Source organism: Vicia villosa, linkage group LG3 (assembly GCF_029867415.1).
Source record: "Vicia villosa cultivar HV-30 ecotype Madison, WI linkage group LG3, Vvil1.0, whole genome shotgun sequence".
NCBI classification, from domain to species: Eukaryota; Viridiplantae; Streptophyta; class Magnoliopsida; order Fabales; family Fabaceae; genus Vicia; species Vicia villosa.
In genome coordinates, this window is record NC_081182.1 from 78,575,896 (window position 1) to 78,647,984 (window position 72,089).

Here is a 72,089-nt window from a genome sequence, read left to right on the forward strand (position 1 = left end):
TCCTTACAAAATCCGATTGATATCTGCTACTACGTTACAAATCTCCTTATGCCACGGTGCCGATACCTGGTATCCTTAATCCCCAAAAGAAGTCTCATTTTCTCTCTCCAACATGGATCGGATGCAATGTCTTTCTTCGTCAGAATCGTTGTCTCCGAGGTTATTTCCCGCGTGCTGCGAGCAGATTAGAGCGTGAATGAGGGTGGGCATTCAACCCATCTCATTTTTCAATCATTTGGATAACCATACTTGGTGTGTGGCAATTCGAACGATTGCCGCTCTTGAAGAGTTACACCCCGCCTTTGGCCTGAGGGATCAATGTAATTCTTATGCTTCACAAGCATCAATATCTCCGTAATCTCCATTGGTTACTATCATCTTCTTATCGAGTCTAGGCGTTACTAGTCTCGTCATGGTTATTTCCCGCGTACTGCATGCAATTAGAGTGCGAATGAGGGTGGGCATTCAACCCATCTCATTTTTCAAGCGTTTGAATAAACCATACTTGGTGTGTGGCAATTCGAACGATTGCCGCTCTTGAAGAGTTACACCCCGCCTTTGGCCTGAGGGATTAATGTAATTCTTATGCTTCGCAAGCATCAATATCTTCGTGATTACGTCTTTTGATCGAGTCTAGTCGTCACTAGTCTCTGTGGTCCCTTCCCCCGTACGGGAAAACTTTTCAAGTCCAACCACCGTGTTGTCAAAGCCCAGTTCCTAACCTGGCAAACCCTTTCAAAGCCCAGTTCCTAATCTGGCAAACCTTTTTCAAAGCCCAATTTTCAACTTGGCAAACCATTTCAAAACCGAACCCCGATGTTGAGTCTTAGATCGTACGAGGTCTATTCTGTCCTGAGGATCGTACGAGGTCTTCTCCCGATGTTGAGTCTTAGATCGTACGAGGTCTATTCTGTCCTGAGGATCGTACGAGGTCTTCTCCCGATGTTGAGTCATAGGTCGCACGAGATCTTTTCCTTTCAGTTTTGAAGATCGTACGAGGTCTTCTCCTGATGTTGAGTCGTAGATCGCACGAGGTCTATTTCCTTTCTGTCTTGAAGATCGTACGAGGTCTTCTCCTGATGTTGAGTCATAGGTCGCACGAGATCTTTTCCTTTCAGTTTTGAAGATCGTACGAGGTTTTCTCCCGATGTTGAGTCGTAGGTCGCACGAGATCTTTTCCTTTCAGTTTTGAAGATCGTACGAGGTCTTCTCCCGATGTTGAGTCATAGGTCGCACGAGATCTTTTCCTTTCAGTTTTGAAGATCGTACGAGGTCTTCTCCTGATGTTGAGTCGTAGATCGCACGAGGTCTATTTCCTTTCTGTCTTGAAGATCGTACGAGGTCTTCTCCTGATGTTGGGTCATAGGTCGCACGAGATCTTTTCCTTTCAGTTTTGAAGATCGTACGAGGTTTTCTCCCGATGTTGAGTCGTAGGTCGCACGAGATCTTTTCCTTTCAGTTTTGAAGATCGTACGAGGTTTTCTCCCGATGTTGAGTCGTAGGTCGCACGAGATCTTTTCCTTTTAGTTTTGAAGATCGTACGAGGTCTTCTCCCGATGTCGAGTCTTAGGTCGCACGAGATCCTTTTCTGTTTTTGTCCTGAAGGTCGCACGAGATCTTTTCTTTCCTCTTTTGTTGTCGAGTCGATGTTGAGTCGTGGATCGCACGAGATCTATTTCCTTTCAGTCATTGTTTCATGAAACATTTCTCTTGGGAACCTTGTATTGGCACCTTGGGCTACGTTACAAGCTATCACCCTTCTTCCAATTACTCACTGTAAATTCTTCCACCAGAAAAAACAAAAAGAGAATTCTCTTTCCCCAGCAGATATCAAAATAAAAATAAGGATAGCATTCATACCATCTTTTCAGGACAAATTTCTGGTACTGTGATATTTAATCTTCTTCCACCTTGAAGGTTCGAAAGACTAGCATCAATCTCACCTTCAGGTTTAAGACGATTAAATAGGGGCAGCTGTCATACCCCAAATTTGTCCTACCCCTAACTTCTAACTGGCTTAGACTTTGCATTCATGTATATACCTTCCATTAGGTCATCTAACACACATCATGCATTCATTAACCAATAATCTTACCAGGGGTCGAGGGTCATGAAACAAGTGGGAGTTTCACATAGATCTTGGCAAAAGGGAATTCATTTCCTCAAAAAGAATAATAAAAAAGAATGCTCGATGTTTGATCAAGAAGGTGTTGATTGGTTCAGTTCTTGAAAAGCATTTGATCAGAGGGATTTCGTTTGCATGTAATGCCTTAATCTATGGTGTATTGCCCTAAGCACCTGGTGGTCTTGTTATGATTAAGAATGACTGGTTGTTCAATTGAAGTGTGGTCACTGATACATTGATGAAAAGAGACATGTGGAGATTATATGCGAAATCGTCGATTCTTAGTCAAGGTCGGTCATGTATGGTCGACTTTTTGGATAAAGAACATAGTAAACTACCTTGAGTTGTCATCTCATTGATGTTATGAGATTCAATATTCAAATTCAAAAGAAGAAAAGGAAAAGAAGACTTTGTAATTCAGATTATTGCAAAAAGGAGTAAACTGCACTTTTTGAACCCAAAGCCAAGGCATGTCATCATGTGTTGTTTCAAATTCAATACCAAACCCCAATTCAAAGCTATTATCATTACAACCTCATCACACAAGATCATGTTACATCCATTCCATTCATTCAATTCCATTCATAAAAAGACATCCTGATACAAGCCATATCACATTACAAATTCAAATACCATTTCAAACCATATCCATTACAAAAATCAAACTACAAAAAGAATTACACGAAAATATTGTTAGCCTATTGTTCCTAATCTTAGGCACCACTAATCTTCATTCACGATCAACCTCCTTTCCATTAGCCTCTTCAAACTCTTCAAGCATTTTTAATCTTTCAAAATACCATATATATTCTTCACTTCCAACGCTATACAAACACTTGTTGCAGCCCTGCATTTATTCACAATTCAAGTTAGTAATCCACAATTTACCAAAACTATGTCACAGCTTTCCCCCCAAACAAGGATTAAACATCATACCATAAAACCTGCAAACAATACCACACATTCAGCCCCACATTTTAGAAAAAAACAGCCATTCAATTCAAGTCCCTGCCTAACCCACAATAAAAAACCAATTCAAAAACTCAAACCAAAAAAACAATCCTGCACATATATTTTCGACATAACAGAACCTGTCATGATTCAAAATACTTCACAAAAAGAGACCTAACAATCCCTGCAACATTCAAAAGAAAAGCACAACAAACATCCCACAATAGTTCAGTCCAAACCTATCTCACGCCTATACTATCACCATTCAAGCCTTCCATATCAACATTTCAAAACCAAAAAAATAAATAAACTCAAGCTGCCCAAACACAGTCCTAACCTAACCATTAATACTAAAAAAAGTTAACTGGCTGCAAACTAACTCAAGCTAACCTCTCAAAAATCCAACAAAATTCAATTCCAAAACGCCAGCTCACTGAATTCAATTCCCAACCTACATAAACAACAGCCCTGCATCAAGCAAAGAAAACCAAGTCAGTCCCACACTCAAAGAATTAAAAACTGTGCTGCAAACATAGTCCCACATTCAAGAAATTAGAAAATTCAGTGGAAACTGCAATTTCGAGTCCCACATTCAAGGATTCGTCAGCATCACCCAATCATTGCCATATAAAAAGTCAGCTCCACCCACTTAGAAACACACACCTAGAAAGCACGATCACATATCTTCGTCATTGTTTCGCTTGCAAACTTTGAGAGAAGAGGTGCTAAGTCTAAAGTTCGAATACACCATTCATCCACCTTCCACTCTTCATTCTCCTCTCATTCTCATCAATCTCTTCACACACTCATTCTCCATCTTCACAATTCAACACACGCCATTCACACTCCACAATCCTCCGCCATTCTTCCAATGTCTCCACTTCCACCACCATAACCACCTCCTTCATCTTTCTCTCTCTGAATCCTCTCTTCTCCCTCAATTCACTCCATATCCATCTTCATCTCTCCACCCTCCACTTCATCTCTTCCATTCATCTCCAATCATCTTCATCTTCTCTATGCTCATTCACAGCAACCACATCTTCTCCACTCTCACCAAAGCACGAACACCAACCTTCATCAAAGTTCCACCTTTGAACTCTAAATGAAGGTGTGCTAAGCCTAAGTTCCATCATCTCCCTCGGCATTTTCTCAACGCAACAACAACAACACAACGGTTCATGGGAAAAATCAAGAAACAGAAGAATTGAGGAAGAAGAAGAGAAAAGATAGCAGAAGAAATCAGAGCGAAAGACTGACCTGACTGGAAGTTTTCCGTCGCGTTCGTCCTCAAACTTTGAAGAAGCGCCAGACTGTTCTCCGCTTGAGCTCGATTTGAGAAGCTTTCGTGTAGAATCAAAGGGAGATAAAGATGGAGGCCCAATAGCGGTGGAGGTTCGATCGGAGAGGGAGAAGTATTGCCGGCCGCCGTTTGCGCCGTTTTGGTCACGAGTGTGAAGAAGGAGGGGAGAGTTTCTGAACGTGAGAAGCCTAAAGGTCACTCTTTGAACCCTAATCCCCAATCTTTGCTTATTTCCTCTTTTTTTTTAATTGATTGTTCTTAATAATAAATTCTGATAATAAAAAATGGATCAATAGAAAAATCAAACCATGGGCCCAACAAAATATCATGCAGCCCGTCATATCTTTCTTTTGAATCTGAAAAAAACAATAAAATCTGGTTTACAAAGAAATACTATCTTGGGCCCGATTTGTTCCCTACACCCCCGCAGGGCCCATGTCTCGTTTTTATTAGAATTCTGAAACAGTCACAAAAAACACCTCAGCGGGCTCTCTCTGTCTGGGCCTGCGCCCCATTTTCTATTCATCATCTTCATTTCAATTTTCACCCCCCTGATCCATATAATTTCACATTAGAATTAGGTCATTTTTCCATAGTTTTTTCTCATTTTTAAGTTCTAGAAATATAAAATCAATAAAGACTTGATAGATTTTGTAGACCCTTTTTAGAGTTTGATTTTTAGTTTCTTTTAGAAATTCCTTCATAAAAATCAATAATAAATTTTGTTAGATTTTTTAGGTTAATTTCGACATTAATGTTTTTGGACTCATTTCTTTCATAAAAAACCATAAAATAATAGTACCTTTAATTCACTTTTGTGCTATATTTTGACTTGTTCTTTTTCATGCCATTTTCAATATTCTACTTACCGCTTTATTTTTCATGCTTCTTTTAAATCCTAACCTTAGGTAGAAACCATGATAATAATAAGTAGAATTCCCCATTCATATTAGGCTAGTTTTCTTAGGCTAGTTCTTTTTCTTTTCAACATAAAACATCTAAAAATACTTGAATAAACTCCCATTAAAAAATACCAAGAAAACGCATAAAAAATGACTAATAAATACTTTGACTAATAAAAAGGGAATGATAGCTTGTAACTTCCCTTGCTTAAGGGATGTTCGAGTGCTTGGAGCTCCCTTGCTTAAGGGTTCCATTCAGGCGTAAGTTCCCAACCTTTAAAAAACACAAACCAAAGAGTAATTCGAGTTTCCCTTGCTTAAGGGATTTCCTCGAAACACTCAAACTCTCTCTCTCTTCTCTTTCTCTTAAGGGCACGGTTATCTCCACTCCATTGCATCCTAGGCGATCCCTTATGCAAGAGTGCGAGCGTTAACGCCGCCCAACTAAAAAACACAAAAACAAACAAAACTATGGAGCCGAACTACGGCGCTCTGATTCCTGAAAGGGATACGTAGGCATCAAGTCGCGGGGCTTGAACGAGCACGCTTGTAAATATTTCCTTCTTTTCCCCGTATTTCTTTTGCATTCATTCGCATGTAGACATAGACATTAGACACACCCTTTAGATAGAAACAAACATAGGTGGATACCATCGAGTACGATGGGCGCGAGGGGTGCTAACACCTTCCCCTCGCGTAACCGACTCCCGTACCTTGATTCTCTGGTCATAAGACCCTGTTCTTATCCTTTCCTAGGTTTTCTGATATTCCTTTCCCTTATGGGATAAATATATTGGTGGCGACTCTGTTCATTTTTCGCGAGCGTGCGACAATATGCATATCCGAAAACACCCATATTTGAATTACTTTTAAATATTTCATATATGCATGTCCGAAAATGCCATGAAGTAGTTTCAGATATGCATATCTGAAATATGCTCTGATTCTTCATTTTTTAAAAAGATAAACAATACATAAATAGGCTAGTACTACTGAGTATGCCTAATGCGAACTCCCTGCGACCTCCTCTGCCTCCAATATGCCGCCACACTCGACGCCTCACTGATCATCCTCTGTATTATGGAAACCGCCTCTAAACTTCTCTGCTCAATGATCCCTCTCCAATGCCTCCTGCCCAATCGAGTGTATCCGCTGGCATATCAATAGGAGATTAGTGGCATGGTCATCCTCAGCCTGCTGGTTCTCTAAGAGCTCCTTGTGCGCTGGCCTAGGTGGACATCCTGGAGCATCGGGTGTCATGATCAGATGTGACACCTGATAAAACCATGCCACGTACCCATCTACACAGTGCCAACTTTGGGTGCCCCCCATACGTCGATACTCCTCTAGGACTAGATGATGCGCCTAATCCTCAAATATAGCAGTGAGATCTCGGCAGATAAGAGTGTCGGGAGCAGCCTCAAATGGAGATCTCGATATCATCTGTACATACCCAAACTGTCTCATGAACCGCTCCGACAAATATCTGAGCATGGTGTTGGCCCCACATGCCAACAATCCTGAGTATAATGCGATGTGGTCGAATGGGACAACATCACTGTAATCACTAAAGAGCATCCACTGGATGTCATCGTGAGCAATACGATCGAGGTATACACGATATGGCTCCACTTTCTGATTCCCCCTATGAAGGACATATCGTGCAGCATTGGGCACGACGTTAGTGTAAAAGGGATCAGGATCGTAGCCGTGGATGCGGTTGAAGTAAGATATGATCTAACTCTGAAACATAAATATGATAATATGTTAAAAAGAAATGTGATATAATTAAAAAGAAATGTACCGTGAGGAGTGTGCAAGAGTCAGTCAACTTTCTGGTCCTTTAGTTACAGGCTTCATTCAGCTTCTGGTATAGGTATACAAGAATGACGGCCCCCCAGTTCCACTCGTGAACTGTAGTCAGATCAATAAAGTACCAGAGATAAGTCATGTCCACGTAGGTTTCACTTTTGTCCACAAAGAGGGCGGTGCCAACCAAGTTCATGAACTAACACCACAAAGCGCAACCATAGTGGTACTCAACAAAAACCCCATCACCCTCGTCCTCGGACTCCGCTGCCGCCACCAAGTGGTTCTCATAAAGCTCTTTCAGGGTGGAGAACTGGATATGCACCCCATTAGTTATTCTGCACTCATAATCCGCCATATTTAGGTCCATACCCAGATAATCCACCATCCACTCTATGGCCTCTACCCTCTGTATCCGGGAATAGTCCAATAACCTCCATTTGATCGGCAGATGGAACAGACAAGCAACATCGTAGAGGGTGATCGTTAACTCCCCAACAGGAAAGTGGAAAGACGAGGTCTCGTTGTGTCACCTTTCACCAAATGCCCCTGCATGCTGTGGCTTATGGTACTATATTCGGTCATGCATAACCCGCCAAGTCAGGAACCAGCTACAACATCATTAAACCAGAGCCAACGGTTTAAGCAAATCAAATATTTTTCGCGAATGGTTCACATATTTTATGGTAGGTCGTTCCTGTCACAACAAAAAATAATGTTAGTTAAAGCATATAAATTCATTTGAACTATTTGTAATTAAAATAGTTAAATTAGAAAGTGCAAAAAAAAAACAACCTCGTCGGCCCAAATATGTCGAGCGGCATGGTCATGGTACTAAATCAAGAGGGATGTGTCAGAAGGCCCTCCCGGGAAGCCGCCCTCTTGTGAGTCATGAGCATCCTCGTCGTGCTCTGGGTGAACCTCAGGTACCTCCACCTCGACAACCTCATGCTCCTCCTCCGGGCTAACCTCACGAGAGCAAGATGTCCGACACAGCCTTCTCCTCGGTGCAGATGATGATCCTTCAGGCGCCTCATCCATTTGGACTTGGACTCGTACTCGACCCCGCCCCGTAGTCATTTTTTTTTATTAAAAAAAGGGGTGTTTTCAAAGATGCATATTCGAAGACACATTTTTTTAAAAAAAAGAGGGACTTCGAGGATGCATATCTGAAAATACCCCTTATGATTATAAATAGGTGTCTTCGGATATGCATCTCCAAAATATAGGGGTATTTTGTAATTTTCACCGCTGGTCTGCGAGTATGTATATGAGTGCAATGAGAAATCCCCTTCAATATTTTTATGGATTGAATAAATCACTGGGCTAGTTTAAATTATAGCCCAACAGAAATGATTGATTTTTTGAATCCATTTTAAAATGTAGAAATGAAATGATTTCAACTATGTTTTTAATTTAAAAAATCTGGCTATTTTGATTTTTTTTATCATTCTGATCAAATTATTAAATTTATTTTCTCATCAAAAAAATTTATTTTAACATTTTTGCAATTCAAAATTGGGAGTTAAAACTATTTATTAAGTCTGATTATTTTTTTTTGTAAAATTATTAATATTAAAACATTAAAAAAATATAGTAAATATTATAACAATAGTTTAGTCCTCTAATTGTGACAATTAAATCTTATAAAGCATTAAAGACGCGAATATGCCTTCTCTCCCTCAAAAGAATTTTTTTGTCTTTTTCTCTAATAGTATTAATCAAATCACAACAAAATCCTACATAAAAAAATAAAACATAAAATTAAAAAAATCAAGAAAGTAGAAAAACATAACTTGCTTCTAATTTATACTTTCTCATAAATAAGACTGACACATTGCTAATTTCACCCAAGGTAATAATAATAAGTAAGGGTTAAATACGTTTTTAGTCCTTATAAAAATGCGACCCTGCAATTTTAGTCCCTGTAAAAAATTTCTTCAATGAATGATCCTCATAAACTTTTCCGTTCCCAATAATGGTCCCTCCCGTTAGTTTTCACTAACGGAGGCTGACGTGGCACGCCACATGGAAGACAGCTTGAAAAGAATCTGAAAACGTTTGAAATTGCGGGGGTTTTAAACCTCCTCTAAACTAACCAAAGAAAAAAACAAAAAATATTGGTTATGAACTTTTCTCAAACACCTTGCAAGCAAGTTTGGCATATGAATTCAACAACTCAAAAACAGGGGCGGAAACACTGATTTTATTTTCTTTCATTTTCTACTCCATTCGAGATGAAGCAAAACTATATATCAAATCACTTTATCATCCATTCCCTGTTAACATTTGCACTTCAATTTAAGACCTGCAAAGCAGCTTCCTCCATAAAGGGTTTCACATTTCCTTTCCTGAAGCTGGCACATGCGATTTTGATGTATGTGTTTTCTCTTGCCAAATTTTGTTTGGGTTATTAGTTATGGTATATGGTTTCATAGAGTTTGGCTGAGGCTGCTGCATGGGATTTTGCAAATGAAAACAAAATTGAGATGGTTGTTATTAACACAACAATGGTTGTTGGACATCTCTTACAACCAGAGGTTAAAGAAAGTGTTAAACCAATTCTAGACTTAATAAATGGTAATTTTTATTTAGGGGTATTTGCAGATTATTGATAATTGTTTTGTGATAATTGTTTTGCCCATATTCACGCATATGAGATTGTTTCAGCTAGCGGAAGATATTGTTTGCTAGAGAGAATGGTACACTGTTCACAACTTGCTCAGATTTTACATGATCTGTACCAAACATTACAAATTTTAGACAAGTAAGTTCAATCATAAAGACACAATTTGAGGAACAATCTTGTCTCTTTTTTTCGTGCCCTGGATTTAAATGGTTAATTTTTTCCCTTTTTTTGTTTTTGTTTTTTACTAACATGCAGTTTATAATTTAATCAGTTGTGAGGATGATGAGCCATACATGCCATTGTATCAGTTTTCTAAGGAAAATATTAACAGTTTGGGAATCGAGTTTATTCCTTTAGAAGTCAGTCTCAATGTTCAATCAATGTTCACAACATCAATCAGTGTTCACTGCATATACATATTATTGTGCCCTGCTAAAATTAAAACAAAAAAACTAACACATGGAAGGATATGTTGGATCAGAAGAAGTTTGGTTATAGCAGGATAGGAAGGTTTGCCTATTTGGGATTAGCTTGCAAGATAACCTTTTTGTTTTGTTTGGTCTTTTCCACTGCAGGATAAGTAAAGTTTTATTGATTGTTACCATAGTTAGTTAAAGGCACTCATCATTACTATCATTTTTATTTGAAATATGAATTATGGGTTAGTTTTAAGAGCATAAATATTTTTGAACGAGAAGATTTTGAAGTCTTAGATGTTGGCTCTGATTCAGTAATGGTTATTCAAATGCTTCAAAAAGGTTGTGCTCCATGTCATGTGGGTTCTATGAAGAGTCGCTTTAGAGGAGGTTTAAAACCCCCGCAATTTCAAACGTTTTCAGATTTTTTTCAAGCTGTCTTCCACGTGGCGTGCCACGTCAGCCTCTGTTAGTGAAAACTAACGGGAGGGACCATTATTGGGAACGGAAAAGTTTATGAGGATCATTCATTGAAGAAAATTTTTACAGGGACTAAAATTGCAGGGTCGCATATTTACAGGGACCCCTGACATATTTAACCCAATAAGTAACAATCATACCCAACAACTTCTATATAACAATGTATTCCTCTTCTGTCATTTTATCTCCTAATCCACTTAATTCATTCCATCTATGAGACATGCATAAGAATGTTAAGAAAGCATTAGCCACTAATACACTAATAGAAAAAACTATACAAGAATTTTGTTGAAACTTGAAATCAAAATTGTCATCCAATGTGTTAAATATTTTTAATATGAATCCCAAATTAGCCATACCCAAAAGTTGATATGTAACACTATTTTATTGAGTAACAAATAATCCAATAATTGGCTAAACAACACCAATTTCCATCCATTATTTTAACCAATTTCTAACAATCAAGTAAGTCATATTTGCAAATTCCCATCAACCGAAAATTGTTCCAGTTGCAACCAACAAAGAATTATATTATCCAAACAAGTTAACAATCAAACAAAAACAAAGCTTATGCAAAAGTTTTATATGGCTCATCAAAATGAAGCAAGTTCCACCAATCAACAAAATAATGAATGCAAGTTTAAAATGCTCATCAACCCAAACTTGTTCCAGTTGCAACCAACAAAGAAATTATATCATCCAAACAAGTTAGCAATTCAGCAAAAACAAAGCTTATGTAAAAGTTTTATATGACTCTTCAAAATAATGCAAGTTTAGAATGAAGTTTAAAATTTAAGAAAATTGTTTTATAACCATGTTGTTGTAAATTCAATGCCAATAACGAAGTATAAAACAAGGAAAAAATAAAGAACAAAGAAGAAGAAGAACACAAGAATTGGTTATAACTGCTATTCTTTTACTTTCTCTTAGAAAATAAGATTACAAGTTGACAAGAATAACAAATAACCTCTCTCACCCTAAATTAGGATTTGCAGTATACAATGATGAGAGACTAGTATGCTATTTATAATAAAACCTAACAAACTAACTAATGGGCTTTTTCCACAAGGCCCATTACACAAGCTAACTTAATAAACAAGCTAACTTAACAAATTAGGGTTTAAACACTAAAACCTAATTTAACATGTCAATAACCCTATCATCTTCAACACCTGCATGCTAGATCCATCTTCGACTACAACATGCACATATCGACACCAGCATGTGAACAACCTTCGACTTCATGCTTAACCCTATCGAACTGTCGAACCAAGAAGCTACCCTTCGACCATACTAGAGTTCGATCCAATATCTCACAAATCTCCACCTTAGACCTAACTCTGCAATATCAAGGGAACAAACTAGCTTTCTTCATGCAGCTTTATCAACTGCATACAGTGGAAAAACTTGCAACTCAGTAATATCTTGGTGATCATATCAGCAACATTGTCCTCAGTCGAAACCTTCAGCACTTGGACTTCTCCATGCTTGATTACTTCTTTGACGAAATGCAGCCTCACATCAATGTGCTTAGTTCGCTCATGATACGCTGAGTTCTTCGAAAGGTGTATTGCACTTTGACTATCACATTTAACAGTGATACCTCGACCTTGAAGTTTCAGCTCCTTCGCAAAACCTTCAAGCCACAATGCTTCTTTCACAACTTCAGTTAGGGCAATATACTCCGCTTCAGTGGTTGATAGAGAAATAACCTTCTGAAGTGTTGCTTTCCAACGAATTGCAATGCAAAACATAGTGAAAACATATCCAAAAATAGATTTTCAAGAATCCATACAACCTGCATAATCAGAGTCGACATATCCTTCGATTACTGCTTTACCATATTCACCTAAGGCTCCACCATAAATTAGGACCCTGTTCAAAGACCCATTTATGCACCTTAAAATCCACTTCAATGCTTGCCAGTGAGCCTTTCCAAGATTCGCCATGTACTTGCTTACAAGACTTACTGCTTATGCTATGTTGGGTCTAGTACAGACCATAGCATACATCAAAGAACCTAATATATTAGCATATGGGATGCTATTCATATAGGATCTTTCGACATCAGTACTGGGAAACTGATCAATACTCAGCTTAAATTGAGGATTTGTTGGAGTCACAACTGGCTTCAAATTCGACATACCAAACTTTTCGAGAATCTTTCGTAGATATGCCTTTTGAGATAGGAATAACTCCGACTTCTTTCTATCTCTTTGAATGTCAATTCCAAGAATCTTGAAAGCAACTCCCAGATCCTTCATATCGAACTCCTTATTGAGTTCAGTCTTCACCCTCTTTATATCTTCAACATTGTTGCTTGCTATGAGAATATCATCCATATAAAACAACAAAATAACAAATGAATTACCAGGTCAAAATCTGAAGTAAACACAGTGGTCGAACTAGCTTCTAACGAAACTTATGCGTACCATGAACTTGTCGAATCTCCTATTCCACTGTCGAGGAGAGTGTTTCACCCCATATAAAGATCTCTTTAGCTTGCACTCATAATCTTCCTTCCCGTTTTTGACATATCCTTCAGGTTGCCTCACCAGGATTGTTTCATCTAGATCACAATATAAGAACGCAGTCTTCACATCCATCTGTTCCAGTTCAAGATCGAACTGTGCCACCATGGCAAGCAACATTCGAATGGACCTATGCTTCACAACAGGAGAAAACACATCATTGAAGTTGACACCTTATTTCTGAGTGAAACCCCTTGCGACCAACCTTGCCTTGTATCTTTTCGACGACACTCGTTCAATTCTTTCCTTAACTTTAAAAATTCATTTACAACTGTCATACCCCAAAATTTGCCATCCTGATTTTATTTCTACGGGTTTATGCTTTGCATATTATTTGCGTAACTGTGCATTTATTCATGCATACGTTCATTTTACGCACTTTTTATTCCAGTGTATAATTTAATGGCTCTAGTTTTATTTCACTAATTATCGTGGTTTATGGGTTTAATATTTAATTCTATCTTAATTTAAATTGAATTTTAAATTAAAACTATTAAACCATTTTAATTCATTATACCAATATTTTATCATTTTTAAGTGTATTGTTTGTTTGCTCTTACTAATGTGTTTAGGTACAAAAAGAAGAGGCCCACCAATCATTTCTTTGTATTTTTATAATTTTTATTTCTTTTATTTTGGATTTAATCATTTAAATTCAAATTAAATAAAAGGAAATTATTAAATTGAAAGGAAAAGATTGTGTAAATTTATTTTCCAAATATTCAGATCAATTCCCAATCAATCCCCATACCCAAAAACGTGAAATTAGGCTGGAAAATAGAATGGACCAAGATTGGAAAATTTGGAATCATGGACTGAATCAAATCTTCATTCTCCAATTCTAAAAGATTGGATTCAATATTATTGACCTAAAACTATCCCATATATATGCTGAACATGATCAGAAGAAAAGGGGGGATTGGAGCCGCTGCAAAAATTAGGGGAGAACTTCAAAAAAAACTGTATCCTCAAGTGCCATTGCCGGTCACGTTTTCAACCGATTCAAACCGTTCCAGGGATTCTAATAGCATTATCGGGGCTCTCTGAAGGATTCCAGTCCATCTTCGCGCATCAAAACCTTTGGAAAACGTAAATATGGGCTCACGCTTGAGCCATATGTTTCTTGACTTCGTTTGCATACATCCATGCATTTTTAATAAGAATTGATTGTGTATTTGTGTTTATAATGATACTTCTGTGCTTTCTGAATGATTTAATTGAGGATTAGGTACCTGTATCGATATCCGCCATTGTTAGGTCTTCTTGAGCTCCGATTTGGGGTTTTTCGCATGAGGCAAAATTAGAACAAAAAAAGGCCACCATCGTATTCAGGAGATCAAAAGCAATCGATCTATGGCCTCATAGTTCATTTATCTATGCTATTTTATGTTGTTTGATTTCGCAGGGATGTAGCTACAAACAAGGTCTGTCGCTAAAGCATATAACTACAGGAACTGTCCGTAGGTAAAAGTTCTGGCCAATCAGAACGAGGAAGATGACCTCGTGGCTTCCAACGATTGGGGCGATTTGAATCTGGGGCCCAACGCGCGCTTTTTCAGACTTCAGATAAATGTTTTCCTTTATGTTACTTAATACCCTGCGTTTTAACTGCGAATGTTCATTGGTCTGGTGGTACAGAAGCGCGCCCTATGTCTCTCATATGCTAAGGCATGTGTTCGAGTCCTGCTTGGGACCTATTTGTTTTGTCTACTTTATTTGTTACTTTGCTATCACAGATCAGATGTGTCCAGACCAGTGCAAGCCTACGATACACTTCCAATTCCCACCCTTGGATCTTCATGTGGTCTGATCTAGGAGCCAAGAACATGCTGGTGCACCGTGGGCCCTCAAGCGGGCGGCCACACCAAAAGATTCACGCTAAGTTCCTTTTAAATCTTTCTTTTTATTTTATTTTTTTATTATTATTATTATTTGTTAATTATTTCAAAAATATTTATAAACCTTTTAAAATTCCTTTTTTAAACATAATAGATAATTAAAATATTTATTTACCTATATTTGTTATTAGATAATTTTAACTATTTTAAATTAATTTAATTAGAATTGTTGGTTTAATAAATCATAAAATTTTATATAGAGGCCATATATTTAATCGAAACTTGTTTTTTCACCGATTTAATTAATTAGGTTAAAAAACCAATAATTAATTAAATTGGTTATTTGTTTCGTTAATTCTATTTTATTTATGCCCGAATCAAGGTTTACGAGAATTTGCCCTACACTAAAAATATTTTCTTGTGTCCTTTTCAGGGTTTATTTTCAGATGTCTTTCGACCACGCGCCATGCCTTTTACAAAGCTAAGTCTCGATTCAACTTTATATTTATTTTTCCTTTTCTTTTTTCACAAACCTGCTAATTTAAAAGAACTGTCCATACACTCACTTCCGATTATTTTCCTTTTAATTCTCAGATGTTCAGAGTCAATGCCTGAGGCAACCTCCGACTATCATCCTTCTCAATCAAAGCTAAGTTTCTATATCTATTTTCTTTTTTTCTTTTGTCCTTTTTATTTTGATTAGGGTTAACCGTACCTGCCATTGAATTGATAATGCACTCACCCCTTCGTATTTTTTTCTGTTGCCAATTTTTCAGGGTTAGCCAACCGCCAAAGCACGAATAGTCGGTAACCCTAAAGTCTAATCTCTTATATTATTACTTATGTCAAACCCGCTGGTTTCTTATTCCCCTCCCCTATTATTATGTATCTGTTATTGGCTTGTATTGGTTGGCCTTTTAAAGGCACTTAAACTGTATAATACTAATTGTTGTGGTTAGTAATTCTAGGGAGTGCAAGCCTGTAATTAACATAGAATAACTAATTATAACATAGAATAACTAATTATAAGATAAATTACTGAATCAAATCACGTGATTGTTGCACACACGCACACTTTTGGGGTAACCTCTTTGCTGCCTGTTGCCTTTGTTGCCTTGTGTTTTTGCAGAATAGCCATGTCCCTCGAATACGAGGATACCTCAGCCATGTTGCCTCGATTAAGATCAAGGGTCCCTAATGATGCTGCCTTCGATACACTAAACATGATCTCGACCCTCGGAAGTTGCATACGGAAAAGGCTGAGGTATCTTCTGGTTGCCTACGGAAGGCTATTCTGATCCTTCCCCTTAGACTACCTGCCTCTCTATGGCATGGGTCAGTCTTTGGGCGAATGATAATTCGATGACCCTTCTACCTCCAAACGAAAGGCCTCTTGCCCTCTTATGGCAAGGACTGACCCTTTCATTCTGAAAGGCTAAAAAGAGACCTATCATCTGAGTTTAAGGTAATTGCCCCTAATTGCCTTGCCATGCTCTATTTTCTATATTCTTTCTCAAAATTCTTCAAAAAACTGGCTACGCTCACTTTACGAGCTAAAGTCCATTTTTTCCTCTTTCATCTACATTTTCTGAAAACGAGCAAGCAAAGCAATTAAGAGCCCATGGAAAACCATGGATGCAAAGGGTGCCTTACACCTTCCCTTTGCATAAATTACCCCCCGAACTTAGATTTCTTTAAAAGGTTTTTTTCTGTTTCTTTTAGCCTTTCTGAATTTGTTTGGATAAAATAAAAGTCGGTGGCGACTCATGCTTAACCGCGACATCTCGATTATAAAAAAGTCAGTTCACCGTATTACAGAACTGGCGACTCTGCTGGGGATTTTTCGATAAAAAGAGGGGTTACCTTAAAAGTTTAGGAATCACTTAAATGTTTTCTATTGCTTGCTTTGCTTGTTTTATTTTTCAGGGTTGTTTTGGGAATTAATTGAAGGACGAATCCTACACCCGGATTCAAGTACATCTAAGATAGGAAGTGGCATAGTCATGGCGACCTCCTTCATGTATGTGGAGGATTGGTCAATATGAGAGTTCACGCTTGAGTTAGGCCTCTATGGGTGTTTACATGCTTCTCTTGTATGAGGGAGGTTCGTGTGGATACCTGTGGGTGAGTCGGAGCTCAAGGACCTTTAGTAACCTTTAACCCATCCTGACTTTTAGGAACGTAGTGGGGGGACTACTCTTGATGTATGTTGAGAGCATAGTCGCTACCCGATACTACAACTCAGATAGGTTCTTCCTCAAAGTATCATTGCATGGTATGTATGTATCATGTTCGAGGGTGCTTTAGGAGGGCTGACAATTCTGGGTAACTCGGTAGAACCCGTTGCTGATATCATCCTTATCCATAGAAATACCCTTGGGAAGGACACCTGATCAGACTCCATGCAAGCCTTAAGCCAAAAATTGTGTGACTTGTGTGACTTGTTGTGTTTGCTACTGACTTTCGTTTCCTTGCAGGTTTTGTTAAAAGGACTTGTTTGTCCTTACTATCTCACACTATGCCTAATGAACTGCATTCGCATAACACCATGACATCATGACATCATAAGCATAACATGTTTTAACTAACCCTTTCAAGGATCTTAGGAATTTAGGGCGCACAATTTCAGGTGCCTTTATCAAAGACTGAATTCCTATCAAGGGGCAAGAGGATTTATTTTCCTCTGGCCACATACCTTCCAATTCAACACCTACCAAGGGGCAAGAGGATTTATTTTCCTCTAGCCATATACCTTCAAGTTCAAAGATATCCCGAATCAGAGGCTATGACCCACTGGATATGGTGAGCTTGATTCCCATAGAAGAACACCAAAAATCAGAGTTCTTCAAACGAAGAAGCGACCAAATCATTTTTAAACGTTGCTAACTAAATTTCCAGAGATCCTTGAAAATAATTGCATCTGCATTCATAACATTACATTACAGCTTCCCACCACAGGTTTCTCACCTCCTCGCTGTTTATTTCAGCATCATGAATCTCGAGCAATCAGTCAAAGACCTTCAAGCTCAAAATGCCCAATTTCAAGATCTGATCCTGAACTTGTCCAAGGGGCAAGATGAACTGAAAGCGCTCCTTACCGAGACTAAAAAGAAGAAGAAGAAGGGTAAGAAGACTCAAGTGAAAAAGCTTAGACCGATCTTGCAACTCAGGGATGCTGAAACCTCTGAAGACAGTGATGAGGATGAGCAAGGTGATGATGCTAGTATCAAAACTGATGCAAAAAGTAACCATGATTCTGCCAAGCCCTCTGAAGAAGAAGAGGACCATTACCATGAGGATGAACATCCAGACGACAAATACAAGCTGCTTGAAGAACGTATGAAAGCCGTAGAAATTCAGAAGATACCTGGACTGGATTTTGAAGAACTGGGTCTCGTTCCTGGAGTCATTATTCCTCCAAAATTCAAGACTCCCGTCTTTGCTAAATATGATGGGGTTTCCTGTCCCAAGTTGCACTTGAGATCGTATGTAAGGAAGATTCAACCTCATATTGCTGATAAGAAACTCTGGATCCATTTCTTTCAAGAGAGCTTATCTGGAACTCAACTAGAATGGTATTATCAGTTGGAGGGTACCAATATCCGTACCTGGGAAGATTTGGTTGTTGCTTTCTATAAGCAATATCAATATAATTCTGACCTCGCACCGACTCGCATGCAACTGCAAAGCATGTCTATGGGACCCAAGGAAAGTTTCAAGGAATATGCTCAAAAATGGAGAGATCTAGCTGGAAGAGTCAAACCTTCCTTGGCTGACAGAGAGATGGTAGATATGTTCATGAATACACTGACTGGCCCTTTCTATAGTCATTTGCTGGGAAGTTCATCATCTGGATTCACTGAGCTTATACTGACTGGAGAGCGTGTTGAAAGTGGTATCCGAAGCGGAAAAATTCAGGTGGCTACTTCTTCCGGTACTGTAAAAAAGTCATACAATGGGAGGGATGAATCCGACGCTGTTGGGGCAATTTTGGTCTCTAATCAAGCATCGATACAACAACAAAACAACCAACGTAAACAAAGCGCATCCAAAAGACAATTCACAAATATCAACATGTCTTTGACTCAAGCGCTGCAACACTTGTTGAAAGCAGAGCTACTTATACAGATGGCTCCTCATCCAAATCCCAACACTTCCTCCCCTCGCTATAATCCCAACGCGAGATGTGCATATCACTCCAATAGTCCGGGACATGACACTGACAATTGCTGGACATTGAAGAATAAGATCCAAGACATGATCGATGCCGGAGAAATCAAGTTCGATCCTCCTGCAACTCCTAACGGGATCACTGCTCCCATGCCTAATCACAACAAGAGTGCTAATACGGTGGATGGCTAGAAGGATGGACTTTAAGATCATTAGTTTTACTTTCAACTGCAATTTCTTTTTCTGTTTGTTTAAACATTCGACTTATGATAGACATTATCTGTTTTAATAATCATCATCAGTGCATTGCATATGTTTGTCTTGAATAATTTATTTCGCTATCACTCATTTTAAATTGTGTCTTTACTTTGCATATGTTTTATTCAACTTCTGCTAAGCTGTAAGCCTTTTAAGGGAGGATGACGAAAACGATACCGCAACCTCATACAGTATGCTTTTGGGCGGACTATGCTGACGATGTACAGGCATTGTTTCAATTCCTAAATAGTGGAGATATAAGGATGATAATCCCTCGTCAACCCTTTTGAGCCTAAGAAGTAGAAGTTTCTTTCTTGTACTAATTAAAACCCTTGATCATAACCTGGGGCAGGGTAATTCTCAGTTAAATTGGTTGTGCATTCTATTTTAAGAGAATCATTCAGTACACCTTTCAACAAAGGTTTCAATCACAAGCGTTCATCCGCACACATCAAAGAAGTGTTGGAGATGTCAATCAAGAGCCAACGATGGTTCATCAATCATTAAGCAAGGCAGTCAATATCTTTCAAAAAAAATGATGAAAAAACATATATACAAAGAAAAGCCTACTAAGTCAAAATAAAAAAGGTGACTTAGGCAAAAATCAAGGCATCCCGCTGACTGTAATCTCAAAAATAAACAGTTCAGACAAAAGTTAGGGATATCAAAAGATGAAAACGGAGAAGTCAATAAATTCCTGAATAACACAATGTTGTGATTACCAAAAGGAAAAAGTGATTGCCGTCTCAAAAGTTCTCTTTGCTTGTGAACCATCAACATTATTAAAGGTGCAAACCCAAAAAGTCTCTTGGAACCTGAATGCATAAGTTGAATTAACTGAGCATAGGACTGAAGATCATCATGAAGAGGGGTGGTTACAATAAAATTTTGAGCCATTATCCTTTGTTTCTTAAAAACCGTGAACCAAGCCACGTTACAACCCTTGAAAGTCCTAACTGAAGCATGGTTAGTTCGAAAGCATACTGTCACCAAAAGGTATCCTGACTCCTTAAGGTTTATCACAAATGCTGAGTTGATGTTTCGTTTTTACAAATATCGTGTTTTTACAAATATCACGCTTGTACATCTCCTGTTTTAATAAAACTCAAGACAAACGTATGCATTGCATCTCATGAATACATTATTAAACATATTCTGCTGCATAATTTCAAATTTTAGCAACAGAAAGAATTTGCACAGGGTACAACTAATGACTGATAGTTATCCCGACAGACAAGATTACTCCGAAAAGCAATGTCTCCTACGTATACAAGGGGCATGACACGCTTCGCCCAATCAATCTGGGGCAATCAAGTCAAAATTCGAAGAATCTCTCAAATGCCCAAAAAGTCAAAGGCATACATCCCAAGTGGATTTCAAACTATTTCCCGATCAATCCGGGGCAATCAGGTCAAGTTTCAAAAATCTCTCAGAAGTATCAACAATCAGGGGCATGCACCCAAGTGGGGTCGAAGCTACTGCCTGATCAGTCAGGGGCATCAAACTAAGTACTAGGGGCATGTCATCCATAATACACATCTCATAAAGTCCTCGCAAGGTGAATCTTTCCAAAGTTCCTACTAGCAGGGGCAAATTTATGCAAGTCCAGTTTGACATCTTGATCAATACTCAGTGGTGTGTCCTAATCAAATCCCGGAATGGTAGTTACTATAATACTGGGGTAACTTTCACCCATGTCTCCCCACAGAGCCGGGTTCACAAGATCATATCCCCACAGAGTAATCATTAAGATATCTTCAAATGCTCTCGTCCCACAAAGACATGGCTCCCCAACAGAGTTTACGTCTTCAACACTACCGGTTCTCCAACACTCTGCTCTTCTCCAACATGGCTTACTAATATCTTTCATCCCCAGTCAGGATCCATCAAATTACTATTCATCCCCAAGCAGAAATCATAAATCCCCAGCTGGGCATCTTCAAGACAAGATCAAACATCAAAATCACTATGATACAGAGATTTATTTTCTCAAAAAAAAAAAAAAACTCTAAATAGCACAAGTCATACATCATATATTCATACATCGCATACATTACCTCATAATAAATTCATACATAACATACAAGTTTCTCATTTATTTTGAGAGACTGGTCACATAAATACATGCATCATGGCATTGTATGCTGCTAACTTTGTCTTTCAGGTAAGTTCCCAAGCAGACGAATATCATCAACAAATCAATTTTATCAGATATACATTCCGGAAGCTCGAACCCCGGACATTCTGAAAATTCCAAACAGATGCACATTCTGGAAGTATGACCCCTAGACTTCTGAAACATTCTTATCAGATATACATTCCGGAAGCTCGAACCCCGGACATTCTGAAAATTCCAAACAGATGCACATTCTGGAAGCATGACCCCCAGACTTCTGAAACATTCTTATCAGATATACATTCCGGAAGCTCGAACCCCGGACATTCTGAAAATTCCAAACAGATGCACATTCTGGAAGCATGACCCCCAGACTTCTGAAACATTCTTATCAGATATACATTCCGGAAGCTCGAACCCCGGACATTCTGAAAAATCCAAACAGATGCACATTCTGGAAGCATGACCCCCAGACTTCTGAAACATTCTTATCAGATATACATTCCGGAAGCTCGAACCCCGGACATTCTGAAAAATCCAAACAGATGCACATTCTGGAAGCTTGACCCCCAGACTTCTGAAACATTCTTACAACTCTCATCTTTTGACACGCATTCAAGACACAATTCAGAAACAATCCAAGATCTAATTCAGTTACTACGAACGGTGCTGACACGATCGACATTCGAAGATCTAATTCTATCACGACCAATCTCCAACAATTACTTCTCAATACCGTGGATACAGTCTAACGTACGACGTATTCTGACTCTCAAGGCTATCAAGTCCATCTCAATCATACATCTTCTCCAAACAACTGGATGGCATCTTTAAGCCCATCTCCAATAGACTTTTTCTCAAGGCCTGGATGGTACCTTTAAGCCCACCTCCGACAAAGGTCCATACTTCAGCAAGGGCAAATTTCTGGGCATTCTAGTGTTCAATCCTCTTCTACCCTCAGATTCCGACTGACATACAAATCACTCTACATCTTCAGGTTTAAGAAAATTGAACAGGGGCAGCTGTCATACCCCAAAATTTGCCATCCTGATTTTATTTCTACGGGTTTATGCTTTGCATATTATTTGCGTAACTGTGCATTTATTCATGCATACGTTCATTTTACGCACTTTTTATTCCAGTGTATAATTTAATGGCTCTAGTTTTATTTCACTAATTATCGTGGTTTATGGGTTTAATATTTAATTCTATCTTAATTTAAATTGAATTTTAAATTAAAACTATTAAACCATTTTAATTCATTATACCAATATTTTATCATTTTTAAGTGTATTGTTTGTTTGCTCTTACTAATGTGTTTAGGTACAAAAAGAAGAGGCCCACCAATCATTTCTTTGTATTTTTATAATTTTTATTTCTTTTATTTTGGATTTAATCATTTAAATTCAAATTAAATAAAAGGAAATTATTAAATTGAAAGGAAAAGATTGTGTAAATTTATTTTCCAAATATTCAGATCAATTCCCAATCAATCCCCATACCCAAAAACGTGAAATTAGGCTGGAAAATAGAATGGACCAAGATTGGAAAATTTGGAATCATGGACTGAATCAAATCTTCATTCTCCAATTCTAAAAGATTGGATTCAATATTATTGACCTAAAACTATCCCATATATATGCTGAACATGATCAGAAGAAAAGGGGGGATTGGAGCCGCTGCAAAAATTAGGGGAGAACTTCAAAAAAAACTGTATCCTCAAGTGCCATTGCCGGTCACGTTTTCAACCGATTCAAACCGTTCCAGGGATTCTAATAGCATTATCGGGGCTCTCTGAAGGATTCCAGTCCATCTTCGCGCATCAAAACCTTTGGAAAACGTAAATATGGGCTCACGCTTGAGCCATATGTTTCTTGACTTCGTTTGCATACATCCATGCATTTTTAATAAGAATTGATTGTGTATTTGTGTTTATAATGATACTTCTGTGCTTTCTGAATGATTTAATTGAGGATTAGGTACCTGTATCGATATCCGCCATTGTTAGGTCTTCTTGAGCTCCGATTTGGGGTTTTTCGCATGAGGCAAAATTAGAACAAAAAAAGGCCACCATCGTATTCAGGAGATCAAAAGCAATCGATCTATGGCCTCATAGTTCATTTATCTATGCTATTTTATGTTGTTTGATTTCGCAGGGATGTAGCTACAAACAAGGTCTGTCGCTAAAGCATATAACTACAGGAACTGTCCGTAGGTAAAAGTTCTGGCCAATCAGAACGAGGAAGATGACCTCGTGGCTTCCAACGATTGGGGCGATTTGAATCTGGGGCCCAACGCGCGCTTTTTCAGACTTCAGATAAATGTTTTCCTTTATGTTACTTAATACCCTGCGTTTTAACTGCGAATGTTCATTGGTCTGGTGGTACAGAAGCGCGCCCTATGTCTCTCATATGCTAAGGCATGTGTTCGAGTCCTGCTTGGGACCTATTTGTTTTGTCTACTTTATTTGTTACTTTGCTATCACAGATCAGATGTGTCCAGACCAGTGCAAGCCTACGATACACTTCCAATTCCCACCCTTGGATCTTCATGTGGTCTGATCTAGGAGCCAAGAACATGCTGGTGCACCGTGGGCCCTCAAGCGGGCGGCCACACCAAAAGATTCACGCTAAGTTCCTTTTAAATCTTTCTTTTTATTTTATTTTTTTATTATTATTATTATTTGTTAATTATTTCAAAAATATTTATAAACCTTTTAAAATTCCTTTTTTAAACATAATAGATAATTAAAATATTTATTTACCTATATTTGTTATTAGATAATTTTAACTATTTTAAATTAATTTAATTAGAATTGTTGGTTTAATAAATCATAAAATTTTATATAGAGGCCATATATTTAATCGAAACTTGTTTTTTCACCGATTTAATTAATTAGGTTAAAAAACCAATAATTAATTAAATTGGTTATTTGTTTCGTTAATTCTATTTTATTTATGCCCGAATCAAGGTTTACGAGAATTTGCCCTACACTAAAAATATTTTCTTGTGTCCTTTTCAGGGTTTATTTTCAGATGTCTTTCGACCACGCGCCATGCCTTTTACAAAGCTAAGTCTCGATTCAACTTTATATTTATTTTTCCTTTTCTTTTTTCACAAACCTGCTAATTTAAAAGAACTGTCCATACACTCACTTCCGATTATTTTCCTTTTAATTCTCAGATGTTCAGAGTCAATGCCTGAGGCAACCTCCGACTATCATCCTTCTCAATCAAAGCTAAGTTTCTATATCTATTTTCTTTTTTTCTTTTGTCCTTTTTATTTTGATTAGGGTTAACCGTACCTGCCATTGAATTGATAATGCACTCACCCCTTCGTATTTTTTTCTGTTGCCAATTTTTCAGGGTTAGCCAACCGCCAAAGCACGAATAGTCGGTAACCCTAAAGTCTAATCTCTTATATTATTACTTATGTCAAACCCGCTGGTTTCTTATTCCCCTCCCCTATTATTATGTATCTGTTATTGGCTTGTATTGGTTGGCCTTTTAAAGGCACTTAAACTGTATAATACTAATTGTTGTGGTTAGTAATTCTAGGGAGTGCAAGCCTGTAATTAACATAGAATAACTAATTATAACATAGAATAACTAATTATAAGATAAATTACTGAATCAAATCACGTGATTGTTGCACACACGCACACTTTTGGGGTAACCTCTTTGCTGCCTGTTGCCTTTGTTGCCTTGTGTTTTTGCAGAATAGCCATGTCCCTCGAATACGAGGATACCTCAGCCATGTTGCCTCGATTAAGATCAAGGGTCCCTAATGATGCTGCCTTCGATACACTAAACATGATCTCGACCCTCGGAAGTTGCATACGGAAAAGGCTGAGGTATCTTCTGGTTGCCTACGGAAGGCTATTCTGATCCTTCCCCTTAGACTACCTGCCTCTCTATGGCATGGGTCAGTCTTTGGGCGAATGATAATTCGATGACCCTTCTACCTCCAAACGAAAGGCCTCTTGCCCTCTTATGGCAAGGACTGACCCTTTCATTCTGAAAGGCTAAAAAGAGACCTATCATCTGAGTTTAAGGTAATTGCCCCTAATTGCCTTGCCATGCTCTATTTTCTATATTCTTTCTCAAAATTCTTCAAAAAACTGGCTACGCTCACTTTACGAGCTAAAGTCCATTTTTTCCTCTTTCATCTACATTTTCTGAAAACGAGCAAGCAAAGCAATTAAGAGCCCATGGAAAACCATGGATGCAAAGGGTGCCTTACACCTTCCCTTTGCATAAATTACCCCCCGAACTTAGATTTCTTTAAAAGGTTTTTTTCTGTTTCTTTTAGCCTTTCTGAATTTGTTTGGATAAAATAAAAGTCGGTGGCGACTCATGCTTAACCGCGACATCTCGATTATAAAAAAGTCAGTTCACCGTATTACAACAACTGACTAACCTTGCCCCAACAGGTTTCTTGATTAGTTCCCAAGTGTGATTATCATGAAGAGATTCCATCTCATCATCCATGGCCTTCAGCCATTCAGTCTTATTTTGAATCCTCATAACTTTCTTATAATCTCTAGGTTCATCATCAAGAACCTCACTGGCAGAGATTAATGCATAAGCTATAATATCTGCATACCTAAGTCTCTGAGGTGGATGGATGACTCTTCTTGCCCTATCTCTCGACAATAGGTAATCATCGACAATTTCCTCAACTTCCTCAGCATCTTCTGCTTCTTCTTCGACTTCATCTGGAATATGTAATTCAACATCAACTTGCTCCACCTCGACAGGAATCTCTACCTATTCCAGCTCTTTTGCACTTCGACCATCATCATCAATTTTCTTGAAAGCCATCTCAGCTTCATTGAAAACTACATCTCGACCGGTGATACACCTCCCGTGACCTGGCTCTAGGCACCATAGCCTATAAGCTTTGACTTCTTCAGGGTATCCCATGAACATGCATTTCAGAGCTCTAGGTTCGACCTTGTCTTGCCTAATGTGAGCATAGGCTACACAGCCAAATACTCCCAGTTTGTCGAGATCTGGTTGATGTCCCAACCAAACTTCTTTAGGTGTCTTCGTATCTAACGCTGTCGAAGGACATCTGTTTATTAGATATGTTGTTGTCGAAACAACATCAACCCAAAACACCTTCTTTAATCCAGCACTAGTCAACATGCATCTGACTCTCTCCAAAATAGTTCGATTAAACCTTTTAGCCAAACCATTTTGCTGTGGAGTACCTGCAGCAGTTCTATGCCTTGCAATACCAGAGGCAGCACAAAACTGTCGAACGCCTCATTGTAAAATTCAAGGCTATTATCGGTTCTCAACCTCTTAACCTTCCTTCTAGTTTGATTTTCGACCAGAGTCTTCCAACTTTTGAAATTCTCAAAAGTTTCATCCTTAGTCTTCTGGATGAATACCCATAACTTCCTGGAATAATCATCAACTATGGATAGAGAATACCTTGCTCCTGAATTTGATGGACACCTTGCAGGCCCCCAAAGATCAGCATGGATGTAATCAAGGGATCCATGTGTTCTTTGTTTGCCTTTGTTGAACTTCACTCTGAGAGATTTTCCAAGTACACAGGGTTCACAAAACTTAAGCTTTTCGACTCTGTCTCCACCAAGCAGATTTTGTTTCCCTAATTCGACCAGACCCCTTTCACTGACATGGCCCAATCTCATGTGCCAGATTTCTATCTTTGACAAAGGTTTCATGGATGCAACATTTTTCGAACCACTTACAACTTCAACCTCAAGGGTATACAAGCCTTGTTTCTTCACGCCTCTCAAGACTTCCTTCGACCCCTTCATGACTCTTAGGATACTCTTCTCTCCTTGGAAAACATATCCTTTCTTGTCAAATTCACCAAGAGAAAGTAAATTTCTCTTCAAATCAGGAACATACCCGACTTCAGTCAACAACCTTATTGACTCATCATGGAGCTTGAATCTCATAGATCCAACACCTGCAATATTGCAAGCTTTGTTGTTTCCCAGCAATACAGATCCACCATCTTGACCACATAATTCCTCGAACAAGTCTTTGTTTGGAATCATGTACCAAGTGCAACCTGAATCCATAATCCACTCTCTTCTCGAGTCACTGCTCAAAACCACAAGAACATCAGATGATTCGAAATCATCTTGAACAATGGCTGCATTGCCATTATCCTTACCTCCATGATCTTTCAGGCATTCAGGGCACACCTTTCTTGTGTGACCCTCCTTTTTACAATGATAGCATCGAATGCCAGATGCTTCGTCACTATAAGACTTTTGTCGACTTTTGCCTTTATTCTTGTCGAAATTACCATCCTTTCACAAGAATTTTCCCTTAACGGCCAAACCTTCACCAACAGTTGAAGGTTTATACTCCTTTAGTTTGTTCAAGTCCTTAAATACAGGGCTGCTTGAACTTCTTCAAAGGTCAGGGACTCCCTTCCATACATGAGAGTTTCTTTGAAGTGAGCATGTGTTCAAGGCAAAGCACACAATAGTAACAATGCTTGATCTTCATCATCGATCTTCACATCAATATTTTCAAGATCAAGAATCATCTTATTGAACATGTCCAACTGCTCAGCCAACACTTTGTCTTCAATCATCTTGAATGAATACAAAGCTTGCTTCAGGTAGAGTGGATTTATCAACGATTTGGTCATGTACAAAATTTCAAGTTTCACCCATAACCCTGATGTCGTCGTCTCCTTTGATACCTGCCGGAGAACCTTATCACCAAGCCTCAACAAAATTGTGCTGTGTGCTTTCTCGATCATGGTTTTCTTCTCTCTATCCGTTAACGCATCGTCCATAGCCGCCGCTCCCTAAGCAATCCTGCTGAACCAGTAAGACTTTCATCTTCAAGCGCCACAGATAGAAATCGTTCACTCCGGTAAACTTTTCAATCTCATACTTTGTTGAAGGCATCTTCTCCATGCTCACCACACCAATTTTTTGTGAATTCAATGCCAATAACGAAGTATAAAACAAGGAAAGAATAAAGAACAAGAAAGAAGAAGAACACAAGAATTGGTTATAACTGCTATTCTTTTACTTTCTCTTAGAAAACAAGATTACAAGTTGACAAGAATAACAAATAACCTCTCTCACCCTAAATTAGGATTTGCAGTATACAATGATGAGAGACTAGTATGCTATTTATAATAAAACCTAACATACTAACTAATGGGCTTTTTCCACAAGGCCCATTACACAAGCTAACTTAATAAATAAGCTAACTTAACAAATTAGGGTTTAAACACTAAAACCTAATTTAACATGCCAGTAACCCTAGCATATTCGACACCTGCATGCTAGATCCATCTTCGACTACAACATGCACATATCGGCACCAGCATGTGAACAACCTTCGACTTCATGCTTAACCCTGTCGAACCAAGAAGCTACCCTTCGACCATACTAGAGTTCGATCCAACATCTCACACATGTAATAACCAAACAAATTTAACACAAAGAGAACTTACAGTGTTGCTACCATGCCCAATTTCTTTATCTATTAGCATACTCTGTTTCATCTCCTCATATTCATAAAATATTGAATGCAAGATCTAAATGAAGTAATATCAATGTAAGAAAATAATTATGACCGGTAAAAATCAGATAAATTCAACAGAAATAAGACAAGTTCGTACTAAAAAGCGACTTTGTGTATACGCCATCATTTGCTCTTTTCGGAGTGCTATTCAAAAGTTCAAAACACATTGAAGCAAAATACTTAGGATTATATCAATCAAATATGTTAAGAACAATTTTCCACGAACCAACCAAACAAATAGACATTAGATTTCATGAAAAATAAAATATTAGAAAGCTTCTTTAATGTCCACCCCATTCAAGAACATCATTCAACTGATCCAAACACAATGCATGAGTTCATAAGAAAACAACAAAGATCATAAGATAATTCATATTTTAAGAAATAAATAAATACATTATATTTATATAATCACATAACCTCCTTGTATTATAATTTATTTTCAAGCAAATTTTCTAATAAACAATCGAGAGTTTTAAGTTCCAGTTTATCATGTCACTCCCCAATATTCCAACGAAAGTATAAAGCAACACATCCAAACTAAAAAAGAAGAGCATATAAACAACAAAGAGAACTTACACTGGGTTGCTACCATGCCATACTCTATTGTTGTCTATTTGCTCACTCTCAAGTTCATCTCTTCACAATATTCCAAATCCTTCAATATTGAAAAACATAATCAAAGAATCCTAATCCTGAAAGAAAGAGAGAGAATGAGAATGGTAACCACTAACCCTAATCCTGAAACATCCAAATCACTCCAATATCGTTACTTCAAGAAAAAAGAAGAAGAAAATGAAGAGATAACTTACAGAGGCAACTTCTTCATAGCACAACGACATCAGAAATTGGAAGAGACAACTTCTTCGTAGCCCAGCGAATACGGAAACCCTAATGAGTGAGGGTGATGAAAACTTGGAAGTTGTGGTGTCATTTTTTTACCTCCCCGTTTCACTTAGGAGGACGGCACGCTGAACCTTTCACGCGAAATTTGGAAGGAGAGAGGCGCCCTTGTGGGATGAATTTTATTTCAGTTCTTCCTACGATAGCACACGAACTTTTTAATTATCCTACGAGGAGGAAGGGGAAAAAGATCTCAAATAAACCCTAGGAGTTTTCTAGGTGTGGGGATTTCACCTAATCAGATTTTCTGGAGTCCGGGAGGTCGGTTATACATAGGGAAGGTTTTAAGCACCCTACATATCCGTAGTACTCTACGGGAACCTTCTCTGTGTCTATGTGTTTGTGTTTCTACTTAATGGGAAAGTTTCTCCTTTGTGTTAGGAGAGAGAATTGAAAGGCAGATGAACTAACTGTTTTTGGTTTTTGATTAGCTCGCTGATATTCCTTATGAATCTCATGCCTACATATCCCTAATGGAAGTTAGATCTTTTTGTAGTTCGAGGAACTAATTAGGGAAATGAATTGATTTTTGGGTGCCTTGTTTAAAGCTCAAGGTTGAAGCTTGAATTAAATCTCTGTTTACAGGAAAGAGACATGAAGTCATCTTTATAGAGAGGTATTTATACTATTCCACCACAAACATTAAAAGTGACAGAAAAGCGGGATTCGTTTCATAAGAGAGGGACCTTACTTGTGTGTGTGCAAGTATGCCAGTCGCGGTCTCTTGAATGAAAGAAAGATTCTCAATCAGTTTTTAAATGTGGTGAAATAGGAGAAATATCTCTCTATAGAGATAAATCATGTCTATCTACTGTATGAAAGATTTGAATTTGACTGGCTTGTATGAGGCCCAAGCTTGAGGCTTAAAGAGTTTTGACTGACTCTGGGAGATGACTCCACTGGGGATTGACTTTGACTGAAGAAATTTGTGTTTTGTATGAAGCTCAGAATTGTGGCGGACTTTAGTTGGAGAGTGTTTGTTTTATTTGATTGATTTATTTGGTGTTCTGTACAAAGCCCAAAATTGTGGCTGACTCTATCTAGGGAGACATTGTTTTCTGCCTTGTATGAATCCCAAGGTTGTGGCTGACTTAGTGAGGAAAAGACCCCAAGGGTTATAAATCTTTTGACATAGGAAATGATGTTTATATGTCTTGTACAAAGCCCAAGGTTGTGGCTAATCTTGATGGGGAAGGACTCACTGTGGAGACTCTATTATCTGCCTTGTACAAAGCCCAAGGTTGTGGCTGACTATGAATGAGGGAAGATCTACCATTTTGGGATCTTTTGACCCAAAGGGGAATATCTGCCTTGTAAAAAGCCCAAGGTTGAGGCTAAATTTGTGGAGGGTTACTCTGCTGTGCAGAGATTGAATATTGACCCTACTGGGGAATTTGCTTTTATTAAGCAGAGATTGATGAATGAAAGGCCAGAGTTGAAGGTTGACCTTACTGAGGAATTTGTTTGAGTGATTGAGACTGACCCAGGGTTGACTCTACCGGGGAGTTTTGAAGGTTTGAATGAAGGATGATTTGGAAGCAAACCCTTTCCAGGGAATTTATGAAATGAAGGAGTGTTTTTTGAGGCTAACCCTTTCCAGGGAATTTTGTGATTTGAAGGATGTTTTGGAGGCTAACCCTTTCCAGGGGATTTTTTGAAATGAAGGAGTGTGATTTGGAAGCTAACCCTTTCCAGGGAATTTTGTGATTTGAAGGATGTTTTTGGAGGCTAACCCTTTCCAGGGAATTTTGACTTATGAGAGATTGATTTGGAAGCTAACACTTTTCAGGGAATTTTATGAAATGAATGATTGGGTAGCACTCCATTGATATGAAAATGATGAAAGGATTGATTTATACTTCTTGTTTAAAGCCCAAGATTAAGGATGACTTGGCTGAGGAAATTCCAAAGGTGGAATCTAGACTCTACTAAGGAGAAGACTTATTGAAGATTGAAGATATAGGTGACAGAGACTGTCCATGTCTCTCATTCCAAAAGGTGAACTCAATATTGAGATTGAGACATTCTTAGCTTATTTGTGAAGTCTGGTTTGAGGAATAGAAAAATCTCACCAGGGTGGGCTAAAAGGTGACTAAAGACCTGTTCCTATGTTTATAAGAAACCTGATGGGTCCTTGTACACAAGCTCAAGAGGAAGCTGTAAATATGCTTTTAAGAATCCTGTGGGTCCTTGTATTGTAATCCCAAAAGGAGGCTAATCGAGGGTCATTGAGGGTCCTTGTTATAGCACAAGAGAAAGCTATGTTGGATTTGAACTTAGGTTGGCTCTAAGTAAATGGGTAAGAGGTTTCACCGGGAATAATTCCTCTTGGGTGGATGTGCCCTATTTTTGTTCTAAGGCTTTTTTCAAGATGTTTCACCGGGAATAATTCATCTTGAGGTTGAACTAAGGAAATCTAATTAGGAAAAAGCCTTCACCGGGAAGACATTCTCAATCCTAGGCCACAGTCCTATAATATATATACAGTTTATTTGTCCTAAGGTTGTTCTCAGACGGAGTTCTAAACAATGTATATACAGTTTATATTTGACAGTAATTTAAATGAAAGCTGTAAATTGAAAGTTGTAAAGCCTAACCTGGATGAAGAGGAGGCCTTTGAAAGATGTATGTACAAAGGGGTTGGGTCTTAGACTCAAAGAGAGGCCCATGTGAAATGGATTTGAAGTTCTGTTGAAAACAAGATTGAAAGTTTGATTGAAAAACAGTTGAATGTTTTTGTTTTGAAAGCAGAAGAAGTGAAGATGGACACTAGGTCACATAGGTATATGAAGAGTTTCACCGGGAATAATGCCCTTTAATACCGAGAAGAAAGTTTTGAAAACAGATGAGAAGTTTTCTATTTAAAGATGATTTGAAAACAAACTAAAAAAGAAAAGGTGTTGGGTCTTACACTCTATTAGAGGCCCATGGATTTATTTAATGTTTATGAAAAACAGTTGAAGATGATTTGCTGGAGGATTCAAGGTTTTGTTGTTTGAAAACCTTAATCGTCTGTTTAATTTAGAGATTAAAACAGTTTTGAATTTTTGACAAAATTCAACTTAATCAAGATAAAAACAAAGTCTATACTTTAATTAAGACCTAATGGATTAGGGTTTCATTACAAAATTATTTACAAGAGATTAGGTTTTGAAAACTATATTTAAGGTATTTTAAAATACTTAAAAATATGTCATTTTAAACCTAATAAAAAGTGTCAAATAAATAATATTTTTTTGTGATTTTGTTTTATTCGTAAAATAGATATATTAAATGACAAGTGTGTGAAAAATCAAAAGAAAATGATTTAATTTGATAGGTGAATTAATTATGTGAAGTTGTGAAGAAATTAAGTGAGAAAAGTGGTAAAAAAAATAGGCTTTGTCTCCACCAAGGCTTGAACTCACGCCCTTGAAGCCACTGCTCAAAACACACACCAGCCAACCAACGCGCGCTTGGTGACATAATAGTGGCTCCAGTTCAATACATGTGTTAAACAAGTGTATAGAAAATGAAAAAAATAAAATCAAAAGGTCTGGGGCGACGGGGATTCGAACCCTAGACCTTGGGCACACGCTTCACACAAACTCACATTACCAACTGGGCTATAACGATGTATTCGTTATTTGTACGCCTTGTATTAAAAATATATTAAACTCGTTTCTGAATGTTTGAAAATGGCGCCACCACCATCTTCATCTTCAACCCCAAGCTTCCAAGAATTTGAATTTCTAACTCTCTCGTTTCTCAATCAAATTGGATGATGTAAACATCAAACTTGCTCTAAATTCTCTCACGATTTCAAATATGTAACTATCATAAACTATAATTAACTATAGCTAATGAATTAACAAGAAAACGTGAAGAACCCTAGATTTTGAAAATGAAATTAAATGATGATGCTGAAGAATAAATGAATGATGATAGAGGGTTTTTAATCCTCTGATGATGCTGAATGAACTGGTATCGAGTTTTAGCAAAATAAGTGCATGAATTAAAGAGGTGGAGTTCAAAAATTTACCTCTGAAATTGAAGGTCGTGGTGATGGTGGAGATCTTCTGGCTAAGGTTGGATGATTGCAAAATCTTCCCGGGACCTCGTTGATGCTATCTGGGCACTTGAATTGCTTTGAAAACCTCTGAATCAATCTACTCGACCCCTCTTGCTTGAGCTTCAAGTGAAAATGGAAGGTGGTGATTCTGCACTTACAGTTGAGCTGCGACCATCTGAATAGCTTCACTACACCCTAAGGAACATGTTGAAATGCTTAGGAAGCTTTGACACCTTCTGAACGGTTATGCACGACTCCAACTGACTTGGCTCCAAGTTGAAAGTGATGAAGGTGTTCTTGCACTTACAGAAGTATTCCAGATGTTTGGATCACACTAGTGCAAAAATACCTTTTTAGTAGAAGTTGTTAAGTCAGTTCACTTGCTATAAGAAGTGACGCGGTGGCAAATTCGTAAATATTTGTAATTTAGTTAGGTCGGGTGCATTTAAAACCGACTTAACAAATATTAAATAAAAAAAATTAATTTAGATTTAATTTCTTAAGTCGCCTGTAATTATTAACTGACTTAAGAAGTCTATTTGTGAAGTCAGTTATCACCCACCAGACCTAAGAAATTTTATTTAATAATAAATTAATTAAATAAGAAATAGAGTGATTTTCTATTTTCACGTGAACACTTGTTGTAAAGAGTCAGACTGCACGCGGAAAGTGAAATCCAACCTAAGCCTATTATTCCTCGTCCGTGAAAAAAAACCCCAATTTCTGGATCTCTCTCTATTCACCTTTCCTTATCCCCTTTTAACCCTTCGCATCGACAGTTTCAACTTTTTTATACCGATTCTCATTCTCTAATCCAAAGCTTCGATTTCTTGTTCTCTGCTCCGAAACTTGTTCGATTTCATATTCCTTCACCCACTTTTGCAGCAGTCACTCACCAAGGCGTAATATCTGACGACGAAGGTGAACCCTAATCCCCTATTTCATTATCAGCATAATGTTTTCCTCTTCTAAGTGTTTCTTTTGGTTCTAATCGGGACCCTAACTTTTTTGGTATTCAATTGGTGTAGATGAAGTTGAGCTTGATATTGATAAGAGAGAGGATGAAGAAGAATTGGAAGAGGGAGGTGGAGATATCGACAAGGATGATGAGGATGAATAAGAGGGTATGGACATTGATTGTTCCGAGTTTTCTTATATTTGTTGTTTACCATGTGTCTGTGGGTAAATGTTTAGAATATCGGGGATTTAAAATCAGGGTTTCCTATGTGGCATTGTTTGATATTGGCGTGAACTAGTGTTAAGTGCTAGAAAGGAAAACAAATTTGGAATAGTATTTTTTTGAGTTTGTCGTGATTAGGGGGATATACTCAGATGAACTAAGGTCAAGCTGTTTGGTAGTTTCGTATGGAAATTGTGATGCTTATTTTCCTGTTTATTGATTAAGAATTTCATTTTGTTTTATTTTCCGATGGGCGAGATTAAGATGGAAGACATGTCGCTACCGATGTTGTTCGAACAAGCAAGGAAGACCCACGCAACCGCCAGAGTTTGGTGTTGACCAGGTACACCATGTGTTTTCTTCTTTTTTTAACATAGTTTTGTGCTTGATAACTGAGTGTGGGTTTTTGGTTGGATCAGGAGCTTGTGAAGAAGGGATGCGAGTCTCTGAATAAATGCGGTGTTGGGTGTTAGGGAGTCATGGAACAAGTAATGCTCTTAGTCATGGCGTTGTTCCTGCTGCGGGTCATGGAGTTCAGAATGGGTACAGTGGTCAACCTAGTATAAGTCCATCAGTTATCAAGTGTTTGTGTTTGGAGCTATGATATTAGTAGAACTAGAGCTATGATATTAGTCAAACTATCATACAATTGCTCTTTCGGGCAGGCTGTGCATAATGGTAACGAATTTATGGAACCATGGCTAGATCTTGCTCTTTTAGTACTGATTTTGTTCAATTTAAGATATGTTGATTTGAGAATATGTGCATTTATGGATTTTGTAGGCATAAGTGTTCTTTATGGAGTAGGAATGCTTTCAACGCCTTATGCTGCTAAAGAAGGTGGATGGGTAGGACTTTCTATCTTGTTCACTTTCGGATTTCTTTCCTTTTATACTGTATTGCTTTTGCGTTCTTACTTGGATAGTGAATCTGGTCTTGAGACATATCCTGACATTTGTGAAGCTGCTTTTGGTACTGCTGGACGTATTGCCATTTTAGTAAGTCGATCTTCATGCTCATCTTTATGCTCTTTTCTTGTATGCATTTCGAGGTTGCAGTGGTGTCTAATCTCAATTTCCATTGATTCCTCCATTTTATGGTTGCAGATAGTATTGTACGTTGAATTATATGCAAGTATATCTTCCTTCATTCAATTAGTACGAGATAGATAGCAATCCATGATACCTTTTTCTATGTTTCACTCTTATATGTTGTCACGTAGGGTTGTTGCATTGAGTATATAATTTTGGAAAGTGAAAACTTGGCTTCCTTGTTTCCAAATGCATACTTAAATTTAGGTGTATTTGTGTTGAATCCGAAAACACTCTTTGCTGTAATTACCCCGTTGGTTGTTCTTCCTACAGTTAGGCTCCGTGACCTTAGTATTCTTAGTTACATTTCAGGTAACACTTATTTTGCGTAATAGTGACTTGATTTTTGGTTAACATTTGAGCTTAATATAACCATTTATTTACCATGTCTGTGATAGCCGGTGGAGTTATTGCACTTGTTTTATCAATTAAGTATTTGTTATGGGTCGGCGTAGAAGAAGTTGGCCATGGTTTAAAATTTCCTGCAGTACTAGTAGCACAATTAACCAAAGATCGTCTTTAGCCATGGTTTAAAATTTCGAACGAATGTGTTATGAATAATTCTCCTTTTGAATCTATCTAATACAATGTATGATTTTTTATATTGTATCTTCGGATTTTGTAGCTTACTCTATGCTAGAGGAGCTGTTATGGGATACAGAATGTTTGGAGAAGATACTCTCAATTTACACTTAACCTGCCCCAAGATTTGGATGCAACCAAGATTGTTGTCTGGACTACGGTACACAAATCTATATTCTATTTACGATATTTTCTTAGTAGAATATACTTTAGAAACTGAATCGGATCGAGATCGATACTTTAGAGACTAAATTGATAGTTTATTATATATTAGTATATTCTTGTTGTCTTATAAACCATATAAATTGCTAACATTATTTTCTGCTACTTTATTTTGCAGGTGGTTAATCCATTTACCAAATATTTATACGTGTTGTGTGAATACCTATATACATGAATATAGAATGAAAAGAAATTCATCATGAGACATTTCATTTCTTTTTCATTCTCTTTTTCATTCTCTTCATAGAGTATTCTCTTCATGACCAGTTTATCACAAGAGTTCATCGAGGATGAAAGCTTCCAATCAATAGGGAAGTCAAGTAGCTTCACATGTCACCAGTTTAAATTGAAACCCTTTGTTATGAAACTCAACTTAAAGTTTTCCTCATGTAAATGCACCAGAAGGACTTGATTTTTAGTTAGATATATTTAGTATTGCACAACTTGTGAATTGACCTTTGATTCATTTTGGTTGTTACTGTTATTTGTTAGTTAACAGAGTAAAGTTGGAATATATTATTTTATTTAGAGTAAATTGATATTGGTAAGGTTGGTAATGTATAGAAAATAAATTGACTTTTGAAGATTTATTTCTAATTCTAGATATAAGATAAATTGATGAACTGGAATAGATATTAACCTTAGATTAAGAAATAATTAATGTAGAATAATAATTTATTTTAAAAATGATAGTTAGCACGAAGGGTGAATTTCCTGTATTAAAAATAAATACAACTTTTTAGGTCAGTTAAGAATATTCGATTTAAGAAAGAAACTTCTTAAGTCAGTTACATATAGTATTATAGCTTTTTGAAAGCCTAGACTTATTAAGTCGAATATTGTCTAACAGACCTAATAACATTTTTTTAAGTCAGTTCTAAATCCGACCTAAGAAGTCAAAACTTCTTATGTCGCCAATTCTTAAGTCAGGTTCGGAACCGACTTAAAAAGTCATTTTTAACCGACTTAAAAAGCTTTTTTTCTACTAGTGTCACCTCTAATGAACCTCCTTGAGATGTTTGAATACTTATTTTCAAAGGAAGAGCTCTGGTTTGAAGAATCAGAGTCTTCTTCCCAAAGAACCTTTGAAAAACCTAAGTATGAGAGAGAGAAGGAGAAAGCAAGAATTGGAGTTGCTTTGGTGTGAATTATATGGAGGAGAGCGCTTATATTTATAGGCAAAGAACACTGTACAGATTGAAGAGAGTGAGCTTGCTTAGTGAGGTAATTTTGGTTTCTTGGCCATGAAGAAATTTCAAAGAATCTCAAAATGCAATGATGTCAATTTCGAGCAAGCTCCCTAGCCATTGATCTTTTCTGATCTTAGGGGACAATTCTGATGAGTAGAGCTTTCTAATTGGTTCAGAAAATATTCCAATTGATGAATCACCATTTGCCATAAATTCCTAAATGTAATGATTACATAGTCACATGGCATTGATTTTTGGATGTTTTGGAATCTTGATGCAAATGATTCAAACGATTCTCTAAAATCTCTTCTAATATATTTGAAGTGTAGATGCACCAATTAGTGTAGGCCTTTGCACAAAAATGACCAAAACCAAAGTTAGTCATGACTTGTAATTTCACTTCATGAGCCTAACTTTGAACAAGCATAACTCCTAGCTCAAAATGAATTTGGAGGAGGTTGAGGACAATTTGGAAATCCCTTGACATGTAATTCAATTCATATGTTTTGTGTTTTTTCAAATTCGTCAAGGAAATTAGTGGGAATGACCCATAAAGTTTGAAGAAAACTAGGGTTTTTTCACCATTCTTGATTGGGCAGCAACTTTGAAGCTCCATATCTCTTCAATGGTTGATTTTTAGCCAAAAAATTATATGTCAAAAAGTTGTTCATTGGATCAAAATCTACCACTTTGATGTTGGAAGTTTTTTCCAGTTTGTACTTGAAATTTTGAGATATTCCCTTCCAAAGTTTTGAAAAAAGACCTTAAAACACTTAGAAAAATTTCTAAGTATGGAAAAGTCAATCTTTGACTTTTTTATTCTTAATTGATTTTCTTGATTTTTCTTGGTAAAATGGCTTCAATAAACACATATTGATGATTTCAATCCTCAAAAGCCCATGATTGACTAAAAACTCAAAAAGTCAAAGGTGGCTTGTACAGTTGACTTTTTCAAATGAATTGCAATTCCTGGAGATTCCAGATGAATCAAGCTATCCTCCTCAAATGAATGATATGAATGGAACATATTGGGGGTAATAGAAGTTCTTGAGCCATGTTTTGAGTTGTGGAACCATGTCTTGATTAAAAGTCAACTGTCCAAGTGAATTAGGTCAAAAACCCTAATTGTAGGCCAAATGAAATTGATGACTGTGGCCTCTGAATTGAAGTACAATTCCCATTGGATATTGATGTAGGGATCATTTGAGGATGATTGAACACTTTGAGTGATGCCCTGGAGCTTTTTAGGGTTTCCCATATGTGGGCCCTGATTTTAGTCCTTGATAAGCTCAAAACCCTAGTTTGGTGACTTGAGCAAACCTGAGTCCTGATGACTGATGTCTGATCATCATAGGTGGATGAATGAATCATTTTGAGTCCTATGATTGTGCTGGAGATCATTTTCTTATTGATTGATCCTTTGCCTGAGCTTCTTGTCCTTGGACACCCTCGACTGAGTACTAGGTAAACAAGTGACTGTTCTGGGTATTTGTCTTGAGTTGATGAAATGTCTGGAGATGTGACATCTCAGGGGGGGGGGGTCAAAATTAGGGTATGAAATAAATAAAAGAATGTTAAACCCTTATCCTGAAACATCTATATAGTTATTAATTTGGGCCAAATTGCTGAGATCCAACGTAGTAACATAGGAATAATATGGGCTAAATTTTTGAGATCCAACATAGTATTATATATTTGGTTCGGATCAGATTCTGACGGGGCTCATTTTACCAACCGAACCCGACCAATATTAACCGTTAATATCCAATCAGTTGGATTGAAAAAAAACCCATAAACTGAAGTCAACTGAACTGTGGCACAAAATCGAATTCGGACTGGTCAGGTACAGTTGGATGGTTACTTCTTGTCCACCCTTATTCTAGACACAATGATTCTCTCCCTTATTCTCGGTGTTTTATTTTAAAATATTTCATAATTCAAAACTTTTATTTTTCATTCAAATCAAATCTTAAGATTTACAACTCCGTGTAAATCTTCAAATAAATCACGAGGGAAGTTTAAATTTATAATGTATTTGTTATTTAAATAATTTCACGGAATCTTCATGAAAAATCTATATTAGAGGCCCATCTTTGTCATCATGCATCCGACAGGTATCTTCCGGAGCCAACTTTAAGAATGATCTCTCTAATACCATGCATAGTGCATTCAAAAAGTTTCTTTTCTGGACCATGACAAAATATATTTTTTCTTTTTCCCGTTGCTGGTTTTTCTTTGGAACCTACTCATTATACATGTTTAAAATTACAAAGAAATAACAAATGAACAAATAATATTTAGGCACATTGGTGTATCTTAATACAAACTTGTGCGCAAAAAGAAAGGAAAGTAGTCGCACCTACTCGAACCCGTCCATAATTTAACGAGAAAACCCGCTTAGATTGGGTTTGGGTTTGGGTTCGGATTTGAATTTGAATTTTCCCTGATTATAAAATATGAGGATGATTCGGATAATGGGGACACTAGTACCCACCCCAAAATCGCCTCGTTTATTTTATTATTTAGTTTTGATAATTTAGAATATTTAGTATGTGGTTAATGTTTTGATATTTTAATTTGTATTTATTATTTAAAATATTTAAAATTTATGTATGAAAAATTTTTAGATTGTTTTATTTTATCATTTGTAATTAATTTATTTTGGAAAAAAATAAATGTTTTTATTCAAAGATTTGATTTCACTAAAAGGATGGTGGCAAAAGGATGGTGGCAGGACGGAGATACAGGAACCCAACCGAACCTGTTTGGGAAGGATTTGAATTTTAATTCTCCATCGCTGTTGGGGATTGGGACATGGAACAAAGATTGTTTAAGGAAAGGTAAAAATGTCCCTGACCCGCCCCGTTGCCATGCTTACCAACATAGACCATGAATGTTGTCCAGATTCACTGTGAGATGACATTAAGGGACATCATCCTTTCACTTGCCCATCGGTGAAATGAGTCTTTATTTAGATGATGTTGTTGAACAAGTGACTTGAAGCATAAGACGAGGAGGCGTGAATTGTGGTATTTAAAATTTGTGATTACTTTTATACTTTTCTTAATTAAAACTGTGTTAATAGTTTCTTAAGAATAAATGGCAGGAGAAATAAAACAAATAGTAAATAACCAAAAAATAAAGAGAGTAAGGTTTGGCCGAATGTTGGGATAGTCCAGTCCCTAAGAGGTCTTCTTGAGATTTTAACTATAAACTTTTGAATCCAACATACATGGAAAACACGTGAATCCTCCTTTTGTAAAATATGTTCAACATCATTGTTGTTAGAATTTCTCAGATAATTGTCCCGAAATACCTCATTCACGCCCTTATGAATCTCTTTAAGCACTCAAATCAACTGCTTCCACCAATTAGAACATATTCGTCTACAGTGTTACTGGGAGACCCAATATGCTAACACATAAATTACAGATATGCGTTTCTACAATCGTGAAAGACCCATTTTACTAATTGTATAAACCCTCATTTGGAAATACTCAACATGATTTCCAAGGGCTGCTTAAATTCAAAGAAACATGTTTATGAATTATAAACCTTCTACGAAATTGAGCATTTATGTATACTAAATTTTTCGAGAAGTAGTAATTGAATAATCAATTGTGCCCTTCTTCACGATTCTGATTTATCATTGTTCTTCTCTTCGACCTAGAGGAATTTCTAGACTGACGTTCCTTCTCGAGCATTAACATTTGTAGTTCTGCATATGTGTTGTCTATAAATTATTCTTCAATAAAGTTTCAAAAGATTTTGTTGAGAATATTTGAATTGTTTGAATCAAGTGAAGAATGAGAAAAAATATATATAATGTTATAAGAATAACCACTAGTTTAAATAAGAACATAATATTTATTATGAATTAAAGGGGTGCTAATGACCATTTTATATAGGTGTTAATACATTGAAAATACTACATAATATTTAATTTTGATAATACTATAGCATTTCATCTTAACTAAAATCCATATTTTTATTTTAGCCTATTACAATATTTTTCATGAACATCATGTTGACTATTATTCATCCTAGAAGTGTCTGTCATGATGAATTACATTACTTTAAGCTTCATATTTTCCTTGTTTAATATGTTTTCTTCCTCTATAAGTTGAGTTAAATTTTCCATTGCTGCTACTTTTTTATTCATTGTAACTTGGATAACGTTAGAAGATGATTCATATGCATTAGCATTTTCCTTTGCCATACCTTTCCTTTTTGTTGCCCATTGTTCTGTTGGACGCTCCTTTGAAGATGATGAGTTATACTCATAACTTGAAGATGTCTCTGAGTTAGACGATGATGAATATTGAAAATTTTGAGGATTAAGAATTTGATAATTTTGCATGAGATGAAACATAGATTGTTGAAAATTATATTGATTAGGATCCATTTGACATAATATAGTTTGAAGTAAGTGATGAAATTGTGAGAGAGGAATAAAAGTACGAGAAATTTGAGTATGTAATTTTTTATGTAGCCACATTTATAAGAAAAAAATAATGTTGTTGTTTATTGAACAGTTTTATTTATATGTTACTTGTTACCGTTGGTGGATGATGTACTGGTTGGCACACTGAGACTCCAATGGCCAATGAACTAAAAAGCAGTTTGCAAAATGAAGAAAGATAAATCAATTTTTCAAACAATTTGTGAAAGGTAGGTGGAAGTTGAATGGCCCGTGTACCGAAGCAAATTGTGAAATGTATGAAAAAAATTTGATTACGTGAAACTAAATTGATGAAGTATCAGTAAATGGTGAATCATAAACACCCTATATATTATATATACATATAAATAGCACTAATAAAATAGATGTATCTACATTACATGTCAGATTTACCCACTGAAATACTACAGGAAGGTATTGTTGAATCATCCAATGAAATATCACGTACAACCTGATCCCTTGGACTTGGCATAACACTAGGTATAGAGAATCTCCCTCCCATTCTCTGTTGTTGCACAACCAACAATGATGCCTTTGTCACAAAATCTGGTGAAGCCAACATATCACCAACCACACCTAACTCAGGACACTCACTCCATTGATCTTGTCCATGCAACAAAACTGATTGTGGATGTGACCTCCCTACCAGAACCAAATCAAAACAATCTATTATTCTTCTTATAATAGAAGAAAATTCTAATCCATCTTTCACAACTTCTTCAGTTATCTCAAACCTTCTATTTCCGTTGTTATAATATCTATATTCATCTACAAGATCAGTGTCACGTTTTCTATCTTTTGAATTCTCTTCTCCGAATATAAGGAACCTAATAATTGATACATTCACACACTCGTGTCGAACCATTCTACTAGCATAGGCTAGTGCTTCAGAATCATCTGGACCTCCAATGAAGATTACTGCTACATAGTATGCGGACTTTCCTAATATTAGCGACGGAGAACCGCTTAAGATAGCTCGGTCGATTAGGATTCCGACTGAACAAGGCGCTCCTTCGAGGACTTTAATGTTTATTGTTTGGATTGCTCTATTGTTTACCACGACGGTTCCGTCTATCTCCCATTTTTTGTGGAATGGCATGATCAAAATGTTGGCTATTCTGTCGAGGGATATTCGACAGATGTCCTCGTGGATTGTGTCGAAGTCGGAGACCGATGTGAATGATTCCTCATGCCCACATCCTTCATTCAGTTGTGTATATTGCTTCAATGCTTTGTCGAGTGGAGATGAATAACATCTTGTTGTCCGAAGCGTATCATGCGGTTGGTGAGCGACGAGAAGAGGCCTTGATCTTCCGAGAATCTCTACAAGGAGAAGTGCTATAACAGTAACATTGCTCTCTATGCTTGCACATGAGGCTTCTATAATGTTGAACATTGTTGGGCTGCTTTCATTCTTGTAAAAGCATCCCATGACTCGGAGCTCAGAATCTCGCTTCATATGTAATATTGAACATCTTTTTCCAGCACGATATTGGCCTGAAGGGTTAAATACGAATTTTACCAATGGTGCTATGATAGCATTTATCAGTAGAAGGGTCAGAACCAATAAAGAGAATTGTTGCCCTGTTAGTTGCTGCCATAAAAAAGAGATTCTTAAGTATCATCAAAATTTAGATATATTAAACAATTTTTCATTATTATAGAAGTTTAGTTTTTACAAAAATAGAAGACAAACAGACAGAAAGCTGCGCTGAAATATCGATTTACCTTGCCTTCCTTCCAGACATTGTATAACGCGAGCTCGGCGATACCTCTGCCATTGAGAAGAAGCCCAATCACAAAACAGTCTCTCATGGGAACATTGTAATAATAACCTGGCAACATAACAGCAACGATCTTTACGAAAAAAGAGACCATCACTACGACAGTTATAATCCAAGTAGTGTGAATGCTGATTTTGAATATATCAGTCTGCAATCCACTGACAGCAAGGTATATTGGATACATAAAACCACAAGTAAGCGTTTCCATTTTCGATATCAAAGTCGATGCTAAAGGAGGCCCTTCAGGAACAGCTAGGCCAAAAAATATTGTTCCCATTACATAATGCTGCCCAATGAATTCGCTTAAAAATTCAGCCAAGAGAACACATAGAAGGATACTGACAACGCAAAGTTCGCCGACAGGCTTTCCATTTAACCGTGCAATGTACCATTTCATAACCGGCCTCATTACATATATGATAAAAACAATGAGTCCTCCAATGGAAAGAAGAATCCATACTAGTGTCAACATACTCTTATTACTAGTCTTAACCTGCAATACTGCAAATATAAATACTGTTATAGAGAAACTAAAAACATCGGTAAACATCGCGGATGATAATGCCAGACGACCAACATTTGTGTTTAGGATTTTTAGCTCTGTCAGAAGGACTGATATACTGATGAACACGGTTAAGCTTTGCGAGATGGCTATTAAAGGGAGAGCCTCGATGAGAGATTTGTCCATGGCAACAAAACTGATCAATGCAAAAGCTATTCCAAGAGGGATTATAAATGTGAATAGGAAAACCGAAAGACCAATTGTGATGGCTTGTTTTTCTGTTTTCAACATTGTTGCTGTATCCATCTTTACACAACATATGAAGTAGAAGAAACCGAGAAAGAAAGTTGCCACTGTGTTGAGTGTTAGAGAACCTTTCATAGGGAATAAGAATTTTGTCAGCGTCTCTTTGTGCCCCAAAACTGATGGACCAAATACCAATCCTCCCTATTCAATTTACGAGGAATGTTAGTTATATAGTAAAGTAATAAATACATATTACTAATAAAGTTTATATAAAAATACAAGGCTGTTAACAAGGTGCGCCGCTACTCCTTTTTTGAACACATACGAATGTGATTAATAGGAAATAAATAATATTATGATGATGATTAAATATAAGAAGCTTACAAGAATATAAGAAACGAGAGAGGTTTGTCCTAGGGGTCTGAGACAAATATCCAAGAATTGTGTGACTATAGTAATAATAGAGACCTGAAGGAAGATAAGAGGAGTGGGGGAAGAAAGTGGGTTGCCATGCTGCCACACACTCTTGTGAGTATTAAGAGGAGGACTTGTGCATATTATTGTAGAATTTACGGTTTCCATTTTTTATTATACATGAACTTGTAGCAATGGAAACTTTTCTTTATTGTTTTAACAATATTTTTCATACAGAAGAAGATGGTGAAAGAGAAAAGATGATAAGAGTGATGAAGGAATAAGAGGCTTTCCTTGTATTTTGGAAATGACATGTTTCATGGTTTACCTTGAACTTCTCTTGTTTTAGAAGCCAATCACTCTCTTGCAAACTCTATTTTTGTATAACTTTCATTCAGAGGATGCCAATCATATTAATTAGAGAGCATTGTGAAAATTGAAATACTAAATATAAAACCAATTCCTTTAATCCTTTAATTATGAAAATTATATTTATTCGACTCTAATTGAAGTCAAAGCTTTATTCTATAGTCTAACACATAAATTATTAACATCTAAAGATGATTTAAACTTGAATCTTTAAAAAGAACATTCTTAAATATCAAGTCTGTTAGAACAAGATTTGTTCTTATCAATTATCTTAGTTTTGATGATAACAATAATATGAATTTTGCTTAAGATAATATGGTACTCTAATCCAATGCAATTTCCCTTTCAGGAAATATATAAAGAGTACGCATAATTCAGCGCTCAGAAGTTGTGTCTCAAATGGTTCAGCATGCAACATCAGAACATGGTCTGGCAAGACATCAGAAGATGGTCGAAGCAGAATCAGAACATGGGTCTATGGAAGCATCAGAAGAACATGAGATCAGAAGCACTGAAGATCAGAAGATGGTATCACGCAACAGAAGCACTTCAAGATCAGAAGATCAGAAGATGCTATGCACCAAGCTGTTTGACTCTGATGATATTCAAACGTCGTATTCACAAACATCAGATCAGAAGGAAGTACACGTGGCAGACTACGCTGACTGACAAAAGGAACGTTAAAAGCTATTAAAGGCTACGTCAGTAGACACAGCGTGAACAAGGCTCGAGGTAGTTGACAAAAGCGTATAACATTAAATGCAATGCTGTACGGAACACGCAAAGCATTAAATGCATTCAACGGTCATCTTCTCAACGCCTATAAATATGAAGTTCTGATGAGAAGCAAGGTTAACGATTCTGCACCAAAACATCTCATATCAAACTTGCTGAAACGCTGTTCAAATCTAAACTCAGAATCTTCATCTTCATCAACTCACTACATTGCTGTTGTAATATTTTAGTGAGATTAAGCTTAAACGATTAAGAGAAATATCACAGTTGTGATTATCGCTTTTAAGAAGCATTGTAATACTCTTAGAATTACATTAAGTTGTAAGGAACTAGAGTGATCGTGTGATCAGTATACTCTAGGAAGTCTTAGCAGTTGGCTGAGCAGTTTGTAACTAGAGTGATCGTGTTGATCAGAATACTCTAGGAAAGTCTTAGGAGTGAACTAAGCCTAGAGTGATCGTGTTGATCAGTAGACTCTAGAAAAGTCTTAGAGGGTATCTAAGCAGTTGTTCCCGGAGTGATCAGTGTGTGATCAGAAGACTCTGGAAGACTTAGTTGCGGACTAAGTGGAAAACCATTGTAATCCGTGCGATTAGTGGATTAAATCCTCAGTTGAGGTAAATCATCTCTGCGGGGGTGGACTGGAGTAGCTTCGTTAACAGCGAACCAGGATAAAAATAATTGTGCAATTTATTTTTATCGTCCAAGATTTAAAGTTACACTTATTCAATCCCCCCCTTTCTAAGTGTTTTTCTATCCTTCAATTGGCATCAGAGCGCCGGTTCTAAGGTGCAAGCACTTAACCGTGTTTAGAAAAGATTCAGGAAGAGAAAAACGCTTCAGTAAAAGATGGTTGATGAAAGTGAAAAGTCTACACCTACACCTGCATCTACATCTGGCTCTGCTGAGCAATACAACGGTAACAATGGTTATACTAGACCGCCGGTATTTGATGGTGAAAACTTTGAATACTGGAAAGATAAACTGGAAAGTTACTTTCTGGGTCTAGATGGTGATCTATGGGATCTTCTAATGGATGGTTACAAACATCCAGTAAATGCCAGTGGCGTGAAGCTGTCAAGGCAAGAAATGAATGATGATCAAAAGAAGCTTTTCAGGAATCATCATAAATGTAGAACTGTTTTGCTGAATGCTATCTCTCATGCTGAGTATGAGAAGATATCTAACAGGGAAACGGCCTATGACATATATGAGTCCTTGAAAATGACTCATGAAGGAAATGCTCAAGTCAAGGAGACTAAAGCTCTAGCTTTAATCCAGAAGTATGAAGCCTTCAAGATGGAGGATGATGAAGACATTGAAAAGATGTTTTCGAGATTTCAAACTCTAACTGCTGGATTGAGAGTTCTTGACAAAGGATACACCAAGGCTGATCATGTAAAGAAGATTGTCAGAAGCTTACCCAGAAGATGGGGTCCGATGGTGACTGCATTCAAGATTGCGAAGAATCTGAATGAAGTTTCTCTGGAAGAGCTTATCAGTGCTTTGAGAAGTCATGAGATTGAGCTGGACGCAAATGAGCCTCAAAAGAAAGGTAAGTCTATTGCATTAAAATCAAATATCAAGAAATGCACTAACGTTTTTCAGGCTAGAGAAGAAGATCCTGAAGAATCAGAATCTGAAGAAGAAGATGAACTGTCCCTGATCTCCAGAAGGCTAAATCAACTCTGGAAGACCAAGCAAAGGAAGTTCAGAGGCTTCAGAAGTTCAAGGAAATTTGAACGTGGAGAATCTTCTGATGAAAGAAGGTTTGACAAGAAGAAGGTCATGTGCTATGAATGCAATGAGCCTGGACACTACAAGAATGAATGTCCAAATCTTCAGAAGGAAAGTCCCAAGAAAAAGTTTCATAAGAAGAAAGGTCTTATGGCAACCTGGGATGAGTCAGAAGATGATTCAGAAGATGAGCAGGCCAACTGTGCGCTGATGGCGACAGAAGATGATGGATCAGAATCTACATCAGAATCAGATTCTGAAGAGGTATTTTCTGAACTTACTAGAGATGAGTTAGTTTCCGGATTAACTGAACTTCTGGAATCCAAGTCTCAGATTTGTATTAAATACAAAAAGCTGAAAAAGCTATTTGAATTTGAAACAAAGAGGCTTGAATTGGAAAATTCTGAATTGAAAGATAAACTTTTAAAATTATCCAATGATGTTGGATCTCCTTCTAATTCAGAAAAATCCACTCCTAGTCTAAACCATATTCTGAAAGAATATGATTTAAGTTTCAGGAAGTTCTTATCTAGAAGTATTGGCAGAAGTCAGCTAGCTTCTATGATATATGCTGTGTCTGGAAACAAAAGAGTTGGCATTGGTTTTGAGGGTGAAACCCCATACAAACTTGAACCTGTTGATGAAATGAAAATTACATACAAGCCATTGTATGATCAGTTCAAGTATGGCCACTCTCATGATATTAGGCACACTTCACATGCACAAAGTTTTCACATAACACACACCAAGAAGCATGTGACACAACCTAGGAAATATCATGAAACTCATATTAAAAATTATCATGCTGTTCCTCCTATTGCTTATAATGTTAAACCCAAGTTCAATCAGAACTTGAGAAAATCTAACAAGAAAGGACCCAAGAAGATGTGGGTACCTAAGGATAAGATTATTCCTATTGCAGATATCCTTGGCTGCAAGAAGGACAAGGCACAACATGTCATGGTACCTGGACTCTGGATGCTCACGACACATGACAGGAAGAAGGTCTATGTTCCAAGACCTGGTGCTTAAGTCTGGAGGAGAAGTCAAGTTTGGAGGAGATCAGAAGGGCAAGATAATTGGCTCTGGAACTATAAAGTCTGGTAACTCTCCTTCCATTTCTAATGTACTTCTTGTAGAAGGTTTAACTCATAACCTCTTATCTATCAGTCAATTAAGTGACAATGGTTATGATATAATCTTCAATCAAAAGTCTTGCAAGGCTGTAAATCAGAAGGATGGCTCAATCCTATTTACAGGCAAGAGGAAGAACAACATTTATAAGACAGATCTGCAAGATCTTATGAGTCAGAAGGTGACTTGTCTTATGTCTGTTTCTGAAGAGCAGTGGGTCTGGCACAGGAGATTAGGTCATGCTAGTTTGAGAAAGATCTCTCAGATTAACAAACTGAATCTGGTCAGAGGACTCCCTAATCTGAAATTCAAATCAGATGCTCTTTGTGAAGCATGTCAGAAGGGCAAGTTCTCCAAACCTGCATTCAAGTCTAAGAATGTTGTTTCTACCTCAAGGCCATTAGAACTCTTGCACATTGATCTGTTTGGCCCAGTCAAAACAGCATCTGTCAGAGGAAAGAAATATGGATTAGTCATCGTAGATGATTATAGCCGCTGGACGTGGGTAAAATTCTTGAAACACAAGGATGAGACTCATTCAGTGTTCTTTGATTTCTGCATTCAGATTCAATCTGAAAAAGAGTGTAAAATCATAAAGGTCAGAAGTGATCATGGTGGTGAATTTGAGAACAAATCCTTTGAAGAATTCTTCAAAGAAAATGATATTGCCCATGATTTCTCTTGTCCTAGAACTCCACAACAAAATGGAGTTGTAGAACGAAAGAATAGGACTCTTCAAGAAATGGCCAGAACCATGATCAATGAAACCAATATGGCTAAACATTTCTGGGCAGAAGCAATAAACACTGCATGCTATATTCAGAATAGAATCTCTATCAGACCTATTCTAAATAAAACTCCCTATGAATTGTGGAAGAATAGAAAGCCCAACATTTCATATTTCCATCCTTTTGGATGTGTATGCTTTATTCTGAACACTAAAGATCATCATGGTAAGTTTGATTCCAAAGCTCAAAAATGTTTTCTTCTTGAATATTCTGAACGCTCAAAAGGCTACAGAGTATACAATACTGAAACATTGGTTGTAGAAGAATCAATCAATATCAGGTTTGATGATAAGCTTGGTTCTGAAAAACCAAAGCAGGTTGATAATTTTGCAGGTTATGATATTGACATATCAGAAGTTGTTGAGCCAAGAAGCAACGCATCAGAAGCAGAGCTTCTCAGAAGCAAAGAATCTGAAGATCAAGTATCAGCTTCTCTGGAGGATCTAAGTATTTCTGAAGAACCATCTGTCAGAAGATCATCCAGACTCATCTCTGGTCATTCAGAAGATGTCATTCTTGGAAAGAAGGATGATCCAATCAGAACAAGAGCATTCCTTAAGAACAATGCAGACTGTCAATTAGGTCTTGTATCTTTGATCGAGCCAACCTCTGTTGATCATGCTCTAGAAGATCCAGACTGGATAATTGCTATGCAAGAAGAACTGAATCAGTTTACAAGGAATGATGTTTGGGATCTTGTTCCTAGACCAGATGGATTCAATATAATTGGTACAAAATGGGTCTTCAGAAACAAGCTCAGTGAGAAAGGAGAAGTGGTAAGGAACAAAGCCAGACTGGTGGCTCAGGGTTATAGTCAGCAAGAAGGGATTGATTATACAGAAACCTTTGCACCAGTGGCCAGGTTAGAATCTATTCGTCTATTAATTTCTTTTGCCACTCAACATAACATCACTCTCTATCAGATGGATGTTAAGAGTGCCTTCTTAAATGGTTATATAGATGAAGAAGTTTATGTCCATCAACCTCCTGGTTTTGAAGACTCTATGTCTCCGAATCATGTGTTTAAACTAAAGAAATCATTATATGGATTGAAGCAAGCTCCCAGAGCTTGGTATGAACGCTTAAGTTCTTTTCTTCTGGACAATGGTTTCACTAGAGGAAAAGTGGACACTACTCTCTTTTGTAAAACCTTTGAAAAGGATATTTTAATCTGTCAAATATATGTAGATGATATTATTTTTGGAACATCTAATGCTACACTTGGAAAGGAGTTTGCTAAGTCTATGCAGGCTGAGTTTGAAATGAGCATGATGGGAGAACTCAAGTATTTCCTTGGAATACAAATAAATCAAACATCAGAAGGAACATATGTTCACCAAACCAAGTATGTGAAGGAACTTCTGAAGAAGTTTAATCTTCTGGACTGCAAAGAAGCCAAAACTCCTATGCATCCAACATGCATCCTAGGTAAGGATGAGGTAAGTAAGAAGGTAGATCAGAAGTTATACAGAGGTATGATTGGATCTCTTCTATATTTGACTGCTTCTAGACCTGACATTTTGTTCAGTGTTTGTTTGTGTGCTAGATTCCAATCAGATCCTAGAGAATCTCATTTAACTGCTGTTAAGAGAATTCTAAGGTATCTGAAAGGTACTACTAATGTTGGTTTAGTTTACAGAAAATCTAAAGAATACAACTTAGTAGGATTCTGCGATGCTGATTATGCTGGAGACAGAATTGAAAGAAAAAGTACTTCAGGAAGTTGCCAATTTCTTGGAAGTCATTTGATCTCCTGGTACAGCAAGAAGCAAGCAACAATTGCTCTATCAACAACAGAAGCAGAATATGTCGCTGCTGCTGGTTGTAGCACACAGATGCTCTGGATGAAGAGTCAGTTAGAAGATTATCAGATATTTGAGAGTAACATTCCTATATTCTGTGATAATACTTCTGCTATATGTTTATCTAAGAATCCTATTCTTCATTCAAAAGCTAAACATATTGAGATTAAACATCATTTCATAAGGGACTATGTTCAGAAGGGTGTTATATCTTTAAACTTTGTTGATACAGACCATCAATGGGCTGATATCTTTACAAAACCCCTGGCTGAAGATAGGTTTAAGTTCATTCTGAAGAACATCAGTATGGATTTATGCCCAGAATGAGAAGATGAGAAGTTCTCATGTATGAGTATCTTCTGAAATGAATGTGGAACATTTTTTTTTTGTCAGAAGTTCTGATTGAATTCTTTTAGAAATTATGATTCGGTTATTACTAACGTTTCATTGTCTAAGTTGATTCAGAACCTCTTTTAAAGCAAAACAGCTGTTACGTTTTATCTCGGGATGGTAAACCTGTCGTTACTATTCATGGATAAACGTGCGTGCAGTTGAAGGGACGTCGACCATAGGTAACTGTGCTAGTCACCTCATTTGTCTTTATTATTTCTCCTCTTGTCACGCAACATTAAATGTTTTTCTTAAATTGCTTCACTTTATTTTCCTTTAAATACTCTTCAAATGGTTTTTGGTTTCCTATCTCTTTGTTTTCCTCTTAAAAGTTTTTTCTCTCTCTCTCTCTCTCTCTCTCTCTCGTTTTTCACTTCTTCTCTCAAAACCCAGCGTTCACCCTAAGCCTGTTGAAGCTCCATGACTCAAAGGCGACAGATCTCTGTGCATCTCGGGATGGCTCTTCTAATACCTCTCAAGTCAGATCCTTCTTTGATGTTGTTATCAACTTTCATCCAAAGACAGAAGACTTTCTTGAGTTGTAGGAAGAAATGCTCAACTTCTATGTTGAGTTTCTTGACCGAATGTTGTTTTTTTTTTAATTTTTGTAGTCATTTCCTCTTTGGAAATTCTACTCTGTATTTGCTAGGAATGTTTTTCATCTTGTTAAACATAGGAACCTTTTGTAATATCTTTTGATTATCAATGAAAAGTTTCTTTGTGTTTTACATTCCAGTAAATGTTTTCTTTTGTCGTTTTATACATCTGAATCGTTTTAAATATTCTTTTTGATGTTATGACAAAAAGGGGGAGAAGATAAATGATAAATGATTTGATTAAATCTATCAGTTGCTGGGTAGAGGCTCCCACACATTCACTAACAAGAACTGCAAGTTCTACATGGTTTAAGTGTTTTGCAGGTATAAAGAAGTGAAGAGAATCTTCAAAGCAAACACTATAAGCAAAACCATAAGAAGCGTTATTCTGTAAAAGGAATAAGCTCTTGGAAACTGAAGCAAGCTGAGTGCTGTCAAGCTTCAGAGATCAGAAGCAAGAAAGAAGAATGAATCAGAAGCACTGATAATAGAATTTGAATATCATTGTCTATCTTGTTCTGACAAAATTCTATTTGCTCTGATACATATAATGTTATGGCTCTGATACATTATTTGCTCTGATACATTATTTCAGCCTATATGGCTCTGATACATATAATGTGTTCAAACATACATTTTATGTTCTAACTCGTTCATGCTGACTTTTGTCGTTTAGTTTTTGTTCTGTAACATTTCAGGATGTAGAGATGCTCTGATGATGCTCTGGTACATTCAACAATGTTCTGATACAAATCTAGCATGAAGTGATGATTGGTAGACATTCAAAGTTCTGAAGCTATCCGAGGGAAGCGGAAATCAGAAGATGTGAATGTTCTAAAAGATCCAGAAAACTCAAGTTCTGAAGCTGTCCTGAATGGAAGCAGAAATCAGAAGCTGTGAGTGTTCTAAGGATCTAAAGAAATTCAAGTTCTGAAGCTGTCCAATGGAAGCAGAAGTCAGAAGCTATGAATTCTCTGAAGGCAGAAGCTTATATGATCGTCTCTACCGAAATAATCAGGGAAGTCTTTTATTAAAGTTCTTCGAGTATTTATTTCAGGGGGAGATTATTTATCTCAGGGGGAGATTGTTAATCTCAGGGGGAGACATATTCATATGCTTATGCTATAGCTGTGTAATTTGTCTTTTGCCGTCTACTCTTTCTGATCGCAAATTCATATCATTTATATATGTTTTTGTCATCATCAAAAAGGGGGAGATTGTTAGAACAAGATTTGTTCTTATCAATTATCTTAGTTTTGATGATAACAATAATATGAATTTTGCTTAAGATAATATGGTACTCTAATCCAATGCAATTTCCCTTTCAGGAAATATATAAAGAGTACGCATAATTCAGCGCTCAGAAGTTGTGTCTCAAATGGTTCAGCATGCAACATCAGAACATGGTCTGGCAAGACATCAGAAGATGGTCGAAGCAGAATCAGAACATGGGTCTATGGAAGCATCAGAAGAACATGAGATCAGAAGCACTGAAGATCAGAAGATGGTATCACGCAACAGAAGCACTTCAAGATCAGAAGATCAGAAGATGCTATGCACCAAGCTGTTTGACTCTGATGATATTCAAACGTCGTATTCACAAACATCAGATCAGAAGGAAGTACACGTGGCAGACTACGCTGACTGACAAAAGGAACGTTAAAAGCTATTAAAGGCTACGTCAGTAGACACAGCGTGAACAAGGCTCGAGGTAGTTGACAAAAGCGTATAACATTAAATGCAATGCTGTACGGAACACGCAAAGCATTAAATGCATTCAACGGTCATCTTCTCAACGCCTATAAATATGAAGTTCTGATGAGAAGCAAGGTTAACGATTCTGCACCAAAACATCTCATATCAAACTTGCTGAAACGCTGTTCAAATCTAAACTCAGAATCTTCATCTTCATCAACTCACTACATTGCTGTTGTAATATTTTAGTGAGATTAAGCTTAAACGATTAAGAGAAATATCACAGTTGTGATTATCGCTTTTAAGAAGCATTGTAATACTCTTAGAATTACATTAAGTTGTAAGGAACTAGAGTGATCGTGTGATCAGTATACTCTAGGAAGTCTTAGCAGTTGGCTGAGCAGTTTGTAACTAGAGTGATCGTGTTGATCAGAATACTCTAGGAAAGTCTTAGGAGTGAACTAAGCCTAGAGTGATCGTGTTGATCAGTAGACTCTAGAAAAGTCTTAGAGGGTATCTAAGCAGTTGTTCCCGGAGTGATCAGTGTGTGATCAGAAGACTCTGGAAGACTTAGTTGCGGACTAAGTGGAAAACCATTGTAATCCGTGCGATTAGTGGATTAAATCCTCAGTTGAGGTAAATCATCTCTGCGGGGGTGGACTGGAGTAGCTTCGTTAACAGCGAACCAGGATAAAAATAATTGTGCAATTTATTTTTATCGTCCAAGATTTAAAGTTACACTTATTCAATCCCCCCCTTTCTAAGTGTTTTTCTATCCTTCAAAGTCTTCAACACCATGTAAATTAGGGCCGACCCAATACATATTGTGATTTGAGGTGAATCTTAAAATGAGGTCTTTTAAATTAAAATTAATTTTTATTTAAAATTTTATTTTACATGTTTTTTGAGATGCAAAATCATTTATTAAATTGTTGTAATCGATTTTATTTAGTATTTATTTTTCAATTGATAATAAAGCCAATCCATTTAATCTTTGTTGAGACATTGTTGATCTTAAATAAGATTTTATTAACTTTAATTTTGAACAACTTCTCATGGTAGATGCAACAGTTATAAGAATTGTTAACATTATTCTGTAAGCAATATACACATTTGGAAAATAATCAAATCTCTTTATATAATTAAGTATATCAATTGGTCTATCATTTTCTACTTTTATTATATCTTTTAAAATTTATAGTTCCATAAATAAATCTAATCCATCAAATTTACCTTTTTTGTTTATTTTGATAAATTTATCTAAAACTCCCTTTTGTGATTTAACTTAAGATTCAATTCTTTTTTTCTTCAATTTTAAACTTTCTAATTCAAAATTTTGTGTTGACATTCTTCTATTCTAAAATAAAACACCAGAATTAAAAGAGAAAATATAAAACAAATAAAATTCACTCAATATAAAACAAATAAAATTCACTAAATATAAAAAAAAATTAAATATAAAAAATTAAATTATTAAGAATAAAAATTAAACGATAAAAATTAAATAAATAAAACCTGTTATTAGTAAGGTTGCTTTAAGCTTGTATTTGTTCTTCTTATTTTTGTGCTTTTTTTAATAATATTTGATTTTCTCTTTTTTTTTTCAAGATTTGGATGAGAAATAAGAGGTGTAAGCAAGGTTAGCACTATGAAAATGATGGATGAGATGAAGTAGACAAAGAGAAAGAACACTAGCACACGTAGACTACAATTTTACTACTATTTAATATGAATTGATTTTGAGAGAAAGAAAGTAATGTTAAATTATTAATGATTAGAATTATTGTATTGAAAAACTGCAAGTGCAATGTACTAGGAGTCTGTTTGGTAAAAATAGTGGTTGACTGATAAGCTAGTTGATATCTTATAGCTTATAGCTAATGGCTGACGACTGATAACTTATAGCTTATGGCTGATGATTGAGACTGATAACTGATAAGCTAATTGAAGTGTTTGGTAAAATTAGTGGTTCAAGTAACTTATAAATGTAAAATGACATAAAAGAAATCTAATACATAATTATTTAATTTAAAATTAAAATAAATTATAAAGGATAAAAATGAGTTTATGCTAAAATATAAGGATAAAAAAGAAAGAAAAAATGATAAGCTATAAGCTAAAACGCTATTTGAAATAGCGTCTGAAAAATAAGCTATAATCTAGTGATGAAAAGAACGTTATCAAACAGGTCTAAATTGTCATATGAGCTTATAAGTTATACGTTATAAGACATAAGCTCAAAATTATGCCTTACCAAACAGAGCCTAGGTGATTGTTTAGCTTCAAGTAACAGTCTGTTAGCTGGAGATTTCGACAAGTAGACACGAGATTGTCATGCACTCGGTTTTTTACCGTACCTCTCGTGGAGAGATACACGAACTGACACTCTTCTCTTTTTGCTTTTGTGTTTTTGAAAATCAGAGAGTCGCCACCGACTTTTATTTTATCCAATTAAGGAAAGGTTTATAAAAGAAACAGAAAAAGACCTTTAAGAAATTCTGGGTAAGGGGGTTGGTTATACAAAGGGAAGGTATTAGCACCCTTTGTATCCATGGTTATCCATGGGCTCTTAATTTGCTTAGCTCACTTGTTTTGAATCACTTTTCTCTTGCCTTGACATGCTTGTATATGGTTTCAAAAAAACTTTTGCAAGTTGATTTTGTAATGATCCTTGTGCGGATGTATACAAAGTGTTTTATCTTTCGAAAGATGTTTTGAAAAAAAGAACGTTAACTTCGTAATGATCCTTGTTTGGATATATACCAAGTATTGTCTTTTTTTGAAAGTTTTATTTTGAAAAACAACGGTATATGAGACATTTGTTTGTTTTGATTTGAGCAAGCAAATTAGGAGGTCTACCCTAAGTTATAAGGTCTTTTCCTATTTCCTTTAGAAAATTCTCCTTTCACCGGATGTAAACGAAAGTTCGATTTTTGCATTTGAAACAGTAGAATTTGATTTTGATTTTGAAAAGAGTAAAGAGAGATTACCCCAAGAGGTGTAAGTGTGATTGTGTTTTGATTCAGATATTTTATCTTTGAAGTTATTGACCTAACGCTTCAATTTTTTATCTTTGACATACACGCAATTTTATATGTACTGAAATTAAAATGCGGAAATGTAAAATGCGGAAAGTAAATATACGCTATGACATCGATTGTGCGGGAAATGTAAACTACGCTATTTACATGAATTTGACAACCTATACACTTGATCTAGGAATTTAAATTGCAAGAAAATAAAAGAAATATTTTTGGATTTTTTGATGATTGATTTTAATTAGAATTAATGCATGATTAATTTAATTAAAATGAGAAAAAGGTAGAAATAAAATTTAAACCTAAAAATTAAGTTTAAAATATGTTCAAAATGCTTGTTAATTAATTTTAAAACAAAACTAATTTTTTTATTATTTTTGAAGTTGATTTTGAAAATTATTAAGTTAAATTAACATAATTATGCAAATAATTACATAAATAATTAAAACTTAAAGAGAAAAATATTCTAAATATGTACAAAATTAGCCTATAATATATAAACTATATTTAATATAAAGAACAATTTTTTTATGATTTTTTAATTGGTTAAAATAATTAAAAAGCAAATATATAAATATATACTAATTAATTAAACAAAATATTTTAATATTTAAGAAAAAATAAAATATTTTATGTCAAAAAATAATAGATTATTTTAGAAACCTAAAAATATTTTTATTATATTTTTTTGATTTTTGAAACTATTTTAAATTAATTTTGTAAAGAAAATAAAATAAAATAGAAAATATATAAAACAATGATCATGTGTGGCAAACCCCTAGGGTCTATGGTGAACCTGCAGGCCAAAAAGCGTTAGATTAGATAATTAAAATGATCTGATGGACAAGGATGCGTGGCACATGGCAACAGTCTAGTCAGCGAAGCACCAGATCCAAGAATAAGACAAAACGCGCGCTTTTCAAACCGGCCAATCAGATGGTGCCACGCCTTCGTCTTCAACCTCCAGCCAATGCTTTTAACAGCGTTTTTTGCTTAGAAGCGCTGTAATAGATGAAACTCATCCCTGCAAAATAGCGAATAGGGGTAAACAAGCATAGAAATTTTTCGCGACCTGTCCATTTGATTCGTCTTGATTCACTGAATTCAACCATGCCCTTAATTTTGTCTAATTTTGCCTTTTAAGAAAAACCCTAAAATAGAGTTGAAGAACCCTAAAATGGTATCTTCATGGATACGTGTTCAAACTTCAATTAATCATCCAGAAACGATCAGAACAATGAACTAAATTCAAATATATGATTACATCTTGTTAAAAATGCATGAATGATCAGGTATGAAGTGATTTAGGTTTGAACAAACCGTGAGCTATAGAGCTCGATTCTTTGAGTTTCAAAGCTTGAAACTGATTGGAAAAGGTTCAATGATGCTCAGAGATGATGTTTGAGTGTTTAGTTTGGATTAAAAACAACTTAAACTGAAAATTCGAATTGCAAGTTTCTTTGAAAATTTCAATTGGATTCAAGAGTGTTACAAGCAAGTGTCTGGTTCTAAATTCGTGTCTCTTTTATTGATGAAGTGTTATACTTCATTTATAGGCAAGGAAGCACTTAGAAACTAAGCTATGAAGCAATAAGTGCTTTGTTGAATTTTTGAATATTATAACATATGTAGCTTTGAATTCAAGCAACCATGGCTTGATTTTTCCACTCTCTTCTGCTGTACTATCTTCTTGTGGCAGAGTTGAATGCTTCTTGATGGCCTTAGCTTAATATCCAAGCTACATAATATCATCCTTCCATTTCTTTTTTCAATTTAATCTTAAATGTGATTAAATTAAACCAAAAAGAAACAAAAATGCTATGGGCCTTGGCTTGGTCGTGGGAGGCCCTTCACATTATGGGGAACATGTTTGGATCATGAAAACTTGGCCCCTTTTGGAAAAAAAACATTTTTGATCAATGTTGATTTCATGCATTTTCCCAAAAAATGGTCAACTTCAACAAGGCATAAATCCCTCAATTTTTATCATATGAAGGATTTCTTGTACTTTTTAGAAACCTCAGAGATTCCTCTAACCAATGTCTTTGGTCTCATATCAAAATGATTTTCCATGCTCCTTGTGTGTCCCTTTGAAAAAAGTGACTTTTTGTTGACTTTGAAAATGACCTGCAATGTCTTGGTTCATATTTTTCAAATGGTGAATCTAATGACCATGGGACCAATTTCATTTGAAAGATAATTGAATTTCCTTCAAAATGATATTTGTTTTGAATTTTTTGGATGAAGGATGAGAGAGTTATGACCAGTCAAAGTTCAATTGACTTTTTAGGAGAAAACCCTAATTTTGAAACTTAGGGTTTTGTTGATTTTTGATCTTTCCTTGATGAATTATGATCAACCAATGATCAAATGATGAATCTTTTGACAAAATATGGATGTTGACAAAAAAATTCATTTTTGACTGTCTGTTGACTTTTTGGTCAAACGGGTCGTCTGTTGACTGTTTGAGCTGCTGACTGTGCGTCTGAGCGAATTGAAGTTTGAAAATTTGTATGGAGGTACTTTGAGATATATGGAGGTCCATGAAATCCATTTGAGGTCTCAAAAACTTGTTCTCCTAAAAAAAACAAAAAACCCTTAGTCAGGGACTGTTTGTGTAGGAGACAGTTAAGCGTACCTGATTTTTGTGCAGTGTTGAGTCTCTGCTAATCATGTGATATTCAGAAGACTTCTAGAACAAAAATCTTGAAATTTTGAAATGCAAAAGATTGATTTGATTGATGGTACAAAACACGGAGAATTGCACTGTCAGCGGTTTTGACTGTCAACTGGCTGTCCGGGCATTAACATAACAGTTAAAGTGAAAATTCAACAGTTAAAGTTAATTTTTTCTTTTTGTTTTTTTTGTTGTGTTAATGGTGAAAATTTATTTACATGAGTTGTTAGAAAAACACAGACATAATAAATAAATAATATATACTGTATGCGAGCAAAATTACCGATAATAACCCTGAAAAACATTTAATGCACAGAAAAATAAATATTTAACTGGCAGAAAACACACAAAATATTATCTTAATAATTTAAACAACAGTATGACAGATAGTACGACTTTTAATACCGACAGTACAAACACTATATAATATAATGAACAGTACGATAAGTAAACGGTACATTTAAAAAATAAAAGATACGACAAACTTTAAGAATGACGATTAATAACCCATGCTACAAATAATAACATATAAATGATTGGGAGTGTAAGCAACCCAGGTCCACATTTTTCAGGACTATGCAGACAGAAGAAGGACATGATTACCACCACGACGGTGATGACCATAAGAAAACACGTTTCCATCCGCTTCGCCATTTTTGCCAGGGAAGAAGAGAGAATGAATATGAAGTAGAAATTTGAGAGATGAGTTAGAATTTGATGTGAGATTTTATGTAAAAAATGAGAGGTATTTATAGAATGAAAAGAAGGATAGAGACCTTGGGGAATGAAGTGATTCCGTACAAAAAAGGAGAATTTGAGTGGAAGTAGGATTTGAAAGAAAGTGTATGGTAGGGTTTGAAAAAGAGATGTATAGAATAAAGTTAGGATTTGATTTTGAAAGAAAGAGATTTAAAAAGAAAGGAAAAGATTTTTGAAAATAATAGAATATAGTACAAAAATTAGTGGGAAACAAAAGTTAATAATAATTTACTTGTTACCAGTACAGTCTGAATCCCCGGACTCTGTGCCTGCAAAAAGATTTAGTTCTGTACCAATTGCGTCAGTACTATTTATCTGTAAATAAATCCCAAATAAATAGCGTGTGTGAAATAATAAACAGTACTTGGCGTTTGTGTAAGAATAAATTCAACAGCGAGCCAAAATACCGTACAAGAAAAATTCTAAAAACCAAGTATTTCATAAATCAGGATATTTATGGAATAAAAATCCAAGATTATGAAATTCCCAATTTTTAGACAGAAGTCTGTTGCCTTCTTTTTTTGAAAAAAGATGCGGGCAAATTTTGGGGTATAACAGAGATGTTCTAAGAGATTTATGCTTCGAAGGGAGTATAGCTTTGTAAGGCTATTTTTAGATTCTTTACGTTGAAAATTCTCTATCAGTTGAAGTAAGGCATGAATTGTAATATCTTTGAAGTGGAAGGAATAAAAGACTTAGTTTATTTCGAGATATTTTGAAGACACGATTGGCAATGTCACATTGTTTCGCATATCAGAACTTCGAGCGGGAATGTTCGAATTTCAAAATGATCTATTCAGTCAGAAAAACACGTGGAAGCATTAGTGAATCAAAGTACATGCAAAAGGACAACATGGCATTTCCTTAGAGTATGACCGTTAGGGTCGAATTAGTATAAATAAGGATCTTAGTGGTAGGATTTGGGGGTGTTCATTTTGTACAAATCACTCAAAAATCGCTCAGGTACCAAGTGAAAGAGAAAGAGTTTTGTTGAGAATGTACATGTAACACCATTTGTACTTTTATATTACTTTCAGGTTTTATAAATTCAAGTCATTTACATACAATTTTTTTCGAGTCATGTCTTTTAAATTTATCATCGAAGCCTTTTAAGTCTTTTTTCTTCGAATTTCATCTTTACATACTGTATTGCCTTTACATTAGTTACACATTCGAAATATCCCTTTAAAATATGAATTCAGTTATTAAAAATAGAAACTTTCCGACACATGTCCTAGGATCAATCTAGTCGATCCTGCAAGTTACCAAAATACATTTAATAATTTGGAAGACTAGCAGTTGTTTACCAGAAATCACGGTAAACAAATTGGCACGCCCAGTGGAACGGTGTCGAAAAAGTTTATAAGTTCATAAGTTTCATTTGTAATTTATTGTCCTTTTTTTAGAACATACCAAGACATTGTATGAACCTTAGGAGTGGTAAAACTACCAACAGTCCACAACCAATACCTAAGAAAAAATATAACAGAAAAATGGCTAATGTGGCCAATGATCAAAGAGGACAAAATCCTCCACAAGGGTCAGGTACGGTCATTGCAAGTTCGAACAATGCTTCGATCACTATGCCTAGTTCTCAGGCCATACCCACATCCTCGGGATCTATGACTACAAAAAATTCCATGCTAGTGTCCATAGGAACTATGCCCATCATTAGTTTGACTATTGTCCCTCCCTTTATGAATACCTCTGATATTCCATCAAATACTCAGGGTGGTCCTATTTTAACATATCTTGGAAACCAGGCACAACCTACAACCCCTAGGCCATCAGGGTTTGAAAATTTCAGGCCTTGGAGGGAACAACCATATAGAATGCCATCCTATTATATGGCAGGATTACATAATGGCATATCCACATATACACAACCTAATATGGCTACTTTTTCACCAATACAAAATGTTGGCGCTGTCGGTCGAAGTGCCCAAAACCAAGGTCCTTCGAACCAAATGCCTACATTAACAACTAATAACCAAGAAACATTTAAGCAACAAATGGACGCTAGCAACCATGATATGGTTGAAGTTCTTGCTCGTGAAATGAACATAATCTTCTCCCCTTTAATCCAAAATGTCAATAGAACTAACCAAGAAAATACCCAGTCCTATAAACAATTATCAGCGCAAATGGCGCGTATAGAATTTTTTTTGGGGCTCTCCAACCATCAATTCGATGTAGGCAAAACACTGTAGGGACTCAAGAAGAATTGTCATACCCCAAAATTTGCCCATCTCATTTCACTTTTTCATCACAGACAAAGGTTCAAGAATCAAGGTCTATCAAGCGCACCCTCCAATAAATCTTATATGGCTTATGATGTTTCAAATTATCTCTATGGCAAAGTACAAGCTTCAATTCAGAAGATTGCTCAGTCAATTGTTCAGAAAATCAACAGTCGACTAGTTTGACCTAAAAGTCAACTTTGGTCAAAGTACAGTCAAAACTCCTGACTTTTTTGTCAGCAACCTTATTTTGAAGTATCATTCATCATTTGATCAAGGATTGATCATGATTCATCAAGAAAAGATCAGAAATCAACAAATTCAAAAGTTTCTAAGTTAGGGTTTCATAGGAGAAAGTCAACTGAACTTTTACCAGCCATAACTTTCACATGGAACATCAGAAATTTCCCATCCAAAGCTCATTTTGAAGGAAATTGAATTCTCTACAATTTTTTCTCTCACAAGCCAAGTCAAAAAATGCTTCATTTGAGAGATATGGATCAAAAGATTATAGGTCCTTTTTGAAAGTCAACCAAAAGACGTTTTTTGTCAAAGCCCATATCATCAAGATAAAATCCTCAAATGAAAAAAATTTCCAAAGTGGCTTGTAGAGGACATATTGAGGTTTTCAAAAAGTCCTAGAACTCCTCCATATCTTAAAAATTGAGGGAGATATGCCTTGTCAAAGTTGGACAATCTTTGAGGAAAAGATGTGAAATAAAATGCTCCAAAATGAATCTTTTTGCAAAGGGACCCAATATTTCTTGGCCCAATCTTCATCCTTATGATATCCAAGGCCCCAAATCCATTTTCCACGATTTATTGATTAATATTGAATTTTTTATTGAATTTAATCCATGAAAAATACAATATAAATCATATAATTGGAAAAAATACAAGAAAATTTGATTTAGTTTTGATTTTAATCATAATCAATTATCAAAATATGTATTAATTCATATCAAATTTGTGCAAGAGTTAATTGAGTGGAAAATACTGGATTTGGCTCAAATTTAAAAACTTTGAAAATCAATTTTCAATGAAAGGTCCAATCTTGGATTCAAAGAGATTCAACTCAGAATTGTTGCCCTAATCTCATCACATATAAGGGCATATTTGTTCCAGATGCAGGGGGATGAAAAAGAAGGGTTTGGCAGCCTCCTAGAGCTTTCACAAAACTTAAAAATATCGTGGTGTACAAGCAACTAGCAGATCAAAATTCGCAGTGTTTCAAGCCATTACAAGCATTCCAATACATTCAGTGACCTTCGCAGATTGATTCCAGATCCTCACAAGTCCTTCATATGTACAAAATCGTGGAATACGACCACAATTTGAACAATTCGGTTTCGGTTTCAATTTCATACATTCATACATTTTTAATTGAGTTTGATTATATAATCTTGCTTGTGTTGATGTTTCGATGGTATCTTAACAGTTTGATTGAAGTTTCAATGCGAGAATACCGTTTCACCATGGCTAGGGTTTGTGGCTCTCAAGTTAGGGCTTTGCAAACCAAGCAAAATTGGACGAAACTAAGGCCACAGCCATGCTCAAGAGGCAAATTCGATTCATTCTATGGCAATCTCTTGAATTTATATTATGCATAGTGGATTTTCGCAGGTTGCAGGTTATGGAAACACCAAGAAAGCGTGGCCTAAAGGTTCTGAGTTTCAGAAAATTCAACGAAGGGGAAGAAGATACAAGGCGCGCATGTGTTTTGAAATTTGAAACTTGGTTTTCTAATATATTGCATGACGCGTGTGTCTTACTCAGCGTAGGAAATTGGCACAGATGGTTGAAGCATATTGCCGGTATCCAAAGAGACCTGGGTTCGATCCCCGGGTTTTTACGTTTTATTTTCCTAATTTTTTTTGAGTTGTTTGTTATGTTTATCCACCAGATCCCACGCATCTCAAGTGCAAGCGCATCCCATACAGCCTCACGTTCCAGCCTTCAGATTCCCTCCTTCTTCAAAACAACACACCAGGGCACGCAGGTGCATCATGGATCTCATGCGCCTGCCACACCTGATCAAACGCTAAGTTTTCTAGTTTTATTTTATTTTATTTTATTTTTATTTTTATTTTTATTACATAATTTAGTTTTTCTTTTTATTTTGGTTATTTGTTTTAAAACTCTTTTAAGAAATTCCTTTTTATATAAAACTTATTTCTAATTTTCTTTTTTTCATAAAAACTATTAAAAATAAAAATATTTGTTTTATTTTAATTAATATTCTTATTTGATTTAAATGTTAAGTTAATTTAAATTGTTTTAATTACTTAATTTAATTACAAATATTTTTATTTATTAAATTACATAATTAGGGTTATAATATCTAATCGAAACCTTATTTTCACCGATTTATTTAGTTAGGTTTGAAAACCAATAATTAATTAATCTGATTTCATTTATTCTATTAACCATGGTAACTTGTGCCCTAATCAGGGTTTACAAAGATCATTCCTATACTGAAAATTTTCTCTTTTTCTTGGTGCAGATTTTCAAGGTTACCATCAGGGTTTTCCGACTACGCGCCATGCCAAATCAAAAGCTAAGTCCTGATTCTTTATTTATTTGTTCTTTTATTTTTTTGCCTTATAAAATAAATTAGGGTTTACTTTTAAACGTTAATGAACTCCTCATACACTCACCCTTTGTTGTTTATTTTACCTTTTCCAATTTTCAGGGTTAGCCAATCGGTCAAACCTCGAATGTTCGGTAACCTTAAAATTCATCTTTTTTTATTTTCTCTTTTAAATTATTACTTATGTTAAACCATTTACCTGGTTGGGATTTATTTTTATTGCTTTTCTTCCCCTTCCCCATGGCTTATTTTGTAACTGCTCCTGGTTGTATTGTGTGGCCTTGAATGCACTTAACACTGTTATATCATTATTATTGCGTAGTTAGTAATCCTCGGGAGTGCAAGACTATTAACTGAATCTAGATCCCCAATTTACAAGATAAATATCATCGAAGTTAACCACGTGATTGTGCACCCACACACCTTTTATGGTAATCCTCCCTTGTTGCCGGTTGCCTTGTTGCCTTTTGTTTTCAGTGCAGAATAGCCAAGTCCCTCGAATATGAGGAAACCTCAGCAATGTTGCCCTCGGTTCATTCTTAAGATCATAAGTCCCAATGATGCTGCCTTCGATTCACGAATATGATCTCGTCCCTCGAAGTTGCCTACGAAATGCTGAGGCGTCCTCTGGTTGCTAAAAAAATGATGGCTATTCTGATCCTTCCCTTAGACTACCTGCCTCTCTATGGCAGGGACAGTCTTGTGGCGAACGATGATTCGACGACCCTTTAACCTCCAAATAAAAGGACTTCCCTACCCTCCTATGGTATGGATAGCCCTGAAAGGCTAAAAGAACATTTTTCATCTAACCAGGTACTTTGCCCTTAATTGCATGCTCTGTTTTAAAATTCCCTTTTCTACCCTTTTTTCAAAAAACTCCAATAAGGCTACGCTCATGTACGAGCTAAAGTCCTTATTTTCTTCTTCTACATTTCTAAACTTTTGGTTTCTGAAAGAGCAAAGCAATTAAGAGCCCATGGAAAACCATGGATGCAAAGGGTGCCTTACACCTTCCCTTTGTATAAATTACCACCCGAACTCAGTTTTCATTTAAAAGGTTTTTCCTGTTCTTTTAGCCTTTCTATTTAATTTGGATAAAATAAAAGTCGGTGGCGACTCTTGCTATCCGAAACATTTCTTTAAAGTTAGTTCACCGTATTACAAGAACCAACCATTAATCAAGTTCAACCACCCAGACAAAATGTCGTCGAAAGAAACATGGGGGCAAGGGTAGAACAATCAGAGATTCGACAATAGGCCCCTGAGGAACAACCTAGAAGAATAGTGATGGTTAATAGAGATCAAAATGCAGATGAAGTAATCCATAGGGTTAGACAAGATAACATGGTGGCTGAAAATAACCTAACTACCATGATCGAAAGAATCATGGCCCAAAATGGCATGAACATAGGGCTTCGACGCCCAAATTATACATCTCCTTTGGCAGACTTTGTCTTACAAGCTGAATTGCCAAGGGGTTGTAAAATCCTTAAGTTTACAAAATTTTCAGGGGATACTAGTGAATCAATTGTCGAACATATAGCCAGGTATTTAACTGAGGCAGGGGATTTGACGAATAGTGAAAACTTGAGGATAAAATATTTTCCTATTTCTTTAACAATGAATGCATTTACATGGTTCACTACTTTGCCACCAAATTCTATATATGCATGGCCTTATCTAGAAAGATTGTTCCATGAGCAATTTTACATGGGACAGACTAAGATAAGTCTTAAGGAATTGGCCAGCATTAAAAGAAATTTTACTGAACCTATAGATGATTATTTGAATAGGTTCTGATTATTGAAATCTAGATGTTTTACAGTAGTGCATGAGCATGAACTAGTCGAAATCGCCGTAGGAGGGCTAGATTACTCTATTAGAAAGAAATTAGATACCCAGTATCTAAGGGATATGGCCCAACTAGCAGATAGAGTTCGACAGGTCAAACGATTAAAATCTGAAAAAGTCATAGCAAATAAGAGTTATAAAAAAAGGGTGGCTTATGTCGAAGCTGAAGGAGAAGAATTCTAAACCTTCAATGATTCATATGATTTTGAGGAATTCGAAGTAGATCTGGCTAAATTAAAAGAGGCACCACCATACTTTTGTAAAATGCTCACACCTTCGAACGAAAAAAATCGTGTCGAAGTAGAGAAGAATGATAAATTTCCTAAGAAAACATACACATTTGATGTCACTAAGTGTGATGAGATTTTCGATTTGTCGATAAAAAATGGCCAAATGATAATTCCTCCTAATACTAAGATTCTTCCGTTAGAACAACGGAAGAAAAGAGGTTTCTGTAAATATCATGGTTTTCTGGGCCATAAAACCTCACAATGTTTTCTTTTCAGGGATCTTATTCAGAACGCTATTAAGGATGGACGTTTGAAATTTGCTGATAAAGTCAAAAGCCATATGAAAGTCAATGTTGATCCCCTCCATGTTTCAGATACCAACTATACTGAACCTATAGAGATCAACATGGTGGACATGGTCGAAGTTGGAGACAATGAAGCCAAGAAAGTGGAAGTCGTCTCAACTGGAAAGCAGGATACTAAAAACCTCATTAACAACACTGCCTTCAACACTGATGTCGAAGGTCTCCTTGTAGAAAAGTCTGAACCAAAGGCTACTGAATGCTTTGTAGGAAAGATGAATGAGGCTACTAAAGGCCTTAGAATGAAGTTCGAGAAAGTGAAAATTTCTGAAGTTCCTGCCTTAGGAGTTAACATGGTGGATCTGAACCAACCAGCGCCAGAAATGGAGGAACTAGAAAGGTGCCTTATGATGGAGAAAGAGAAAGTGAGTTATGGTTACCCAAAGGCCAATGAAATCCTTCGACAATATCTCTGGATATGCCACAAGAAGAACTCTGAGAAAATGCTAATGTGCCCAAGATGTTCCATTGTCTTGAGTCGAAGGATTGCTGAAAATTATGAGAGAGCCCAACGTGCCAAAACGCAAGGAAATTGGAGGCAATAAAGCCAACTGATGAAGGTCTACCCAAGGCCAGGAGAAAGTCTTTTAGGTTTTTTGATACGTTGCTACAAATCTGAAACAGAGTGTCTTATGTGTCCCAGGTGCAGGGCAGTGTATGACTAAGAAATGGCTGAGATGTTCGAAAGACTTCCTTTCACTGCTGGATGGGATCACCAAGGAAGTAACCCCATGTCATACCCCAAAATTTGCCCATCCTATTCCTCTGGTTCAAACTCATATCAAAGTGCGAGGTTAAAAGACATCCCTCCTAAACAAAGGCTCAAGAAACTAGGGTTTGTGGTTTCCTTAAGAAAATCAATGAACCAAAGGCTCCAAGGCATCTCATATGGCTTATGATGTTTCAAACTACCCCCATGACAAAATTTAGGCTCTAATTCAAAGGACTGACCATTCAATTGCTCAGAAAGTCAACAGTCGACTAGTTTGACCTAAAAGTCAACTGTGGTCAAAGTACAGTCAAAACTCCTGATTTTTTTGTCAACAACCTCATTTTGAAGTATCATTCACCATTTGATCAAGGATTGATCATGGTTCATCAAGAAAAGATCAGAAATCAACAAATTCAAAAGTTTCTAAATTAGGGTTTTCATAGGAGAAAGTCAATTGAACTTTGACCAGCCATAACTCCCCCATGGAACATCAGAAATTTTCCATCCAAAGCTCATTTTGAAGGAAATTGAATTCCCTACAATGTGAAAGAAAAGGCCTCAAAATGGATTTCTTTGCAAAGAGGCCCAACTTTTTATGATCCAATCTTGATCCTCAAGTAATCAAAGATACCCAATCCAAGTACCACGAGTTTATGAGTTTTATTTGATTTTATATTGATTTTATTCATTAAAAATGATATAAATCAAATAATTTAATAAAAAATTCAAAGATTTGATTGGAGAGTCTTATTTTACCAAATTCAATCACCAAATTAGACATTATATGTGATCAAATTCGTACTAATGATGATTGAAAAGATTGAATCAAATTTAGACCAAAAGTGGAAAGTTTCAAAATTGATTTTTATTCAAATTTCAATAGGTTGATTCAATAGGATTTTGTTCAAATATATTGACCTAATAGGTTCCATATAACTAGACAAAAGTGGATGAGACGAAAGGGAGGATTCACAAGGATTAGTGGCCAGAGGAACTCACTCAAAGGCTTCAAATTTCTCTAAGAAATTCGAAATCGGTTTTGCAGTTGCAGGAAGATTCAAGAGCTTTTGATCATCAAAACATAATCCTTGGGAGGTATTGAAGCGATTCAGATCAATTCCCAAGCCTATATCATCCAGAATCACGTCCCATGTACTCACGGTTTGCGTGACTTTTTTTATTTTTGATTTCGCAACTTCACAAACTATAAACGTGATTTACTTGTGTATTTGTGTTTATCTTCATGTTTACATTGTTTCTGGATGCTTTGATTTAAGATTCGCTGCAGGTTTGGAGATTCACCATTGCTAGGTCACCCGAGCTTTGAATTAGGGATTCTGGAATTAGGAAGAATTAGCCAAAACCAATGATATCATTGAGTCTGAGAGATGATTTGTAATCGAATCATGTTCTATAATCTAATTTATATGGTGTTTTTGTTGAGTTTTGATTTAACAGGTTTTGGCCATGAAAAAAAATCGCGGCAAGTTTGAAGCTAAACCGTAGCAAACTTTCTGGGCATGAAGGATGAAGAAGATGATTAGGTGGCAGTGTTTCGTTGGTGCGATTCAAACTGGATGGACGCGCGCTCTTTTCGTTTCAGAATTCTAATGTTTGTTTTTATTATTGGTGAGGTAAATGTTAAACAGGGAAAAGCATCTGGCTGGATGGCAAGTGGGAGGCGCCAGTGACTATAAGGGGAGGGGTTCGATCCCTAGCCTTCATGTTCCTTGTTATTATTTTTCATCAAAGGCTTGACTCAAAGATCCAGCACTCCTCACTAATCAGCGCACATGGTACTCCTCTCGTATCCACCATTGGATCAACACCAACTCTAGATCTGACGACCATGAAGATGCAACACACCATGGACCCTCAAGGACTCCACCTCACTGGATCATAAGCTGAGTTGTTATCTTCTTTTTTATTTTATTTTATTCAATAACTAATTTGTTTATTTTTTATTTAAAAATCTTTCTTTTTAATCTTCTTTTAAATTTTCTTTTTGTTCATAAAATCATTTATTTTTAATATTTATTTTAAATTAAATAATTAATTTGATTTAATTATTAATGACTCTTTTTCTATTTATTTGATTAAATGATTAAATTAATTTAGTTGTTTAATTATTTAATTAGTTTAGTATTTTTATTAATTAATTAAATTACTTACTAGGTTAGATAATTTAATCGAATACGAGGATACCTCAGCAGTGTTGCCCTCGGTTCATTCTTAAGATCATAAGTCCCAATGATGCTGCCTTCGATTCACTAATATGATCTCGTCCCTCGAAGTTGCCTACGAAATGCTGAGGTGTCCTCTGGTTGCCTAAAAAAATGATGGCTATTCCGATCCTTCCCTTAGACTACCTGCCTCTCTATGGCAGGGACAGTCTTGTGGCGAACGATGATTCGATGACCCTTTAACCTCCAAATAAAAGGAATTCCCTACCCTCCTATGGTATGGATAGCCCTGAAAGGCTAAAAGAACATTTTTCATCTAACCATGTAATTTGCCCTTAATTGCATGCTCTGTTTTAAAATTCCCTTTTCTACCCTTTTCTCAAAAAACTCCAATAAGGCTATGCTCATGTACGAGCTAAAGTCCTTATTTTCTTCTTCTACATTTCTAAACTTTTGGTTTCTGAAAGAGCAAAGCAATTAAGAGCCCATGGAAAACCATGGATGCAAA

At 36.3% G+C, this 72,089-nt stretch overlaps 2 protein-coding genes and 1 pseudogene across 2 annotated transcripts; 2 read left to right on the forward strand and 1 right to left on the reverse strand.

Moving 5' to 3' along the window:
• The first annotated feature begins 9,068 nt into the window (after window positions 1-9,068).
• LOC131658385 (cinnamoyl-CoA reductase CAD2-like) lies at window positions 9,069-35,140 on the forward strand. The gene is made up of 7 exons (XM_058927684.1): window positions 9,069-9,080; window positions 9,529-9,670; window positions 9,761-9,857; window positions 9,991-10,078; window positions 14,552-14,610; window positions 14,883-14,950; window positions 35,049-35,140. The coding sequence occupies exons 1-7, from the start codon at window positions 9,069-9,071 to the stop codon at window positions 35,138-35,140; spliced, it is 558 nt and encodes a 185-aa protein (XP_058783667.1).
• A 514-nt stretch (window positions 35,141-35,654) lies between these two features.
• LOC131658386 (amino acid transporter AVT1C-like) lies at window positions 35,655-38,110 on the forward strand (annotated as a pseudogene).
• A 4,967-nt stretch (window positions 38,111-43,077) lies between these two features.
• Window positions 43,078-45,904, reverse strand: LOC131656156 (cation/H(+) antiporter 15-like). The gene is made up of 3 exons (XM_058925915.1): window positions 45,664-45,904; window positions 44,476-45,480; window positions 43,078-44,341 (listed from the first exon to the last, which is right to left on the reverse strand). Exons 1-3 carry the CDS (start codon window positions 45,859-45,861, stop codon window positions 43,124-43,126), a joined length of 2,421 nt encoding a protein of 806 aa, XP_058781898.1. The 5' UTR covers window positions 45,862-45,904; the 3' UTR covers window positions 43,078-43,123.
• Between the last annotated feature and the right edge of the window lie 26,185 nt (window positions 45,905-72,089).

Excerpts from the sequence above, each read along its gene's own strand:
- LOC131658385 (XM_058927684.1), top strand. Across the intron at positions 10,079-14,551 it reads TCGAGTTTATTCCTTTAGAA|GGATGTAGCTACAAACAAGG; the intron begins GTCAGTCTCAAT and ends TTGATTTCGCAG. Across the intron at positions 14,951-35,048 it reads CACCCTTGGATCTTCATGTG|ATGAAGTTGAGCTTGATATT; the intron begins GTCTGATCTAGG and ends CAATTGGTGTAG.
- LOC131656156 (XM_058925915.1), bottom strand. The coding sequence starts at position 45,861 with ATGGAAACCGTAAATTCTACAATAATATGCACAAGTCCTCCTCTTAAT. Across the intron at positions 45,481-45,663 it reads CTCTCGTTTCTTATATTCTT|GGAGGATTGGTATTTGGTCC; the intron begins GTAAGCTTCTTA and ends TAAATTGAATAG. Across the intron at positions 44,342-44,475 it reads ATGTCTGGAAGGAAGGCAAG|CAACTAACAGGGCAACAATT; the intron begins GTAAATCGATAT and ends TTTTTATGGCAG.